The 72,089-nt window shown below is 35.7% G+C and overlaps 2 protein-coding genes and 1 long non-coding RNA gene across 21 annotated transcripts; all 3 read right to left on the bottom strand.

Annotated features, from left to right (window-relative positions):
• Nucleotides 1–33,579: 33,579 nt before the first annotated feature.
• Nucleotides 33,580–39,919, bottom strand: LOC122046372. Its single transcript, XR_006130264.1, has 4 exons — nucleotides 39,742–39,919; nucleotides 37,745–37,862; nucleotides 35,818–35,918; nucleotides 33,580–33,709 (listed from the first exon to the last, which is right to left on the bottom strand). It is a non-coding gene; the product is annotated as an uncharacterized LOC122046372 (long non-coding RNA).
• Nucleotides 39,920–40,253: 334 nt separating this feature from the next.
• On the bottom strand, nucleotides 40,254–61,737 carry LOC122046370 (probable 3-deoxy-D-manno-octulosonic acid transferase, mitochondrial). Of its 19 annotated transcripts, none has more exons than XM_042607038.1 (18): nucleotides 61,256–61,737; nucleotides 61,081–61,174; nucleotides 60,771–60,813; nucleotides 59,583–59,705; nucleotides 58,626–58,745; nucleotides 58,480–58,558; nucleotides 58,201–58,317; nucleotides 56,707–56,804; nucleotides 51,864–51,954; nucleotides 51,037–51,156; nucleotides 50,481–50,551; nucleotides 43,349–43,543; nucleotides 43,223–43,251; nucleotides 42,376–42,461; nucleotides 42,157–42,220; nucleotides 41,751–42,080; nucleotides 40,790–40,863; nucleotides 40,254–40,705 (listed from the first exon to the last, which is right to left on the bottom strand). In XM_042607038.1, exons 1-12 carry the CDS (start codon nucleotides 61,449–61,451, stop codon nucleotides 43,355–43,357), a joined length of 1,341 nt encoding a protein of 446 aa, XP_042462972.1. In that variant the 5' UTR covers nucleotides 61,452–61,737; the 3' UTR covers nucleotides 40,254–40,705; nucleotides 40,790–40,863; nucleotides 41,751–42,080; nucleotides 42,157–42,220; nucleotides 42,376–42,461; nucleotides 43,223–43,251; nucleotides 43,349–43,354. The 19 variants fall into 19 exon arrangements, with proteins under 19 accessions (XP_042462972.1, XP_042462973.1, XP_042462975.1 ...); XM_042607039.1 differs by having other exon boundaries at nucleotides 42,157–42,212; XM_042607041.1 differs by having other exon boundaries at nucleotides 42,381–42,461.
• Nucleotides 61,738–63,434: 1,697 nt separating this feature from the next.
• Nucleotides 63,435–70,955, bottom strand: LOC122046369 (protein MAEA homolog). The gene is made up of 7 exons (XM_042607025.1): nucleotides 70,415–70,955; nucleotides 70,137–70,334; nucleotides 66,167–66,289; nucleotides 65,182–65,367; nucleotides 64,339–64,472; nucleotides 63,989–64,175; nucleotides 63,435–63,886 (listed from the first exon to the last, which is right to left on the bottom strand). Exons 1-7 carry the CDS (start codon nucleotides 70,739–70,741, stop codon nucleotides 63,785–63,787), a joined length of 1,257 nt encoding a protein of 418 aa, XP_042462959.1. The 5' UTR covers nucleotides 70,742–70,955; the 3' UTR covers nucleotides 63,435–63,784.
• Nucleotides 70,956–72,089: the final 1,134 nt, after the last annotated feature.

The following is a 72,089-nucleotide window of genomic DNA, read 5'->3' as shown; positions in this document are numbered from 1 at the left end:
TTCGCCCCGAACACACAACTTAATTTTATCAATGATAATTCATTTCACTAGAGAACTATCATTGAACTACCGCACCAATCCCAAATTATATTTTTGGGCTCCTTCTTATTATGAGTGTGTTAGTCTCCCTGTGTTTAAGATATCGAATGTCCACTAATTAAGTGAGTTATTGACAACTCATTTAATTAATGTCTAAGTCCAAGAATAGTACCACTCAACCTTATCGTCATGTCGGACTAAGTCCACCTGCAGGGTTTAACATGACAATCCTTATGAGCTCCTCTTGAGGACATTATCAACCTAGTATCTCTAGGACACAGTTTCCTTCTATAATCAACAACACACACTATAAGTGATATCATTTCCCAATTTATCGGACTTATTGATTCATCGAACTAAATCTCACCCATTGATAAATTAAAGAAATAAATATCAAATATATGTGCTTGTTATTATATTAGGATTAAGAGCACACACTTCCATAATAACCGAGGTCTTTGTTCCTTTATAAAGTCAGTATAAAGAAACGACCTCAAATGGTCCTACTCAATACACTCTGAGTGTACTAGTGTAATTATATAGTCAAGATAAACTAATACCTAATTACACTACGACCTTCTAATGGTTTGTTCCTTTCCATTCTGGTCGTGAGCTACTGTTTATAATTTATAAGGTATTGATAACATCATCTTCTGTATGTGACACCACATACTATGTTATCTACAATATAAATTAAATGAACAACTACAAACAAATGTAGATAATTAGACCAAATGTGATTCTTTATTCATAATGAATGTTTACAAAGCTTAGGCTTTCAGTATACACTCCAACAATCTCCCACTTATACTAATGACTAAGCTGCCATATCTTCTACCATACATCTGATTCCCATTCCCTCCACATGCCGATCGAAAGCTTTCGCCGGAAGGGCCTTAGTGAAAGGATCTGCCAGGTTATCCATTGATGCAATCTTGGCGATGACAACTTCTCCTCGCTTCACGATATCTCGTATCAGGTGGTACTTGCGCTCTATATGTTTACTTGCCTTATGAGCTCGTGGTTCCTTCGAGTTTGCAACTGCACCGCTATTATCACAATAAATTGTGATGATTTTGGGCAAACCAGGAATCACATCTAAGTCCATTAGAAAGTTCCCGAGCCATACTGCTTCTTTAGTCGCCTCGGAGGCTACCACATACTCAGCTTCCATGGTTGAGTCCGAAACGCATTTCTGCTTAACACTCCTCCATGAAATGGCTCCACCTCCTAAAGTAAACACATAGCCCGATGTAGACTTACTGTTATCCCTATCTGATTGGAAATCTGAATCCGTGTAACCCACAGGGAGCAGATCGTCTGCTTGGTAAACTAGCATATAATCTCTAGTCCTTCTCAGGTACTTTAATATATGCTTTACCGTAGTCCAATGTCCTTGTCCAGGGTTACTCTGATATCTACTGACCATGCCCACGGTAAAACAGATATCAGGTCTCGTACATAGCATTGCATACATTAGGCTTCCTACAGCCGAAGCATAAGGAACTGCTTTCATGTCCTCTATCTCTTTCGATGTCTTTGGAGACATCTCTTTAGATAGAGCTACTCCATGTCTAAAAGGTAAGAAACCTTTCTTGGAATCCTGCATGCTAAAACGAGCAAGGATTGTATCTATATATGAAGCTTGGGATAGACACAACATTCTTTTCTTACGATCCCTTATAACTTTGATCCCAAGAATGTGTGCACAATCTCCTAAGTCCTTCATATCAAATTGTTTGGACAACCATACCCTTACGTCTGATAATACCTTGACATTGTTGCCAATTAACAAAATATCATCTACGTATAGTACAAGACATACCACCACGTTTCCGTTACACTTCTTGTATACACAAGATTCATCCGGACTTTGAATAAATCCATATCACTGGATTACTTCATTAAACCGGATGTTCCAAGATCTTGAAGCTTGCTTTAGTCCATAAATGGACCGATTGAGCTTGCACACTAGATGCTCTTTGCCTTTTCAATGAACCCTTCGTTGCTTCATATGGATGCTCTCTTCAAGACTTCCATTAAGGAAAGCATCTTGACATCCATTTGCCAAATCTCATAATCCATATGAGCAAAAAATGGATAAGAGTATCCGGATAGACTTAAGCATGGCTACCGGTGAAAAGGTTTCCTCATAATCGATTCCCTCTTTCGAGTGTACCCTTTCGCAACAAGCCTAGATTTGAAGGTTTCTACCTTCCATCATCCCTCTTTTCCTTTTGTAGATCCACTTGCATCCAACGGCTTTTATACCATCAGTGGTTCTACAAGCTCCCAGACCTTATTAGAGTACATAGACTCTATTTCAATTCATTGCCTTTGCCAAGATCTGCATCTATATCTTGGAGTGCTTCTCATATGTTCGATCAGGTTCATGTTTACCGGATCAAGTCCGAAGATTCTCCCAAAAACATGAATCTATCAGGTTGCCTTACAACCCTCCCACTACGACGAGGCATAGTCTGTGGTTGTGTATCATGTGTGACACGTGTTGCAGTCTCTTGTGGTACTTCATCTTGTACTGTTGGTACTGAAGTAGACATGTCCTCTCTAAGTTCTTCTAAAACAACTTTACTACTGGGCTTGTGATCCATTATATAGTCTTCTTCTAAAAACTGGCATTGGTGCTAACAATGACCTTCTGGTCTTTAGGACTATAAAATAAACCACCTTTCGTTCCTTTGGGATATCCTACAAACACGCGAACTTCTGTACGAGATTCTAACTTATCAGCATCTGGTTTCAGCACATGTGCTGGACTACCCCAAATCCGAATATGTCTTAGACTGGGTTTTCGCCCATTCCACAATTCTATGGGAGTAGAAGAAACTGATTTAGAAGGTACTAAGTTCAGAACGTATACTGTTTCCATCCCCAAAATGAATTTGGTAATTCTGAATAACTCATCATCGATCTAACCATCTCCATAAGAGTCCTATTCCTTCGTTCTGCTACACCATTCTGTTGGGGTGTTCCAGGTGCAGACAATTGGGATTGAATCCCAGCCTCTGATAAGTAATTCCTAAACTCTCCTAAGAGGTATTCGCCACCACGATCAGATCGTAGTGTCTTGATACTTTTACCTAATCGTTTCTCCACATCAGCCTTGTATTCTTTGAACTTATCAAAGCACTTGGACTTGCGGCGCATTAGGTAAATGTATCCGTATCTTGAATAATCGTCTATGAAAGAGACAAAATATTCAAAACCTCCTCTTGCCTGGACAGACATAGGACCACACAAATCAGAGTGAACCAATTCTAACACTTCTTTGGCTCTATACCCCTTGGCCTTAAAAGGCCTCTTGGTCATTTTACCTTCCAAGCAAGATTCACAAGTTGGAAAATTTTCCAACTCTAATGAACCCAAAAGTCCATCGGCTATAAGCCTCTAAATCCTACTTAAGTTAATATGACCAAGCCTTAGATGCCAAAGATATGCTTGGTTCATTTCTGAAGGTTCGTTTCTCTTATTTGAGTTAGAAGATGAATTATAAATTTCCATGTTTTGCTTTGTGGAAGAAATTGGATTTAAAGTATACAAATTGCCAACTAATGCACCGAGATAATCACTTTATTTCTTTTAATAACTACATCGTTCTTGAAAAGAATATCCATCTAAAAATAGTTTAGAAATTGAAATTAAATTCTTTCTAAAACTGGGTACATAAAGACAATTTCTTAAAACCAAATTTTATTTCTACTAAAAGATAAGTAAACATCTCCCATTGCCACCTTAGTAGCATTGCCCATGTAGACGGTAATCTCCCTTGAGATAGTCGTCGGGTTTCTGGAACCCCTGCAAAATTGTAGACATGATCGGTGGCTTCGTATCTACACACAGGTCTTGGTAGATAACACCGCTAAACATGTTTCAACAACTAGAGCATGAGATATACCTTTGTTTTGGTTCTTACGAGGACAGTCTGCCACTGCTCGCAGATGAAGCACTTGCCCTTCTTCTTCACTCCAGCTTTAAATCATACTGAGATTTATTCACTTTCTTTCCTGAACCATTGTTTCTTCTTCTTCTTTCCTCTCGGTTTAGAAGTAGAACCATTTTCATAGTGAATTTGAGAATTGTGACGAAATAATCCTTCTGGTTCTGTCAGTAGTTCCCCTAATGAATAAATCCTCTTATTCATATTATAGTTCAGGCGAACTGCTCAAAACTTCTAGGTAGCGTTTGGAGGATCATATCGATCTGGGTTTCCCCATCAATTTCTCCTCCAAGGATCATTTCGATCGGATAAGCCATCATGTTTAGGATATGATCCTTACGGAGTACCCTCTTGCATGGTGGTCATTATCTTTCTCATAGCTTCTTGTCTAGAAGCCCTATCCCGATGACGAAGAGTTCCTTGAGATTGTTCATAATATCATAAGCTATTGGTAAATCTTTATCGGATGTTGCAATACATTTGACATTGAAGCCAAAATGTAACACCGCCATCTCATCCGCCTTTACCCATCTCTTATGATATTCAATCTCCTCTTGGGTAGATTCACCAGTGGGTGCATCAGGACAAGGTTCAGTCAGACAAATTTATAGCTTTCAGCAGTCAGAACAATATCCAGGTTTCTTTTCTAATCTATGTAATTTGGTCCAGAAGTCTATTTTGTTGAAGTATGATGGACAGTGGGTAGTCATCCTAAGAATCACAAATAACTTTTGGTCGAACTCTAAATTTAGAATAATATTGATTCCTCAAACAATACTATTTTAAATTAACCAACACCTCATAACACCGTGAATTTTGTATGCCACGTTAGTGTGGACGTATACAATTTCAACATTTGTAAAAGGAGGGTTTTAACCCATTAATTTTATTATCTTGTCAACCTAACTTTTTGACAAATAAAATTAATAGTTGGTATTATTTGGTCACACAAATGATAACAGTGACTCCGTTGGGGAGGATACTATTAGATGTGTCTAAGTGTACACCATTACTTGACACTAAGTCCATTAATAAGATTATGCCCCTTCCGTTGGGGAAGATCACACGCTCTTGATTAACTTCCTATAGTCATCCAAAAATGGAAGTCTGTTCTAGTGATCCGCAAACAAGCTCATCCGTTATGGAGGAAGGCACTCAGAGCCAACGCGCAAGCTTGTTTGCATCACTTACAAACCAGTAATGGAGACCATGGGATTTACTTAAAAATCCCTCTCCCACTTAGTTATTTATAAATGAGGAATTTTAACTATGCTAGCCTACTAAACTTGTAAACTAACATTCACACACAGCACAATATAAAAGCAATAAATAGAAAATCTATTTTCAACTAATATGGCTTTTATCTTTAATTGTCTTCCGTGTGTTGTCATCCGAAGCTGCTGCCATATTTGGCCACCGCCACCGGGTCTAACTGTCGCATCCATCTTGCTCCTAGTTCCGCTGCGCCTCTGGTCCTTAGAAGGTTCCACGCTTTGCAAGATTCGATCCGCGACATAAATAGAATTTTACATTTTTGATCCTATATTCCATAAAAGGAATGTACATGTATCTAGATCAAAAATAAAATCCTAATAAAACTAAATACAGCTCCTAATACAATCATGCACACACATATAAATGCCCTTGACATGTCCAAGGGTCCAATCACACATAATAACTAAAAGCCATAATAGTTGGATCCTCATCTATAGAGTTAGCACATCCTACTATTAACCCGCCTAAATTATGTATGACATGTGCATAATTAACCTAATACAAAATACACAGAGGCAAAACCCTAGCTCTGATACCAATTGTTGGTTGCTACTCGGAAAACCTATAGGTTCCATGCAAAAATTTTGTACAAAGGTCGAACCTTTCCTAGCTACCATGTGTTCTTTTAAATTAAATTTTGGATCGCTCATGAACTTAACACGTTTGATCCAAAACTTAATCTATTTGTTCTTTTAGGTTTTGACTTGGATCTCCTGCGGAACTTAACACATTCGACCCAAGTCTCCTTAAGTTATTAATTCCATTAAATATTAATTTCCATAAAAGGTTCCCAGTACTGACGTGGCGAGGCACATGGCCTTCTTGGATATGGGAGCAACCACCACCGACTAGACAAAACCTTTAATAGAAAGCTAATATTTAATTTCCTAAAATAACTTTAGGTTAACCAAAGAGAACAATCAAATCACAAGGAAAAGAAAGAAACAAAAGAACACAACATCGAAAAACATATTCGAAATTCTAGAACGTAAGCCTCTTGTATTTGGTATTATTTCCATAAATAACTAGCATGATGCGGAAAAGGAAAAACTACTAGTTATACCTTCTAGAAAGACCTCTTGATCTTCTACCGTATTCCTCTTCTAACCTCGGACGTTGTGTGGGCAACGATCTTCCGAGACGAGAAACCACCAATCACCTTCTTCTCCTCCTAGCTAGGTTCGGCCAACAAAGAGGAAGCTTCACCAAGGAAGAAAATCAAAACACTAACCAAGCTCCAAGAGATGCTAGCTTTTTCTCCTTCTTCTTCTTCTTCTCCGAGTAGTATCCGCCACCACAAGAGCTCCAAGGGGAGAGGTTCGGCCACCACAAGAAGAAGAGAGGAAGAGGTGGCCGACCACACCAAAGAATAAGAGAGGAAGAGAAATAATAAGGTTCTTCTCATGAAGGCACCCTCACCCCTTCTTTTATATTCCTTGGCCTAGGCAAATTAGGAAATTCAATTACAATAAAATTACCTCAATGTCTTTAACATGATTGAATTTCGTAGAACAAAACAAATTGTCCAAATCAAACTTCAATGGCCGGCCACATCATTGGAGAACAAATTGGACAAGTTTTAATCAACAATTAAAACTTCCTAATTTGTTTCCGGGAATTTTTAAAAAATAAAATTTCTCTTTAAAATCTCTTCATGGTTGATAAAAGGAAATTTCTATAATTTTAATTTTATCAACATGTGAATAATTTTTAAAGAGAAAATAAAACATCTCTCCAATCTACAAATAAGGAAAGAGATCTAATCTCTTTCTTTAATCTTTGTAGATCTTTTACAAGAGAGATATTTTATTTTAATTCTCTTTAAATTATATCTTCCACATAATAATAAAATTAAAATTAAATTTCTTTTAATTTAATTTGCCGCCCTACTAGCTTGGGTTAGGGCCGGCCACCCAATTATACCTAGGCCGGCCTAGCTTGTTCCCAAGCTAGCTTGGCCCCTATGGGTGGGTATAGAAGGTGGGTATAGGTGGGTATAGAATTCTATAAATAAGAGGCTACGATAGGGACCGAGAGGAGGAATTGGTTTTGGTCTCCGATAAAATTAAGCATCCCGGTTCGAACACACAACTTAATTTTATCAATGATAATTCATTCCACTAGAGAACTATCATTGAACTACCGCACCAATCCCAAATTACATTTTGGGCTCCTTCTTATTATGAGTGTGTTAGTCTCCCTGTGTTTAAGATATCGAATGTCCACTAATTAAGTGAGTTACTGACAACTCATTTAATTAATGTCTAAGTCCAAGAATAGTACCACTCAACCTTATCGTCATGTCGGACTAAGTCCACCTGCAGGGTTTAACATGACAATCCTTATGAGCTCCTCTTGGGGACATTATCAACCTAGTATCTCTAGGACACAGTTTCCTTCTATAATCAACAACACACACTATAAGTGATATCATTTCCCAATTTATCGGACTTATTGATTCATCGAACTAAATCTCACCCATTGATAAATTAAAGAAATAAATATCAAATATATGTGCTTGTTATTATATTAGGATTAAGAGCACACACTTCCATAATAACCAAGGTCTTTGTTCATTTATAAAGTCAGTATAAAAGAAACGACATCAAATGGTCCTACTCAATACACTCTGAGTGTACTAGTGTAATTATATAGTCAAGATAAACTAATACCTAATTACACTACGACCTTCTAATGGTTTGTTCCTTTCCATTCTGGTCGTGAGCTACTGTTTATAATTTATAAGGTACTGATAACATCATCTTCTGTATGTGACACCACATACTATGTTATCTATAATATAAATTAAATGAACAACTACAAACAAATGTAGATAATTAGACCAAATGTGATTCTTTATTCATAATGAATGTTTACAAAGCTTAGGCTTTCAGTATACACTCCAACAAAGTAAGATCGTCACGTGTCAGCAGGATACGGGTTACATTTAATGAGTGCCCCTTACCGCACGCAGCGCACATGGTGGGCAGTAGAGAAGAGGATTCGGCATGGATTCCAAGGGAATACAAGGCACGGGCAAGATACCGCCGAACGGATGAGCATCCCTAAGCCTGGCCGAGCGGACTAATGTTACGGCCGTTACTCAGTCAGATCGGCAGTCCAGTCAGTCGGACTTCGCCTCCTTCGACTAGACTTAAGGGGGAGGCAAGTGATCCGGCGGTTAGAATAGGGGACCCCCATTCTGAGGGGTCAACGCCACGTGGAAGTCAAAGGGTCAGGTGGCCGACCGGAGAAGGGCGGGCCGGTCGGCCGACCGGAGAAGGATGGGCCGACCTCCCGGCCGGCCGACCGGTGAATAACCGATGGCAAAAGGCGCCCCGACAGAAGTCGGGGTTCCGGCGCTCGATTGAACAGTAGCGAAGGGCCGAGCGGAAGGCCGAAGACAAGGTGACATACTGCTAGCAGTCCCCACAGCACCTTACCGAGGATCTCCCCAGCATACCAAGGCATACGAAGAGCCGGACGGGATGTGAGTGTCGTCCGGCCGGGTGTAAGATGAGTGTCGGCCGGACGCCCCGTCTAGCCGGCCGGACGCCCCGTCCAGCCGGCCGGACGGACACCTCGTCATGGGGTAGGGAAAGAAGGACAATTTATATCTTATGATAGCTGTCAAGTCTTATGACTAGGTCATACTCCTAATCTGGCGACGAGGTGTTCTGCTGTCCCATCGAGAGCGTGCTTGGACTGTAGCAGTATGGTGTCAGGTAAGCTCTCTGACAAACACATACCGAGGTATGGGCTAAGAACACGTGTTTACCTCGGTATGTGTGCGTGAGTTCTTTCACCGCTCTATATAAGGAGCCCTATACTTCGCCGGAGGTACGCGTTCTACAACTTTGGGAGCCACTTCTTCACTGTTCGCTTGCCTGACTTGAGCGTCGGAGGGTTGCCGCCGGGAACCCCTTCCCGGCCCGACTTCTGCGCAAGTTCGCCGGAGCTTCGTACGACCAATCGGAGATCTACGCCAGCGACTTGGAGAGCACCACGTGCCCAGCGTCCGTTGATTCAGCTTTCGGACAGGATTAACTATATATTTAGTACATTAAAATTTTTAAATTTTAAAAAAATTGAGATGCATACGGAGTGTGCAACGTGTGTGTGTGTGTATATATATATATATATATATTAAGTTGCCAACCTTACCCTGTGGACGCCGTGTGCGACCAATGTTTTTTCTTTTTTTTTTGGTTTATTTGTTAAACTCCCAGTTATATCAATAAGATTTTATCTTAGGATTTAAGGGTTGAATTATAGTATTAAGCTCAAAAAAAGTTTCAAACAAAATTTTTTTTTCAGGTGTGCTCGAGGTGTGTGACATAAAGTCCTTAGTAGGGCTATAAATGAGTCAAGTCGAGCTCGAGCCTAGGTTGGCTGCTCGAGCTTGGCTTGATTTGAGCTCGGCTCAACTCAAACTCGGCTCAACTCGAGCTCGTCTTGATTTGATTTATACAAGTTCAACTTGAGCTTGAGCTCGCTCGAGCTTATAGGGTTGAGCTCAAGCTTAAATTTTTTTATTTTTTTAATAAATAAATTAATATTATATATATATATATATATAGGTGTTGGTTGCTACTCGGAAAGCCTAGAGGTTCCATTGTACAAAAATTTTGTACAATGGTCTGAACCTTTTCCTAGCTACCATGTGTTCTTTTAAATTAAATTTTGGATCGCCTGCGGAACTTAACACGTTTGATCCAAAACTTAATTTATTTGTTCTTTTAGGTTTTGACTTGGATCTCCTGCGGAACTTAACACGTTCGACCCAAATCACCTTAAGTTATTAATTCCATTAAATATTAATTTCCATAATCGGTTCCCAGTATTGACGTGGCGAGGCACATGGCCTTCTTGGATATGGGAGCAACCACCACCGACTAGACAAAACCTTTTATAGAAAGCTAATATTTAATTTCCTAAAATAACTTTAGGTTAACCGAAAAGAACAATCAAATCACAAGGAAAAGAAAAAAACAAAAGAACACAACATCGAAAAACATATTCGAAATTCTAGAATCGTAAGCCTCTTGTATTTGGTATTATTTCCAAAAATAACTAGTATGATGCGGAAAGAAAAATTACTAGTTATACCTTTTAGAAAGACCTCTTGATCTTCTACCGTATTCCTCTTCTAACCTCGGACGTTGTGTGGGCAACGATCTTCCGAGATGAGAAACCACCAACCACCTTCTTCTCCTCCTAGCTAGGTTTGGCCACAAAAAGCTTAACCAAGGATGAAGAACAAAACACCAACCAAGCTCCAAGAGATGCTAGCTTTCTCTCCTTCTTCTTCTTCTTCTTCTCCAAGTAGTATCCGGCCGCCACAAGAGCTCCAAGAGGGAAGAGGAAGAGAGGGAGAGGAAGAGGATGGCCGGCCACTCCAAGGAATAAAAGAGGGAGAGAAATAATAGAGGTTGTCTCTCATGAAGGCACCCTCACCCCTTCTTTTATATTCCTTGGCCTAGGCAAATTAGGAAATTTAATTACAATAAAATTTCCTTAATTCCCTTGACATGATTTAATTGAGAAAAATAAAATAAAATTTTCCCAATTAATCTCTAATGGCCGGCCACATCAAAAGAGATAAATTAGACAAGTTTTAATCAACAATTAAAACTTCCTAATTTGTTTCCGGAAATTTTAAAATTAAAATTTCTCTTTAAAAATCTCTTCATGGTTGATAAAAAAAAATTTCCATAATTTTAATTTTACAACATGTGAATAATTTTTAAAGAGAAAATAAAATATCTCACCAATTTACAAATAAGGAAAGAGATCTAATCTCTTTCTTTAATCTTTTGTAGATCTTTTACAAGAGAGATATTTTAATTTTAATTCTCTTTAATAAATTATTTCTTCCACATAATAAAAATTAAAATTAAAATTCCTTTTTAATTTAATTTGGCCGGCCCCCACTAGCTTGGGTTCAAGCTAGGGCCGGCCACCCCAATTTATACCTAGGTCGGCCCCTTATTGGTGGGTATAGAAGGTGGGTATAGTACTCTATAAATAAGAGGCTACGATAGGGACTGAGAGGAGGAATTGGTTTTGGTCTCCCGATAAAATTAAGCATCTCGTGTTCGCCCCGAACACACAACTTAATTTTATCAATAATAATTCATTCCACTAGAGAACTATTATTGAACTACCGCACCAATCCCAAATTACATTTTTTGGGCTCCTTCTTATTATGAGTGTGTTAGTTTCCCTGTGTTTAAGATATCGAATGTCCACTAATTAAGTGAGTTACTGACAACTCATTTAATTAATATCTTAGTCCAAGAGTAGTACCACTCAACCTTATCATCATGTCGGACTAAGTCCACCTGCAGGGTTTAACATGACAATCCTTATGAGCTCCTCTTGAGGACATTATCAACCTAGTATCTCTAGGACACAGTTTCCTTCTATAATCAACAACACACACTATAAGTGATACCATTTCCCAACTTATCGGGTTTATTGATTCATCGAACTAAATCTCACCCATTGATAAATTAAAGAAATAAATATCAAATATATGTGCTTATTATTATATTAGGATTAAGAGCACACACTTCCATAATAACTGAGGTCTTTGTTCCTTTATAAAGTCACTATAAAAGAAACGACCTCAAATGATTCTACTCAATACACTCTGAGTGTACTAGTGTAATTATATAGTCAAGATAAACTAATACCTAATTACACTACGACCTTCTAATGGTTTGTTCCTTTCCATTCTGGTCGTGAGCTACTGTTTATAATTTATAAGGTACTGATAACATCATCTTCTGTATGTGACACCACATACTATGCTATCTACAATATAAATTAAATGAACAACTACAAACAAATGTAGATAATTAGACCAAATGTGATTCTTTATTCATAATGAATGTTTACAAAGCTTAGGCTTTCAGTATACACTCCAACAATAGGTTCGACGAGCCACCAAGCTAATAATAATTAGGCTCAAACTCGACTCAATTTCTAATCAAGTCAGCTCAAGCTCAGCTCAAACTAGGTCAACTTCGAGCTCGAGTTAAGTTTTGACCGACTCATTCGCGAGCGGCTCACAACTTGGCTCATTTGCACCCTAGATATATATATGCACACACAAAGTGTGAAACATTCATATAGGGTATCAAATCCGATATATGGAATTGATACCTTGCACTAGGGGCAAATGAGCCGAGCCAAGCTCAAACTTGTGTCGGCTCGAGCTCAAGAAAATTAAAGAGGCTCGGCTCGAGCTGGAACTCGAGCGAGTTTCTGAATTTGAGCTCGAGCTCGGCTCAGCCATTTAATCATGAACTCGAGCTCGACTCCAAAATAATGAATTTAAATGTAAAAACAAGTGTGCACAAGTTAGGATTCAAACACTCAACCTTTAACAACCTTATGAAATACTCTAGTGACAAACATCTCCTCAACTTATTACTTAACTTTAAAGTAGTAATTATTTTAAATATTAAAATATTAAATTAGCTGAGCTCGAACAAGCTCAACGAGCCTTCGAGCCAGTATTAAATGGGCTCGAGATCGGCTCGAATATTAAACGAGTCGGCTTGAGCTCGGTCAACTCTGAGATCGAGTCAAACTTTGACTGAGCCGCTCGCGAGCGGCTTGACTCATTTACACCCCTACCTTGCACACCCAAAGTGCGTGACACACATGGGTGATTGAGTGCAAATCCGGATGCTTGGATTACTTTCGCACTTCTCGAGCACTCAGTCGCCCATAGATGTCGCGCATCATGGGTGTATAGAGTATCAATCCCATATGTGTAAATGTAGAGAGGGGATGTTATGTCGCACCTCTATTCGTGATCATCCTGTGAGCACCAAGTTTAATTTTTTTTTTCACTTCCTTCAAGCTAAAATTATACTCTAATCCCTAAACCCTAAGCTCTAGAAAAATTACACTTGGTGCTCATGAATGTTTCGCCCCGTTCACTTAGTTTTGACCAAGTCGTTCGCGAACGGCTCACGTAGGGCTTGACTCATTTGCACCCTAGATATATATATATATATATATACACACACACACACAATGCGAAACATTCATAGGCGACAAAGTATATATTCAAGCGTCTGGATCACTTTTGGGTGCCCTGTGCACTCAGTAGCCCATATGTATTAGGGATGGCTACGAGGCGAGTTTGGGCCAAGTTTGGCCAATCCCAGAACTCGTCCCGCTAGAAAAAAATGAACTCAAACCCGCCCCGCCTATTTTTTCAACCCGCCCCGCCCCGACCTTGCTCAAAACTCGACAGGTTCGGGGCGGGTTGAACCCGCCAACCCGCTAAGGTTTATATATATATTCGGGGCAGGTTCATTGAAACCCATAACCCTCCCCGAACCCTCTTCTAAACCCGTTGACCGGGTTTAAACCTGTCCCATAACCCGTTTGACCGGGTTTAAACCCGCCCCATAACCCGTTTGACCGGGTTTGAACCCGCCCCGAACGGAGCGGGTTTAATACGAGAACGAGTTTAAACCCCAACCCATTGTCATCCCTAATAGGTATCATGCACCGTGGGTGTATAGGGTATCAAATCCGATATATGGAATTGATACCCTGCACACCCAAAGTGCGTGACACACATGGGTGATTGAGTGCATATCCGGGTGCCTAGATTACTTTCGAACTTCTCGAGCACTCAGTTGCCCACAGACGTCGCGCATCATGGGTGTATAGAGTATCAAACCCATATGTGTAAATGTAGAGAGGGGATGGTATGTCGCACCTCTATTCGTGATCATCTTATGAGCACCAAGTTTAATTTTTTTTTTCACTTCCTCCAACCTAAAATTATACTCTAATCCCTAAACCCTAAGCTCTAAAAAAAAATTACACTTGGTGCTCATGGGATGCTCACGAATAGGGGTGAGGCATAACATCAAAAATATTATGTTGCACACCTAACCCGTGAATATATAATGTTAATTTTTTTAGGGTTTAGGATTTAGTATATAATATTTAGATTAATGGAATATATATATATATGGTTATCTATTTACCTATTCATCCTCCTCTTATTATTATTATTATTATTATTATTATTATTATTATTATTATTATTATTATTATTATTATTATTATTATTATTATTATGTCATCAGTAAAAAAGGACTATAGCGATCACTCCACATGTCAGATGTTAAAGGAATGTCAATCATAATAGCAACTGTCCCTATATGTTAAAGGAATGTCAATCATAATAGCAATTATTGTTGAAACCCCAATGTTGTTTTGATGTGATCAACAAGTTAAGTTAGGTCATGTGATGTTTTAACCTTGTTTCTAAGTGTGCAGGAGCTTAGGAGCACAAGGAGTCGAGCTAAAGACGCAGCTAGAGAGAAGGACGACACGGGAAAAAGTCTACGGGCTCTGTGCGTCTGAGGGACGAGGTGCTGCGAAAGAGTACGCGGACGAACAAGAAGGAGGCGCGCGACGTTTCCGAGGGACGAGAAGCCGGAACGGAAGGTTGCTCGAGAAGGTCGAAATTGGGTTCGGGTGAACCTTATTTCGGTTGGCTGAAATCACCCAAACGAGCAGAGCCGAAGCGAAAGACCCGGACCAAGGAGAGCAGCACCGGAGCAGAGGGCCCGGACCCAAAGTCAACAATGTTGACTTTAGAGGTCCGAGCGCCCGGAATCAAGTTTTGACCGAATTGCGGTCAAACGCGATCCGTTACGAAGGGGATAAAATTTAATCCCCTCCTAGGTGCCTGGACCCCTTCCAGGCGCCCCGACCAAGACTATAAATACAACCTTGGTCCAGAAGCTTTTCATCAACTCAAGTAATTAGCATTTCCAACACTTGTACGCTTTCTTTAGAGTTTAGCTTCTATTTTTCTATGCGTCATTGCTGTAAGAGGCTTCTCCGCCTGAAGGAGAATTTAGTGGGACACATTCCTTGGATTAACAACCTCCCCAGTTGTAACCAAGTCAAATCTGGTGCCTCTTCTGTTTGTTATTTTCTGTTTATTTATTTTATGCAAGTGTTATATTAAAAGGGCGTGAAGAATAGTTTGTTTTTACTTTTGCAGGGCTATTCAACCCCCCTTCTAACCGGCCAATGCGATCCAACAAGTGGTGTAAGAGCAAGGACACTTCAGGAGGACTAACCGTCGAACGAAGCACCGAATCAATGGTCGGACCAAGCATCTACCCGCCAAAATTCGAAGGGGAATTCGCTAGATGGGAAAAGCGAATGCAGGTATTTTTTAAAATCGATTTCGATTTATTATTAATAATAGAGTTCAGTTTTACAACACTAGAAGGTAAAGAAAAGTACCAATGGACGAAAAAAGAGCAAGTCGACTACGTGGCAAACGGTAAGACGGAATTTCATTTGCTGAGCGTTCTTCCGCCACAAGAAGTCGACCGGATCGGCAACTATGACTCAGCAAAGGAACTGTGGGAAAAGTTCCTTGAGCGGCACGAAGGAACGTCTGAAGCCAAGCTCGCAAGACGGGATTTACTTCGCAACCAGCTCACCAACCTGTGACTTGAAGAAAACGAAACAGCCGCACATCTACCCTCGAAGATTAAGGAAATCATCACCAAACTTTCGAATCTCGGAGAAAAGGTAAGTAACCGAGATTCGCTAAGGTACGCACTCAATTCATTTCCTAGAAATTCAAAATGGGCATCACTAGTAGATGTCTTTTATATTTCGAAAGACTTAGAAAAAATTATATTAGAAGAATTATTTTCCACATTTGAAGTGCATGAATCAAGATGTGCAGGTACGAAGGAGCTCAAGCAAAACATCACCCTCAAAGTATCGAGAGATGAACCTGAGTCAGAGTCTTCCCTCGATGACGAGGAAACGGTTATGATAGTAAGGCACTTTAAGAAGTTATGTAATTATAGAAAAACTAACAATCCGCAAGGTAGAAAGAAAAGGACGATCCGCTGCTACAACTGCAACGAAGAAGGGCACGTCAAGGACAACTATCCCAAGCTAAAGAACAAGGACAAAGATAAAGGCAAGAAGTCTGTCCAAACAAACAAGCGCAAGGTCTTAAAGGTGACATGGGACGATACGTCGTCCGAATCGGAAGTCGAGGCCTTCTCCAGACTTGCATTAATGGCAAGTCATCAAGACAAGGACTACGATTCAAGCTCGCCCGAAATGAGCATCGAGAGCATCGATGAAGGGGGAGTTACTTCAAAAGAAAATAACACTTCAGGGGGAGACACGGATAACGAGATCGACAAGGTAAGTCAGGTACGATCTCTTCCTCCCGATAAACTCTTTAAGTTTGTTAAATTGTTAACTAAAAACTGCTACAAGTTAGAAAAGGAAATTAAAATTTTAAAAGTAATTCTAGCTAAGTCTTGCCCATTAGAAGAGTTAAACAAATTAAAGTTAGAAAATGAAAATTTGAAAAGATAAATAAATTCTTTAAAAAATCATGCATGTTCCCATAATACAAATTTTAGAAAATACAACAATTTAAATTGGTATTTTAGATATCATCAGGGACAAATTAGAAATATTTCAAAAAGGTATATCCCTAAGAAATTTTTAGTTAATCTAGTAAGTTGGGACCTATATTGGGTTCCAAAGTCTTGTTTAACTTGAACTATTAATTAGATTTAACGCTTTCAGAGAGAAAATTAAATAGTTAATTTCTTTATGAGGCTTTGTCTAAGAAAGTGGTTGTTGCTTCAATAACCAAGAAGGTCTAGTGTCTCGCCACTGCTTGGAAGTCAAAATATTGAAATGAAATTTTAATTAACTTCTGATAAAGCATTAAAGTTAAAATTAAATAATGCTTTAGAAAATCTTTCAAATATTTTTTTTGGAAATTAAAAAAAAATACTTAGAAAAATTTTCTTGCTTAAGTTTTCTACTTAAAAAAATCTCAAAAATATTTTTTCTTGTAAAAACTTAGAAATTTTTTAAAATATTTTTTTCATGCAAAATTGTCTAGCTTAGATTTTTTTTTTTTTAACTTAGAAATTTTCTTTGAGATTTTCTTTCACTTAGAAATGCTTTCTAAAAATCATTGAAATAATTTTCAAAATTTTCTAAGTTTTAACCCTTAGATTTTTTCTTGAAACCCCATTTTTAATGTGATCAAAGGGGGAGATAGAAAAAGTATAAGTCTAGGGGAAGGTAGACCAATTTTTTCTATAATTTTTTTTTTTATCTTTTTGTACTTTATTGAAATATTAGTTATTTTATTTTTATGTCTATTTACCCTAGCTTAACTTGGGTTGCTCACATCAAAAAAGGGGAGATTGTTGGAACCCCAAGGTTGTTTTGATGTGATCAACAAGTTAAGTTAGGTTCTGTGGTGTTTTAACCTTGTGTCTAAGTGTGCAGGAGCTTAGGAGAGTGTGCAGGAGCTTAGGAGCACAGGGAGTCGAGCTAAAAACGCAGCTAGCGAGAAGAACGACATGGGAAAGAGTCGATGACTTGGTGCGTCCGAAGGACGAGGTGCTGCGGAAAAGTACGCGGACGGACGAGAAGGAGGCACGCGACATTTCCGAGGGACGAGAACCCGGAGTGGATGGTTGCTCGAGAAGGTCGAAATTGGGTTCGGGTGAGCCTTATTTTGGTTGACTGAAATCACCCAAGCGAGCGGAACCGGAGCGGAAGACCCGGACCAAGGTGAGCAACACTGGAGCAAAGGGCCTGTACCAAAAGCCAACAATGTTGACTTTAGTGGTCCAGGCGTCGGGCGCCCGAAATCAAGTTTTGACCGGATCGTGGTCAAACGTGATCCGTTGCGAAGGGGATTAAATTTTATCCCCTCCCAGGTGCCTGGACCACTTCCAGACGCCCCGACCAAGGCTATTAATACAGCCTTGGTCCAGAAGCTTTTCATCAACTCAAGCAATTAGCATTTCCAACACTTGTACGCTTTCTTTAGAGTTTAGCTTCTATTTTTCTGTGCGTCATTGCTGTAGGAGGCTTCTCCGCCTGAAGAGAATTTAGTGTGACACATTCCTTGGATTAACAACCTCCCCGGTTGTAACCAAGTCAAATCTGGTGCCTCTTCTGTTTATTATTTTCTGTTTATTTATTTTATGCAAGTGTTATATTAAAAGGACGTGAAGGGTAGTTTGTTTTTACTTTTGCAGGGATATTCAACCCCCCTTCTAGCCGGCTAATGCGATCCAACAATTATCCCTAGTCATTTGACAGTCTATTATAAACTTACCCATAATTTATCTTTCTTTGTATAATTCCCTAAATTTTGATAAGTATTTGAGGTGAGTATAATCATCTTTACCATAATAATAGATAAAATTATAATTGATTTGATATAATGATAAAAAATAGAGAGCATTCTTAAATAATCATGGATTAACTTTTATAAAAAATATATTTATGATGATTGAACTATTGATGATTCTGAATCATCACACAGAGAACTATCACACCTTTTGAATTTATTTGATGAACAAAATATGAAATCGAAATGTCCATATGCCGCATATGAGAGTTGCCCATCTCGGAGTTAGTTAATTCATAAGAACTGAGTACCGAATTTTAAAAAGGACTACAATGATCACTCCATATTTATCTCCCCCTCCTCCTCCTCCTCCTCCTCCTCCTCCTCCTTATTATTATTATTATTATTATTATTATTATTATTATGTCATCAGTAAAAAAGGACTATAAAGATGATTCCACTTATCAGATGTTAAAGAAATGTCAATCATAATAGTAATCATCCTTAGTCATTTGATAGTCGATTATAAACTTACCTTTAATTTACCTTTCTTCGTATAATTATGGAGATAAATTTTAAGAAGTATTTGAGACGAGCATAATTATCTTTACCATAATAATAGATAAAATTACAGTTGATTTGATGTAATGATGTAATGGTAAAAAATAGAGAGCATTCTTAAATATTCATAGATTAATTTTTATAAAAAATATATTTATGATGATTGAAGTATTGATAATCCTGATGTTGGAATGTATACAAAAAGAGATGTATTTATCCAAAGAGATGTCTCCGAAGACCATCAAAAGAGATAGAAGAAATAAAGGCAGTTCCTTATGTTCAGTTGTAGAAAGTCTAATGTATGATATGTTATGCACGAGACCGGATATCTGTTTTGTTGTGAGCATGGTTAGCAGATATCAAAGTAATCCAGGACAGGGGCATTGGATTGTCGTAAAGCATATATTAAAGTACTTGAGAAGAACTATAGATTATATGTCGGTTTACCAAGTAGATGATTTGCCCCCTGTGGGTTACACGGATTCTGACTTCCAATCAGATAGGGACAAAAGTAAATCAACATCAGGGTTTTGTGTTTATTTTAGGAAGTGGAGCCATAACTATGGAGGAGTGTTAAGCATAGATGCTTTTTCAGACTCCACCATGGAAGAAAAGTACGTGGCAGCCTCAGAGGCAGCCATAGAAGCAGAATGACTCAATAACTTCATGATGGACTTAGATGTGATTCCTGGTTTGCCCAAAATTATTTGGTGCAGTAGCAAACTCGAAGGAACCATGAGCCCATAAGGCAAGTAAACACATAGAGCGCAAGTACCACCAAATATAAAACATCGTATAAACGAGGACAAGTTGTTGTCACATAGATTGCATCAGATGATAACCTGGAAGATCCTTTTACTAAGGGTCGTAAGGCAAGAGCTTTTGATGGGCATATTAAGGGGGTTGGGAATAAGATGTATGGCAGGCCATAAGGCAGCATAATCTTTTAGTATAAGTGGGAGATTGTTGGAATGTATACTAAAAGTCTATCTTTTTGTATAAATATTTATCTAGAAATAAAAATCACATTGGTCAAATGTCTACATTTATGCTAAGTGTAGTTGTCCATTTAATTTATATTGTAGATAACATGGTGTGAGGAGACACATAGAAGATTATGTTATCAGATCCTTATAAATTATAAATAATAGCTCACAACCAAGATGGAATGGACAAACCATTGGAGTGGTTGTAGTGTAATTTGGTATTAGTTTATCTAGACTATAAAATTACACTAGTACACTATGAGTGTATTGAGCAGGATCATCTGAGGTAATTTCTTTTTTATACTGACTATATAAGAGAACAAAACATTTGTTATTATGGATGTGCATGCTCTTAATCATGATATAATAACAAGCACGTATATTTAATATTTATTTCTTTGATTTATCAAAGGGTGCGATTTAGCTTGTTAAATCAATGAGCCCGATAAGTTGGGAAATGATATTATTTATATGGTGTGTTGTTGATTATAAAATGAAACTGTGTCCTAGTAATCTAGGTTGATGATGCCCCCTTGAGGAACTCATAAGGATTGTCGTGTAAACCCTGTAGGTGGACCTAGTCCGGCATGACAATGAAGTTGAGTAGTACTACTCTTGGAGCTAGATATTAATTAAGTGAGTTGTCAGTAACTCATTTAATTAGTGGACATTCTATATCTTAAACACAGGGAGATTAATGGACTCATAATAAGAACGAGCTCATAATGTAATTTGGGATTGATGCGGTAGTTCAATAATAACTCTTTAGTGGTATGAGTTATTATTGATGAACTTGAGTTGGGTGTTCGCGGCGAACACAGGAAGCTCAAGCTCATAGAGAGACCAAAACCAATTTCTCCTCTCGGTCTCTGTTGTAGCCTCTATAAACCTTGTATCCACTAAGTCCACTTCTTATCCAAGTAATGAGCCGGACACAACCTTGCTTGGAGCAAGGGGGCCGACCAAGCAATGGATTAGAGCTCAAATAGTGGTCGGTCAAGACATGCTTCGTGACCAAGCATGGGGCCGGCCATAGGAATAGGATTAAAGGAGATTTTAATTTTTGTTAAAATCTTTCCTTTTGGAGAAATTCATGAAGGGATTTAAAAGAGAAATTTTAATTTTAAAAATTTCCTTTTATAGTCATCCTCATGGTTTTAAAAAGAGAGTTTTAGATTTTAAAATCTTTTCTTTTATAGCTATCTACAAAAGATTAAAGAGAGATTTTAATAATCTTTCCTTATTTGTAGTTGTATATAATGCTTAAAAGAAATATTTTAATTTTTGATAAAACTTTCCTTTTATGTAACCATGATTTAAAAGGAGAAGTGTTAATTAATATTTCATTTTTTGTAGTTGTCTATATGTTTTAAAGAGAGAGATTAATTTTAAAACTTTCTTTATTGTCATGTACAATAGGAAATTTAAAAAGAGAGATTTTAATTGTTATTAAAATTTTCTCTTTTAAAGGGAGGCCACAAATAAGGAAGTTTTAATTATGTTTAAAACTTTCCTCTTTGTAAACATCATGGTTTAAAAGGAAGCTTTAATTTTTGTTGTAATTTTTTTTCCTTTTTAGCATACCATAATGTGGTCGGACATAAGACGATTAAAAGGAAGTTTTAATTAAACTTTCCTTTTTTTTGCCATGACCAAGGATTATAAAAAAGAGGTATAGGGTGCCTCGTGAGATTAATCTCTAATCAATTGATCTCTCTAAGTTCCCTCTCATTTAATCTTTTGGTGGTCGACCATCCCTCTATAGTTTCTCCTTGCTTGTTCTCCTTAGGGCCGGTTCCTATCTCTAGCTTGTTTTCTTCATCTTGCTTGGTGGCCGAAACCTAGCTTGGAGGGGAAGACCTATAAGGGTTGGCGACACACTTGGAGAAGAAGGAGAAGAGAAGGAAGTTTCCTATTTTGGCATCCCTTAATGGCTCAAGAGTCTTGGAGAAGAAGAAGTGGTCCTGGTGGAATTTATCTTGGTAGATCATCGCCCATACGACGTCCAAGAGAAGAAGAGGAATATAATAGAAGATCAAGAGGTTTTTGTTTATAAAGAAATGTATAACTAGTTGTCTTATTCCACATCATGCTAGTTTTTCTTTGTATGAATTTTGAATTACCAAACACAAGAGACTAACGATTCTAGGCAATCGAATTTATATTTCGATTTTGTGTTTCTTTTGTTTTTCGATCTTGTGATTCGATTGTTATTTGTGGTTAAACCTAGGGTTACTGTAAGGAGATTAAATATTGAATTTCGTTGAAAGGCTTTGTCTAGGAAGTGGTGGATCATCCCATACCCAAGAAGGTCTAGTGCCTCGCCATGTTTAACCTGGAAGCCGATCTTCGAAATAAATATTTAATCAACTTTGTGACATGGGTGGATTTGGATTAATAATGTTAAGCATCATTTGCGATCCAAGTCTAAACCTCTAAGAACAGATAAGTTGAATTTGGAATCAATAATGTTAAGTTCTGTTTGCGATTCCAAATTTAATTTCTAAAGAACACAATAAGTTGTTAGGAAAGGTTCAGGACTTGTACAAAATTTTTGTACAGGGGAACCAGTACGATATTCCGAGTAGCAACCAACAATTGGTATCAGAGCTAGGATATTGCCTTTGTGTGTTTGGTTTTTTAGTTTAATTATGCACATGTCATACATATTTTAGGCAGGATAATAGTAGGATATGCAAATAGATTAACTTTGTGGTTGCAGGCATCCTAGATCCAACTATTATGGCCCTAATGTGATTGTGTGTGATTGGACCCTCGGACATGTCGAGGGCATTTTATGTGTGTGCATGATTGTATGTATTACATACAGCAGGAGCTGTATTAGTTTTAAGATTTTATATTTTTGTTTCGATCTAGATTACATGTACATTCCCTCGTGGAATATAGAATTGATAAATGTAAAATTCTATTTTTTTCGCGGATCGTATTCTTGCGAGGCGTGATACTATTTGAGGACCAGAGGCGCAGCGGAATAAGAAGCAAGATAGATGCGACGACTAGACCCGATTGCCATGGCTAAAGATGACAGCAGCTAGGGTCGGTAGCACACGGAGGGCAGTGATGGAAGAGGCCATAATAATTGGAAAATTATTTTTCCATATTTATTGCTTTTATTTGATGTGATGTGTGTGTGTGCATGTTAAAATCCTCATCTTAAATAACTAAGTAAGAGAGGGATTTATAAATAAATTCCACGGTCTCCATTACTAGTTTGAAAGTGATGCAAACAAACTTGCGTGTTGGCTCTGAGTGCCTTCCTTCACAACGGATGAGTTTATTTGCGGGTCACTAGATCAAACTTCCTTTTATGGATGATTATAGGAAATTATTTAGGAGTGTGTGATCTTCTCCAACTGAAGGGGCACAATCCGATTTAATGGACTAAGTATCATGTAATGGTATACACTTAGATGCATTTAATAGTATCCTCCCCAACGGAGTTACTGCTATTTTTGCGTGACCAAAGGAAAACCAACTATTAATTTGTCATAAAGTTAGGTAAAACCCCCTTTTCAAATCTTTGAATTTGTAGACGTCCACACTAACGTGGCATACGAAATTCATGGTGTTTGAGATAATTTTATTTGTCATAAAGTTAGGTTGACAAAATAAAATTAATGGGTAAAACTTCCTCTTACAAATAATTGAATTTGTATACGTCCACACTAACATGACATACAAAATTCATGGTGTTTGAGGTAATTTAAGGTTGACAAGATAATTAATGGGTAAGGCCCTCCTCTTACAAATGTTTGAATTTGTATACGTCCACACTAACGTGGCATACAAAATTCACGGTGTTTGAGGTGTTGGTGAATTTAAATGATATTGTTTTGAGAAATGAATATTATTTTAAATTCTAAAGTTTTGACCAAATATTTAATCGAAGATATACCAACTATTAATTTTATTTGTCATAAAGACAGGTTGACAAGATAATAAAATTAATGGATAAAATCTCCTCTTACAAATATTTGAATTTGTATACGTCCACATTAATGTGGCATACAAAATTCACGAGGATTTTGAGGTGTCGGTCTTGACCAAGTATTTTTGTGATTCTTAGGATTTCAGATATTTTTCAATTCCCTAGCTGTTATACTATATAATAGACTTAGTAGTCCCAATTATAATGATTGAAAACAAAACTTGAACACTAAGGTGGACTGCCCTCTCAGAACTGAGAACAATAAAAGTATATTTTATTCATTAGTTGTTGAAACATATTTAGTGGTGTTATCTACCGGTACTTGGTGTGTAGATACGGGAGCCACTGATCATGTCTACAATTCATTACAGGGGTTCCAGGAAACCCGATAACTATATGAAAGGGAAATCACCATCTACATGGGCACTGCTGCAAAAGTAGCAGTTGTTGCAGTGGGAGATGTTTATCCTATGATAGGAATAAAACATGAATTTTGAGAAATTATCTTTACGTACCAAGTTTTAGAAAGAACTTGATTTCAGTTTCTAAACTATTCAAAGAACTTAATATTCTGTCTCATTTGATAACAAAGTTGTTATCAAGAAAAATAGGGAAGTTATCTGTTCTGGTACGTTGGTTGACAATTTATATATTCTAAATCCAATAACTCTCACGATGCAACAAATGAAAATTAATAACACATCTTCTAACTCTAATAAGAGAAAGCAACCTTCGGAAATGAACCAATCATATCTTTGGCATCTAAGGCTAGGTCATATTAACTTGAGTAGGATTCAAAGTCAATGAACTTTTGGGTTCATTGGTGGTGGAAAACTTTTCAACCTGCGAGTCTTACTTGGAAGGAAAAATGACCAAGAGCCCTTTTAAGACTAAGGGGTATAGAGTCAAAGATGTGTTGAAATTATTCTGATTTGTGTGGACCTATGACAATCCAAACAAGAGGTAGTTTCGAATATTTTGTCTCTTTTATGGACGACTATTCGAGATACAGGTACATTTACTTGATGCACCGTAAGTCTGAGTGCTTTAATAAGTTCAAAGAGTACAAGGCTGATGTGGAGAAACGTCATGGTAAAAGTATCAAGACACTACGGTCTGATCGTAGTGGCGAGTACCTCTTAGGAGAGTTTAGGAGTTACTTATCAGAGGTTGGGATTCAATCCCAATTGTCTGCACCTGGTACACCCCAACAGAATGGTGTGGTAGAACGAAGGAATATGACTCTTATGAAAATGGTTAAATCGATAATGAGTTATTCAGAATTATCAAATTCATTTTGGGATATACTTTGGAAACGACTATGAACATAGTACCTTCAAAGTCAGAACCCTCTACTCCCATAGAATTGTAGAATGAGCGTAAGCCTAGTCTAAAGCATATTCAGATTTGGGGTAGTCCAGCACATGTGTTGAAAGGAGACACTGATAAGTTGGAACAGGAGTTCATTTGTTTGTGGGTTATCCTAGAGAAACGAAAGGAGGTTTATAGTCCTAAAAATCAAAAGGTCATTGTTAGCACCAATGCCCAATTTTTAGAAGATGACTATGTTATGAACCAAAAGTTCATAAGTAAAATTGTTCTTAAGGAAATAATAAAGGACACGTTTAATCTAATACCAACTGTACAAGATGAGATATCACAAGAAACTGTAACACGTGTCACAAATGATGCACAATTATAGACAGTACCTCGTCGTAGTGGGAGGGTTGTTAGGCAAACTGAAAGATTCATGTTTTGGGAGAGTCTTTGGACTTGATTCCTGGTGAACATGAAACTGATCCCCGGACATATGACGAAGCTCTCCAAGATAAAGATGCAACACCTTGGCAAAGAACAATGAATTCAGAAATAGAATCTATGTCTGGGAGCTAGTAGAACCGTCAAATAATGTAAAAGCTATTGGATGTAAATGGATCTACAAAAGGAAAAGAGGGATAGACGGGAAGGTGGAAACCTTCAAAGCAAAGCTTATTGCGAAGGGGTATACTCAGAAAGAAGGAATCGATTATGAGGAAACCTTTTCGTCAGTAGCTATGCTTAAATCTATCCGGATACTCTTATCTATTGCTACTCATATGGATTATGAGGTTTGGCAAATGAATGTCAAGACAACTTTCATTAACAGAAGTCTTGAAGAAAATATCCATATGAAGCAACCAGAGGCTTTCATTGAAAAAGGCAAAGAGCATCTAGTGTGCAAGCTAAATCGATCTACTTATGGATTGAAGCAAGCTTCAAGGTCTTGAAACATCCAATTGTAATCCAGTCTTATGAATTTATTCAGTGTCCGGATGAGTCTTGTGTATACAACAAGTGTGATGAAAACGTGGTGGTACTTCTTATACTATACGTAGATGACATTTTTGATAGTTGGAAACAATATCAAAGTGTTGTTAGAAGTAAGGGTATGGTTGTCCAAGCAATTCGATATGAAGGACTTGAGAGAATGCGTACATATTCTCAGGATCAAAGTAATAAGGGATAGCAAGAAAAGAATATTGTGCTTATCCTAAGTTTTATATATCGATACGATCCTAGCTCGTTTTAGCATGCAACACTCCAAGAAAGGTTTTCTACCTTTTAGGCATGGAGTATCTTTATTTAAAGAGATGTCTTCGAAGACATCAAAAGAGATAGAAGAAATGAAGGTAGTTCCTTATGCTTCAGCTGTAGAAAGTCTAATGTATGCTATGTTATACACGAGACCGGATATCTGTTTTACCGTGGACATGGTTAGCAGATATCAACGTAATCCAGGATAGGGACATTGGATTGCTGTAAAACATATATTAAAGTATTTAAGAAGGACTAGAGATTATATGTCGGTTTACTAAGTAGATGATTTGCTCCCTGTGGGTTACACGGATTCTTACTTCCAATCAGATAGGGGCAATAGTAAGTCAACCTCAGGGTTTTGTGTTTACTTCAGGAAGTGGAGCCATAACTATGGGGGAGTGTTAAGCATAGATGTTTTTTCAGACTCCACCATGGAAGAAAAGTAGGTGGCAGCCTCAGAGGCAGCCATAGAAGCGAAATCACTCAGTAACTTCATGATGGACTTAGATGTGATTTCTGGTTTAAACAAAATTATTTGGTGCAGTAGTAAACTCGAAGGAACCATGAGCCCATAAGGTAAGTAAACACATAGAGTGCAAGTACCACCTAATATGAAACATTGTATAAACAAGGAGAAGTTGTTGTTGTTAGAGTATATACTAAAAGCCTAGCTTTTGGTATAAACATTAATCTAGAAATAAGAATCGCATTGGTCAAATGTCTACATTTATGATAAATGTAGTTGCTCAATTAATTTATATTGTAGATAACATGGTGTGTGGTGTCACATACAGAAGATCATGTTATCGGTTCCTTATAAATTATAAACAGTAGCTCACGACCAAGATGGAAAGGAACAAACCATTGGAAGGTCGTAGTGTAATTAGGTATTAGTTTATCTTAACTATATGATTACACTAGTACACTTAGAGTGTATTGAGTAGGACCATTTGAGGTCGTTCCTTTTATACTGACTTTATAAAAGAATAAAGACCTCAGTTATTATGGAAGTGTGTGCTCTTAATCCTAATATAATAACAAGCATATATATTTGATATTTATTTCTTTAATTTATCAATGGGTGAGATTTAGTTCGATAAATCAATAAACCCGATAAGTTGAGAAATGGTATCACTTATAGTGTGTGTTGTTGATTATAGAAGGAAACTGTGTCCTAGAGATACTAGGTTGATAATGTCCTCAAGAGAAGCTCATAAGGATTGTCATGTTAAACCCTGCAGGTGGACTTAGTCCGACATGATAATAAGGTTGAGTGGTACTACACTTGGACTTAGATATTAATTAAATGAGTTGTCAGTAACTCACTTAATTAGTGGACATTCGATATCTTAAACACAGGGAGACTAACACGCTCATAATAAGAAGGAGCCCAAAATGTAATTTGGGATTGGTGCGGTAGTTCAATAATAGTTCTTTAGTGGAATGAATTATTATTGATGAAATTAAGTTGTGTGTTCGGGGCGAACACGGGATGCTTAATTTCATCGGGAGACCAAAACCAATTCCTCCTCTCGGTCCCTATCGTAGCCTCTAGTATATAGAGATTTATACCCACCGCATACCCACCTTCTTACCCATCCAATGGGGCCGACCAAGCTAGCTTGGAACCCAAGCTAGGGCCGGCCAAGATCAAGTGGATGAGTCATAGTTGGTGCCAAAGCTTGGGTCCTAAGCTTAGGTGGCCGGCCACTAGAATATTAAAAAGGATTTTTATTAAAATTATTTCTTATGTGGATATCATGATTTTAAAGAGAGTTTAAAAAATTCCTTTTATAACTTTCTACAAAAGATTAAGAGAAGAGATTAATCTCTTTCCTTATTTGTAGTTTAAAAGGATGGTTTTAATTTTTGGTAAAAACTTTCCTTATTTGTAAATCATCTACATGTTTAAAAGAGAGTTTAAAATTTGAAATCTTTCCTTATTTGTTGATTAAAGGAGGATTTTAAATTTTAAGAAAACTTTCCTTTTTAACCATGTTCATGATTTAAAAGAAAGTTTAAAAATTAATAATTCTCTTTTATTAGTTTCTACAAAAGATTGAGAAAAGATTTGATATCTTTCCTTATTTGTAGATTAAAAGAGATTTTAATTTTAGAGATAACTTTCTTTTATCCACATGTTTAAAAGAAAGATTTTAATTTATTAAATTTCCTTTTTATAAACCAATCATGAAGGGATTAAATTATTGGAGAAATTTTATAAATTTCTGGAGACAAATTAGGAAGTTTTAATTAATTAAAACTCTCCTTGTTTGTAGCTTTGGTGTGGCCGGCCATGTAAATTGAGAAAAGGAAAATTGTTTTAATTAAATAAATTTTTCCTTTTCATGGCAAAAGAATTAAGGAAGTTTTTAATTAAATTTCCTTATTTGCCAAGACCAAGGATTATAAAAGAGGGGGTAGAGAAGGCTTCATGGTGAACAACCTCTATTATTTCTCTCCCTCTTTTCCTTGGTGTTGTGGCCGGCCAACCTCTCTTCCTCTCTTCCTCTCTTCCTCTTGGTGGTGGCCGAACCTTCTCTATTTGCTTGGAGCTCTTGTGGTGGCCAGATACTACTTGGAGAAGAAGAAGAAGAAGGAGAGAAAGCTTGTATCCCTTGGAGCTTCATCTGGTGAAGCTTCCTTGTTGTGGCCGAAACTGAAAGAAGGAGAAGAAGGTGCTTTGGTGGATTCTCATCTCGGAAGATCGTTGCCCACACAACGTCCGAGGTTAGAAGAGGAATACGGTAGAAGATCAAGAGGTCTTTCTAAAAGGTATAACTAGTATTTTTTCTTTCCGCATCATACTAGTTATTTTTGGAAATAATATCAAATACAAGAGGCTTACGATTCTAGTATTTCGAATATGTTTTTCGAAGTTGTGTTCTTTTGTTTTATTTTTCCTTGTGATTTGATTGTTCTTTTCGGTTAACCTAAAGTTATTTTAGGAAATTAAATATTAGATTTCTATAAAAGGTTTTGTCTAGTCGGTGGTGGTTGCTCCCATATCTAAGAAGGTCATGTGCCTCGCCACGTCAGTACTGGGAACCAATTATGGAAATTAATATTTAATGGAATTAATAACTTAAGGTGATTTGGGTCGAACGTGTTAAGTTCCGCAGGAGATCCAAGTCAAAACCTAAAAGAACAAATAGATTAAGTTTTGGATCAAACGTGTTAAGTTCCGCAGGCGATCCAAAATTTAATTTAAAAGAACACATGGTAGCTAGGAAAAGGTTCAGACCTTTGTACAAAATTTTTGTACAGTGGAACCTCTAGGCTTTCCGAGTAGCAACCAACAGTTGTCACATAGATTGCATCAGATGATAACCTGAAAGATCCTTTCACTAAGGGATGTAAGGCAAGAGCTTTTGATGGGCATGTTGAGAGGTTGGGAATAAGATGTATGGCAGGCCATAAGGCAGCATAGTCTTTTAATATAAGTGGGAGATTGTTGGAATGTATACTAAAAGCCTAACTTTTTGTATAAATATTTATCTAGAAATAAAAATCACATTGGTCAAATGTTTACATTTATGCTAAGTGTAGTTGTCCATTTAATTTATATTGTAGATAACATTGTGTGAGGGGACACATAGAAGATCATGTTATCAGATCCTTATAAATTATAAATAGTAGCTCACAACCAAGATGGAATGGACAACCCATTAGAGTGATTGTAGTGTAATTTAATATTAGTTTATCTAGACTATAAAATTACACTAGTACACTATGAGTGTATTGAGCAAGATCATCTGAGGTAATTTCTTTTTTATACTGACTATATAAGAGAACAAAACCTCTGTTATTATGGACGTGCATGCTCTTAATCATGATATAATAACAAGCACATATATTTAATATTTATTTCTTTAATTTATCAAAGGATGTGATTTAGCTTGTTAAATCAATAGGCCCGATAAGTTAGAAAATGATATTATTTATATGGTGTGTTGTTGATTATAAAATGAAACTGTGTCCTAGTAATCTAGGTTGATGATGCCCCCTTGAGGAGCTCATAAGGATTGTCATGTAAACCCTACAGGTGGACCTAGTCCGACATGATAATGAAGTTGAGTAGTACTACTCTTGGAGCTAGATATTAATTAAGTGAATTGTCAGTAACTCATTTAATTATTGAGCATTCTATATCTTAAACACAGAGAGATTAATGCACTCATAATAAGAAGAAGCCCATAATGTAATTTGGGATTGGTGCGGTAGTTCAATAATAACTCTTTAGTGGTATGAGTTATTATTGATGAACTTGAGTTGGGTGTTCGGGGCGAACACAGGAAGCTCAAGCTCATCGGGAGACCAAAATCAATTTCTCCTATCGGTCCCTGTTGTAGCCTCTATAAACCTTGTATCCACTAAGTCCACTTCTTATCCAAGTAATGGGTCGGACACAACCTTACTTGGAGCAAGGGGGTCGACCATGATGGATCGAAAAGAATTTAGATATCTCCACAATGGTATGATACTGTCCACTTTGGGTCTAAACCCTCATGGTTTTGCTCTTGGGCTCTACCCAAAAGGCCTCATTACAATGGAGATATCTTTCTCTTATAAACCCATGATCTTTTCCATGTGTTTTCAATGTGGGACTATGTTTGCAACCTTACAACCCCAACAATCCCCCCTCAAACAAAGGACCACAGGCTTCCCACGTCCGATCCTCGACCCACCAGGACTTCCTGCCCCTCGGTCCACCCGACCTACTAGGACTTTCTTACCTAGCTGCAACTAGGACTTCCTGCCTGGTGTCTGGTCCTCTTGATCTGAACATAGGAGCCCCTACTTTCTTTGTTCGAGGTTAATATTGTATCCAAATGGCTCAATCAGACCATAGCTCTTGTGCACAGTCGGTGGTTAAACCTTCTGGCAGTCCGGGCTCTGATACCAATTGATGGATCGAAAAGAATTTAGATATCTCCACAATGGTATGATATTGTCCACTTTGGGCCTAAACCCTCATGGTTTTGCTCTTGGGCTCTACCCAAAAGGCCTCATGCCAATGGAGATATCTTTCTCTTATAAACCCATGATCTTTTCCATGTGTTTTCAATGTGGGACTATGTTTGCAACCTTGCAACCCCAACAGACCAAGCAATGGCTTAGAGCTCAAATAGTGGCCGGCCAAGCCATGCTTGGTGACCAAGCATGGGGCCGACCATAGGAATAGGATTAAAGGAGATTTTAATTTTTGTTAAAATCTTTCCTTTTGGAGCAATTCATGAAGGGATTTAAAAGAGAAATTTTAATTTTAAAAATTTCCTTTTATAGTCATCCTTATGGTTTTAAAAAGAAAGTTTTATATTTTAAAATCTTTCCTTTTATAGCTATCTACAAAAGATTAAAGAGAAATTTTAATAATCTTTCCTTATTTGTAGTTGTCTATAATGTTTAAAAGAAATATTTTAATTTTTGATAAAACTTTCCTTTTATGTAACCATGATTTAAAAGGAGAAGTGTTAATTAATATTTCCTTTTTTTTAGTTGTCTATATGTTTTAAAAGAGAGAGATTAATTTTAAATCTTTCCTTTATTACCATGCACAATAGGAAATTTAAAAAGAGATATTTTAATTGTTATTAAAATTTTCTCTTTTAAATGGAGGTCACAAATAAGGAAGTTTTAATTATGTTTAAAACTTTCCTTTTTGTAAACATCATGGTTTAAAAGGAAGCTTTAATTTTTGTTGTAAAATTTTTTCCTTTTTAGCATACCATATTGTGGCCGGCCATAAGACGATTTAAAGGAAGTTTTAATTAAACTTTTCTTTTTTTGTCATGACCAAGGATTATAAAAGAGAGGTATAGGGTGCCTCGTGAGATTAATCTCTAATGAATTGATCTCTCTAAGTTCCCTCTCTTTTAATCTTTTGGTGGTCGGCCATCCCTCTATAGTTTCTCCTTGCTTGTTCTCCTTAGGGTCGGTTCCTATCTCTAGCTTGTTTTCTTCATCTTGCTTGGTGGCTGAAACCTAGCTTGGAGGGGAAGACCTATAAGGGTCGGCGACACACTTGGAGAAGAAGGAGAAGAGAAGGAAGTTTCCTATTTTGGCATCGCTTAATGGCTCAAGAGTCTTGGAGAAGAAGAAGTGGTCCCAATGGAATTTATCTTGGTAGATCGTCGCCCACACGACGTCCAAGAGAATGAGAGAAATACAATAGAAGATCAAGAGATTTTTGTTTACAAAGAAAGGCATAACTAGTTGTCTTATTCCACATCATGTTAGTTTTTCTTTGTATGGATTTTGAATTACCAAACACAAGAGGCTAACGATTCTAGGCAATCGAATTTATATTTCGATTTTATGTTTCTTTTGTTTTTCGATCTTGTGATTCGATTGTTATTTGTGGTTAAACCTAGGGTTACTGTAAGGAGATTAAATATTGAATTTCGTTGAAAGGCTTTATCTAGGAAGTGGTGGATGATCCCATACCGAAGAAGGCCTAGTGTCTCGTCATGTTTAACCTGGAAACCGATCTTCGAAATAAATATTTAATCAACTTTGTGACATGGGTGGATTTGGATTAATAATGTTAAACATCGTTTGCGATCTAAGTCTAAACATCTAAGAACAGATAAGTTAAATTTGGAATCAATAATGTTAAGTTCGGTTTACGATTCCAAATTTAATTTCTAAATAACACAATAGGTTGTTAGCAAAAATTTTGGACTTGTACAAAATTTTTATACAGAGAAATCAGTACGATATTTCGAGTAACAATCAACACTTAAATCATTGTGCCAAGAACTATCCCACTTTTTAAATTTATTTGATAAATAAAATATGAAATTGAGATGTCCATCTGTTCTAAATGAGAGTTGTCCATCTCGGAGTTAGTTAATTCATAAGAATTGAATATCGGCTGGCCAGATTCTGGAAAAAGGAAAAATTACTGTTTTAAAAAAATGATACAGTGCTAACTGGTCAAACATGAGATGGTGAGTACGAGACGATATCATGTGAGCTTTGTGCGAGAAAATGGATCGCACGCTATTATTCGGCTAGTCGAATAAAAATACCTACTCCAATTAAATACGTGTACAGCGACAAATGATTGGATTCAATATACAGATATCAATGCGACGATAGCGACAACGACGGTGACAGCCACGACGCCGACGATCTCGTTATATTTAATTTAGGAAGAGCTGCAGTTAAAATCAAATCAAATCAATCCAATCAAATTATTGAAATCCTAGTAATTATATTTTTTTTTAAACAATTGAACTGATAGAATATTACCATCAGAATTAAATAAATTAAACTTACACAAAATTAAAAAAATATGAATCAAATAATGCTGAATTTAAGATGATTGATTACTTATGGTGAATGATTTAGTCTCATTTTAAAAAAAAATCTTATAAATACATTATAATAGGAGATAATACTGATCAAACAATAATATTAAATGGTTAGAATCTAATTCTAATATACTTTATAAATCATTATTAAAAATATTTTAATAATATCATCTCTATATATTAATTACATATATATTACAATTACTAATTATAAGATCATATAGTAATATTAATTTTAAGATTTAAAAATCAACGTTTTTATTAATATTTAAAATGCAATATCATAATAATTGTGTCCTTTAAAATTCAACATTAAATGATGCTGTTCTTTACTAGGATACCTGAAAGAAGTAAAATTTTAAACTAAATATCCTTTAGAAAATCTAAAATTAAACACCTTTTAAAAATTCTAAAATCATAAATGCGCTCTTTTAACCTTTTGGTCGATTGCTATTTTTTATTCAATTTCTATTTGTAAACTGTTTACATTTTTGGTTGCATGAGGAGAAGTTGTGAATGGGTCAGCTCGGGAGAAGTCGTGAAGAAGAGACGGGCGAAGTGAGAAATTGAAAAATGAAAGTAAACGAGACGAGTGACTCAATAACTCGACTCTCGAGAAGAAGATTGGACGGAGGAAGATCGGACACGTGAAGCGGGAGCAGAGTACTAATAACTACAGCATTTGGGAGAAGCAGATGAAGCGGTCCTGTTTCTTTTTCTTTTCTTTTGATGCCTTGACTCCAATCTTTAATTGCTAGGGTTGGGAGGTGGAGCTGATGGTGGTCCATCATACTATTTCACGGACTCCAAAATGTATGTTCCTCTGTCAAATATTGCTTTATCTTAACTTCTAGGGATGCGACTTCCGTGATAATAAGTAAATAAAATTTATTTATAAATTAATTGAGTCAAATTAAAGGTCAATTATCTTAAAATTTTCATACAGAGGTTCTATTTTTACTGTCAGTGAGAGAATATTTATTTCAACTCTTTAATCTATATCAATTCATTTTAATTACTACTTGTGCACATATTTTAAATGACTCTTATAAAATATAGATATAAAAAGTTTAAAATGATGTATTATTCGTCCAAAATAAAATATAATTCCTCTTAAATTTAGTACCATTTAAACTCAAATTTAGTACACTACCTATCACACAATTTTTAGGTACATGGTAAAATATAGGTACAAGAAGTCCATAATGAGGTATAACTCCTAAATTCAACATCATTTATGTGCACATATGTTTTAGGTACACGACAAAATATAGGTATAAAAAGTTCATAATAAAGTATAATTCCTCTTAAATTTAGTATCATTTAAACTAAAATCTAATATATTTTCTATCAAATTGAACATTATCTATAATAAATCGATTAACATCATCTATATGTATAAATATATGGGCATTGCTAAATGGCCAATTTGGCCAGCCAAAATATATACATGCATGCATATACATGGGCATTTTAGTAATATCATATGTATATATTAATTACATGCATGTATTATAATTGGGAAGATAGAGATTTCTAGCATGGTCAGATTCTGGCCAATAAGATTTACTATATATATATATATATAGGCACATAATCAATTTTATTATGTACAAAATATTTAAAATTAAGTATATATGCAGTTTTATTAGGTACTATATTGATGAGAGTTTTATTGTTGAACATGGTTTACGAACTTTATTTATGAATATTGTTTGTGAATAATTTACAATCCTTGTTCATGAATATTAACGAGCTGAACACATATATATTTAAACTTGTTCATTTAGTTTATCAAAATATTAAGCTTGTTTATTTAATTGACTTTGTGTATTCAATGAATGTAAATTAGTTCTTATCAAGTCGCATATCAAACTTGTTTATGAACGTTTGATTCAGTTCTAATGACAACGTATGAAGAAGAAAGGAGGATATAAGAAGAGGGAGCTTACCTTTTATTACTTCTTCTTTTCATTGTATTCCACCAAGTAGCACCTTGGAATTTTCTTCTTCCTTAGTTTGGCATGCCTCCGTCTTTCCAAGTAAACATAACCTAAGTGTTAGAGAAGATTAAGAATTTGTTCACTTGAAAAGGAAAGGGAGATGGATGAAAAGTGAAAAAAATGCATATATGAATAAAAGAAAGATCAAGGTTACTAAGAGCAAATAATAGAAAAAAAACCATAGACATTCATTAAAATTGGAATGAGTTAAAAAAAAAGTGGACCCTATCTAGTTCAATGTCAAATTTATTATACTTGATGAAGCAGTCGACTAAATCTTATCACATTTGAACAATGTATTTATCTAACTTGATCTTGATCGTCAAATACATCGTAGATCTAGACCGCATATTTGTCTGAGGCCTATAAATAGCCTCGATATGAAAACTTTCAAACTTACGAATACGATAATAAGCTTTAGATTCTTTCCCATGCGTGTTTCGAATGACTACTAGTCGTCAGGACATGAGGCTTTCGAGATGCAAGACCATCAATAAAGTTTGCGAGCTTAAATTCGTCTGTGTCTTCGTCTTCTTGGTGCTTCACTGAGGTAAGCCTTTGTTAACATTGAAAGAGGTTTTTTTTTATGGAAATGAATGTTAAGCAAGAACATAAGTGTGATGCTTTTTAAGCAGACAATAATGTTAAGCAGTCAAAGTGACAACTTCATCAATGCAAGAATCTCTATTCCATTTTTCCTGCTTTACCTTAGAAGAAGATAAAGGGTGATGAAAAAATTAAGCTAATATAAGACTAATCTCTCTCAATTCAAAGAATGAAAAGTCCACGGTGTGATATAGTGATAAAATACTCAGAAGAGCAATAAAAAGATCACAGTTCAAATATTCAAGAGGTTGAGTTTTGAGTGTACATAAATTCTACTTTAGATTTAGTCAGTAGTTGAATAATTGAACGAAGCCTAGATTTATGGATTGTAAAATCAATATACATAATAGAGTATTTGAAGGGAACAAGAGAGGACCTTTTCCACTTTACCGTACAAAAGTAAATTAATCTCTTGCTACTCATGAAATGGGTTCATAACTCGGTAAAATTAATTAGAAAGTTTGGTTAAATGATATAATGGTAGTAACATATGGTTACGTTCACTCCGACTCTTTTACAATTCGTCCCCAAATTATATAAAGAAAGATAAATCATAAAATCAACTTATGATAGATCATCAAATTGAATAAATTAGAAGGTTATAACAAGAATTCTAATGTGTCTCCAAGGATTCAAAGGTTCTTCACTAGTAGGACCATAATATTATTTTTTTTATTATTAATTTAGTTATTCAAATTAATTAATTTTAAAAGTGAATAATCTGACTCTATAAAAAAAATTTATTAACTATTGAAATAAATACAGCAATTTCCAGTTCAGCTATCAACATTCCAAATTTATTATTTCACTGAAAAAAAATCTATATAATTATACAGTAAATTTTATTGATCAAAATATGACCAACTAAAAATCTCTATCTTCCAATTATAATACATGCATGTAATTAATATATAAATATGATATTATTAAAATATTCTTATACATACATATATGTATTCTAGTTGATCAAATTTTAATCATTTAGTATTATCCTAAATTATAATAAATTATAATAAGAAGTTAAACCATGAATATTTGAGTATTTGAAAACTATTGAAGACTTTTAGCCCTGAGCATTTCTAAACCTAATTGTGAATGATGAAGAGTAGTGTCTAGCAAACCAAGGACTCTTTTGTAATAAGTATTCTGTGGATAAGGTGGCACGCATGCATGCATTTATTCATGACTGTGACTAATTAATGCTCATCCATCCGAGAGAGAAGAAGACAGTAAATAAATAATTGAGGAGACAGGAGGGAGCAGGACGGACCCACTTGGTGTCTGTTTGATAATAGTGCCATTGGTAGCCACGCCATGCAGGCCGGTCTTCCCATCACAGTCCTTGATTGTGGTCCTCCTCCCAACAGCAGCATCAAAATAGACAGAATCTAGGTGATAAAAAGACAAAATGGCTTCAAATCTCAAAAAAGTTACAGCGTTTCTTTGTTCAATAAGGCCTTCAATCACTTGTCATTTTCAACCCACAGTGAAGCTTATCGCATAGGGGAAAAATATTTCAATTCAGTGTAGTAGTTGTAGCGAGAACTTTGATGGAGTCAAAAAAAAAAAAAAAGCGGCACGCATGACACATGAGTAGAATTATTAAAGAGAAAAAGGTAGACAAGTTAGTCATGCAGCTAAATGTTTAATCAGAGTTAATCCAACCCTTAGATCAGAGTAATATTATAAAGAAACAGATTATTTCTACTTGGGAATGGAGAACACCAACATTCATCCTGACAACCTTCTTGTCAATGTAAAACAGGTCATTAGAGAAGTATAAACTAGCTGCATTGACGACCATCAAAGATAAGTTGATAGTTAAAAGTTCTTCATATGCCAAATAATGGAGATACTCATCCATAGTATAAAGGAATTTTTCATAAACTAACGGCATTGGCAATCATCAAAGATAAGTTTTTCATCCATAGAAGTGTCTAAGCCAAAGAACCGGTGACTGGACGATGCTACCAAGTACAAGAACATTATTTGTTGGATCTATAGCCATCGTTTGTTGGCTATTTACGGCTGCAAATGATTAGGAGTCGATTTCCTGCAGTGATTTAACTTTATTAATCTTGTATTTTCTGAGTTTTTTATTCCAATATGTTAGTGCCCCATGAATCGCATGCAACAGAATTTTCATCCAAAAAAAAAATAGAAAAAAAAGCTATTGTCAAGTTCGTGCTCTTGGCAACAACCAACATCTAGTTTGGTTGCAAATAGCTGATTACATGTTTAAGAGCAATCAGAAAATGCAGTAGATATTGAAACATATGCCGTTTCAAATTGTGAAATAAGGTTCTATTCTACTCGGCATCAATCAAAATCATGACAATCAAAGTAACTGAAAATGTAATGATGGGCCTCCACCAAGTTCTAAGGAAGAGATAAACTTAGTTTTCATGAAGCTATTTTCAGCAATCTCAATACCAATTGAAACTTCTAATATTTACAAGTCAAATTAATATTGATTGAAAATTTACTAATATAATATTAATACTTTACCAATTAAAAATTTTGTAATATTGATTAGTAATTTTAACATTGACTAAAATTATCTGTATAAATATCAATAATTTTAAAATATCAAATACCTAAGACATCTATATGTTCTTCATGAATACAAGATTTTACATTATAATTGTTTGCAGGTATATCGTATCCAATCAAAGTTAATAACTAACTAGTTCATGTTAATTAAACTAATGCATTTGCAAATATTGTATGTGCGCGCATGTAAAGATACAAATATAAAATCAAACATTTGGTAAGTTGTACATCCCTCTATACCGTGCCGATGATTCTGGACTGATTTCAAGACCCCCTTGTACATGCCTAGTCCACAAAGAATAATGAGCAGACATATATTTTACTTATTTAATGCCTAGTCAACTTAATTTTGTTTAATTAGTTTTGATTCCCACGGCGGGGATGCAATTTTAACTCCAGTTTGGCAATTTTGTTTCTAGCCGATATTAGATCCTCAAACGTTTCTAGTGCCAACTTAGATAAAATTGTTATCAAAATAACTCAATTGTTATTAAAAGATGCAACTTGAACCTATAGACACTACAAAGTAGAGTTTTCCAGAAAATCACATGAATACTAACAAACATGATTAGAGGTTCTATTTTATTTACTGGCATAAGGAACAGCAGAAAGCAAAGGTTGATACCGGCCTGTAGATTTATAGCTCTGTAAAATTAAATGAAGTTCCTTGGCAAGTGCAATAATTAAGAGGTTCTAGTAGGAATGGAAGTGCACCTGGACATTCTAAAATCATTATTGAACCTGGTTCTTGAGCTCCCTAGAAGGCATCTGGCTGCTTGTTTGACGGTGATGTTGTATAGGTGCTCACTATCAGAGATACTTTGCCTTTGTACTTGTGATGAGATCGAGGCTTGAGCATCTTAGCCTGGACCCAAATGAAAACATTGGCAAACGAACTAAATATCAGAAAAGAAAAGGTTTTCGTATCTAAAGTGGGACCAATTAACAGCAAATAATAATAATAATAATAAATAGTATCTGAGCAACAATCAAGTTTCCATTACTGCTGGTTCCACAATTTTCTTTTAACACTCATGTTACCGAGGGAAATGTTCTGCTTAGCCATAAAAATAGATGCAATGTTGACCAAGGAAAACATAACAAGGAAAGAAATATAAGGAATGCTTTACCTATTGGTCTCAATATAAAGGCAGAAAGAACAAGATGAAAAAATACATTCAGCAAAACCATCATAGAATAGTTAAACAATAGAACAAATCCAGAAATGAACTAAGCTACCCTGTATTTTGAGTGGCAATCATATCTTACTACAAAACCCCCAGATCAAGTTGTAGTAATCAAAATGTCATCAGTGATTTCTGTTACAAGACAGCCCACTGGACTAACTGATGCATGACCATAACAACGGTCCATAAGAAAAATATTCATAACATGAAGATTCTGTCCCATTTGCATACAATTTGCTAACATTAATCCAATTTGGCACCAAACACTTAAGAATTTGACGTCCACTCCAAATTTAGCACTTGAGCCATGGCAAGCTGGCATATGTATCACCTCTACTAGCTCACTATTTCTTAGCATCCCTGATACACATACGGGGGAGTATTTTCCCTAGATCACCTTATACTTTTGTAAACACCTTGCTTCATCTTGTCTCTTCCTCCAAATAAGTAGAATAAGGAGGAATGTAGGATAGAAGTAGGGCATAGCAGAACTGCAAACAAAGCAATAAGTTAAGCATTGGTACCTACATCTAGTAACTGATAATTTCCAGAGTATTATGGTGAACAGGTATCACCTTACACCACATGGCAAGTTGAATGAAAGTGCAAGCACTAGATCACCAAAATAATTGCAGTTTCTTGCTATACCCTGAAAAGGAGACGATTAAGTGTTAGTATTTAGGGTGCAACCGCTGAAACTAGTGATCTATAGAATTAAGTATTAGGATTTAGGATTCAGTGGGAAAGCAAACTCATTTTTAGAAAGGAAAAAAAACACAACTGAAACGTGAGATGTAAGATCCAGCAAAACTAGTGTTCAATAGAATTAAATGGGCATCAAAAAGGATAAATTATTCAAAATATCATGTCCAAATCTAATTTCACATCTAGTCATATATTAGAGGCTTGACAAAAGCAAACCCAACTCGAGTCTGGATGCAGTACAATACTTTGGATTAAGAAGCCTCTAATTCCTCAGCAATGTTAGAAAAGGGACAAGTCACTTGTGAGTTGTGATAATAACATTTCAGGTTGAGGTAAAAAAAATATTCAGGTAGCCTGAGACATCTGGATACTTGTAACAAGGAAATTTTTATTGGTCAGAATGCAATAGAACTGCACTTAAGTTAGTATAGTCATGCCTTCAAAATCTCCTGGATCTCCAGTAAAAGGCCTAGCAAATAAAAAGTAAACGAGTGAACATTTAGATACATTACCATTTGAATAAAAATTAATAATAAACCCAATAACAAATGCATATGCTATCATTCCAATTGGTTTTCTTAGAATAAATAAATTTAAAAAGAAAAAGAAAATAAAATTCAAGTGATCAGGGTTTTTTTTTTTTTTGAGTGAATAGTAATTAGCATTCAATTAATCTTATCATCAAGTTCAAGTTTTTCATTTTAAATAATTCTAATTAATCAATTAAGGCATTCAGACCGGGGGACTTGACAAACCATTCTCTTATTCGAATTTGGAAAGTCAACTTTCCTGCAAAAGTAAACATAGCAAGAGGATGGCTGGAATCTTGACCTACAGACAAGTAATCGCCATGCCATTGAAGTGTTAGTGCACTCCAAATGTACAATAAGACACTTCAATCTGAAGATTGATATTTGATACTTTCACCCTTTAGTATTGCAAGTTGATATGTTCTGGTGCATCCATTGATCATTGATTCAGCACCATCTTGGAGGACAGAACAAGGAATTTTTAGCTCACTTATTAGCCTTCCAGAAAAAACTTCTGAGTCTTCTCAAACTAGCTTCTTGTTTCATAATAAACTCATCTGATCGAAGCAACCTTGATTGTCTCCACAGAATTCAGGCATATCGACCTGATCACTTTAGTTCATTGCTTGCTCTACAGCACACTAAACAATTAATGACAGACTAAACTACTTAGCTGGACATTAAATTAGATATGAATTAGAGGATACCATGGATCATTGATAGGACATTCATGCTGGTGAGCAACAGCAAGACTGATTCCTCTCTGTGATACTGAAGACCATTATTTGTTACATTTTATGTCATTGCTAGCAACTACCTACGGCTATGAAATCATTTAGAAGATACAAGTCTCTCATTCCTTTTAAACTGCATACTGGTGAATCAGATGTTATTTTTCAATTCATATGTTATTGTCATTGAAGTACCTCACCAAGAAACAACTGCTCCTTTCATAAGGAAGATGTTCAAGGACCTTTTTCACTACAGTTTCGTTCTGAAAGATTACTTCATCCTGGTTCCAAAGTAATTACAAATAAGGAACAATGTAGTCCACCAACTAGCTATAATAGTAAGGGAAGGCAGGTTAGTTCGCTTTGATCAAATTAGACAGAGAAAGAATATAGAAATAGAAAATTTAAAAGGGAAGCTAAAGAAAGAAAAAAAAGCTTAGAAGGACTGCTAAGAATGTCCCAAACATGGATTTCTATCTCAAATCAGAAACACAGTACATGTAAAGCATCCAAACTGAATAAGGTTGACATGATTCATGCAGACATAATTGCAGTCAACAAATGAGGCAACCGTGGGTCGTTTTCATACCCAAAAAAGTTGACACGCTGCTCAGATTTCCTGCCAAAGCTACTCTCTAATTCAGTATCTATCATAATAGCGATTCCTTTTTCTCCCACGTACCCTTTCTACAGTAACTTATTGCAGTTATAGTGCTCCTGGGTTCTCTCTTGATTTTCAGTTTGATACTTCCTTCAGTCCGTTACCAGTTGAACAAGCTGGCAGATAAACCAAACTTCTTAAAATGCAAGTGAATTAGCAAACTTGTATTTCACATGAAGTATGGGATTCTACACAACTGATTTAACAACCTAAAGGTGTGATTCAAGCTAAAGTAAATAACAGATCTTGCACTAACACATAAACAAAGAGAATTGTGAAATAAACCATAAATATGACAAAATCATCCATTTTATAGGGCATATAACAAAATTATGAAAAGAATAGCATGATACACGTAAGCACTATTGAATTAACTCATACCCATGGGTTCGACATCTTTGACCCTGTCCCTGCAAAAAATAAAACCAGAGACTTCTTAAAAGGCATTAATAGTCAGCTCAGCATACCAGCAAAAAAAAAAATAAGACTGTTTTATGTTGAGTTCACCAATGATCAGTGTTCTTCTAGTCTTCCTTTGGCCTTCTCTAGCACAATTGTATCTACTAACTCCCAAACACGTTCCACAACTCCATTTGAGACAATTGAAAATGCATGTTTTGAAGCCATGCAGCATGCATCCAAGAAATTGGCATCACTAAGCAGCTTTTTCAGTGCTTCTAGTAGTTCAAATTTATTTCCAACCTGGAAAAAATATGGAGCTGAAGTGTATGATGGATAATATCATGATGACAACAATTATCCACATCATAACATATCATGATGACCCAGGGGCTGGATCAGTTGGTAAGTTGGTGGTATGTTTGCAGCATGGAGCGACGGTTCGAGTGTCGCCGGTTGCAATGTGAGATAATATCCCCGTCTACTGGCTTAAAGCCTCGAACAACCATCAACTTGCCAACCCAGCATTCACCCTGATTTACCTTCCTCCTACAATACCATGGGGCAGGCGTAGGGGGCCGCTGGGCGGCGGAACCCGCCTTTTTGCAGCAAGGACACAATTAAAAAAAAAACACTAGGAACTGCACCAAGGTCAATACTGTCAAAGATGCTAGGCATGACAGTTGGGTTGACTTATACCTTCTGTTTTATCTCTTATGTTTACAAAATTCACAGTATCTATGTTGTCAATTATAGGTAACAAATAGCTTAAATGTTTACAAAACTATATATGCTTACCATCAATTCAACATTAGTAGATGAAAATTACAAGATTGAATCTAGGATTCAACTGAATAAAAATAAAATTATTATCTAAAATTTTACAATATTAAAAATATTTCTTTGTATATTTTCTGATGAATATTCAAATGTTGCAAGTTACTATAGACAATAGGAAACTAGGAAGGTTATCAAAGTAAAAAAACATATATATCAAATTATAGCGACATTTTACCTATTTCAGTTCTATATCAAGCTAGATCTAAAACATTGATAGAATGAAAGAAGACAACAAATCCCACTAAGTTATGAAATATTATATCATTCACGTCACTTTATGACTAAGAAAGTACGAGGCAAGAAGAAAGCATGTTAGGGCATCTCCAACGGCAACTTTTTACAAGCTTCTTATTTTCTCTCTGTTAATGTGGCAATGAAAAAATTAGGAGCTGGTCTCAAAAAATCAAACCCAGCTTCTTAATCTCTTTCTTCCTTTTTTGGTAGGGGCCACAAAAAAACTTCCCTTACCATAAAACCGTTGGAGATGCCCTTAGTCCGCACAAGTTGAAACCTACTAAATGGATGTTATCCCTCCATTGAAGTTTGTTGATAAAATGACTCATAATTAACAATTGAGTTAGTGGATTGATGAGGTAGCAATGAGTGGTAGTAGTGGTTAAAAGAAAAAGTCTATAGTCAATGTATTTACATTTGTGGAGTTAGTGGGGCAGAATAGTTGAGTTAGTGGGGTGAATTGTGGAGTTAGTGGGTTGTCATTTGGGGTGTAAACGAACTGAATTAAGTCGAATATGCAGAAAAAATCTAAGGCTCGAATTCAGCTCGAAATAGCCATATTCGAGTTCGAGCTCGATTTGAAGCTCGAAAAATTCAAAACTTTTGGTTCGAGTTTGGTTCGAATTAGGGCTCGGGTTCGAGTTCAGCTTGAAAGATTCGAATTAGGGCTCGGGTTCGAGTTCAGCTTGAAAGTTCGGCTCGAATTCGTTAAATTCAAATACGAATCAAATATTTTTCGAGCCGGCTCGAAAAGCTCAAGAGCCAGCTCGATTCGTTTATATCCCTAGTTGTCATGAGTTATGTAAGTAGCTCATAAATAGACTACGTGTTCTATGATTTAAGTGTAGTGAAAAAATTATTTTGTTCCACTTGTCCATCTTGTCCTCTTTTCCTCCTCCCATTTTTGCCTAAGAGTGTCGGGTTTACGTGTCCTAGTTTGCTTGCAATGGCAATCAACGAAGTTTCTCAACCCCTCATCCCCAATTTCAAAGGAGAGTGCTATGAATTTTGGAGCATCAAAATGAAGACTCTATTTAGATCTCAAGATCATTGGGATTTAGTAGAGAAAGGCTTCAACAACGAGGATGCCGATGAATGTCAATTGAAGGAGAACAGAAAGAAAGATTCTAAGCATTGTCCATTCTTCAACAAATTTTCTCAAGAATTACAATTGCCTCATTTTTCAAAGAAGCATGGGAAATATTGCAGAAAGAATTTCAAGGCTCCTCCAGAGTGATAGCAGTGAAACTCCAGACTCTCAGAAGTAAATTTGAGGCCTTGCTTATGAAGGGTAATGAAACTTTATAAGACTTTTTATCTAGAGTAATTTCGATTATCAGTCAAATGAGATCTTATGGAGAAAAGATCACTATGCAATTATTGTTTCAAAAGTTTTGTGAAGTTTGACTCCTAAATATGACTACATAATCACTGCGATCGAGGAGGCAAAAGATCTTTCAATTTTATCTTTTGATGAACTAATGAGTTCTTTGCAAGCTCATGAGGCAAGGCGAAATAGATCCGCTGAGAAGAATGAAGAAAAGACATTTCAAGTTTCTCAAGTGAAGGGGGAGATAGAAAAAAAAAAAAAAAAAGACTTCGCAAGCAGAGATCGTGGAAGAGGAGGTTGTCGTGGTAGAGGATGTGGCAGAAGAAGAAATCATTTTAATGGACAAGAGATGCAATTCAACGGGATCAAAAATGGAATAAAAGTTCCATTCAGTGTTATGGTTGCAAAAGATTTGGGCATATAAGGCAAATTATAGAAATAGCTAACAAGCAAATTATGTGAAAGAAGAAAACGAGGAAAGTAAGTTATTTATGGTTCATTCTCATTCTAATGAAGTTTAAAACGATATTTGATTTTTGGATTGTGGATGTTCAAATCACATGATTGGCAATAAGTCATTATTTAAAGAGCTTGATGAATCACACAAGATGCTAGTAAGACTTGGAGAGAATAAGCAGATGCAAGTGGAAGGTAAAGGCACAATTGCCGTGGAGACTAGCGATGATAAAGTAAAATTGCTTTACAATGTCTATTTTGTTCCTAGTTTGGCACATAGTTTGTTAAGTGTTGGGCAATTGATAATGGATGGCTATGCTATTGTATTTGATAACAGAGCTTATATTATTTTTGACAAAGATTCTGCCCGTCTATTGTTAGCATGCAAATGACATAAAATTATATGTTTCCACTGAAGATCTCTAATGTGGGAAGCCAAGCTTTTATTGCTAGCAAAGATAATGAATCCAAGATGTGACACTTAAGATATGGGCATCTCAACATCAGAGGCATGCAGCTTTTAAATCAGAAAGGTATAGTTTTTGCATTACCTCAAATTAGTTCTCTTAGTTTATGTGAAGAATGTATTTATGGAAAACAAATAAGGAAATCTTTTCCAAGTGGACAATCATGGAGAGTTTCAGAATGCCTTGAGCTAATTCACGCTGATTTATGTAGTCCTATGAGAACTACATCGTTTGGTGGGAGTAAATATTTTTTAATGTTTCGAATGAGTTGGATATATTTTCTAACAGATAAGTCAAAAACTTTTGAAAATTTGAGAAAATTCAAGGCGCTTGTGGAAAATCAAAAGGGTAACTTAATAAAGACTCTTCGTACAGATCGAGAAGATGAGTTCTTATCTAAAGAATTTAGTAAATTTTGTGAAGAGCATGGTATTCACAGGGAGTTAACGCCTTTTACACCGGAGCAAAATGGTGTCGCCGAACGAAACAATCGAACCATTGTAGAAATGGCTAGAAGTTTGTTGAATATCAAAGGACTTCCAAATCTTTTCGGGGCTGAAGTGGCCACATCAGTTTACTTGCTGAATATTTCTCCAACAAGGGTTGTTTTGAATCAAACACCATATGAAGCATGGCGAGGTAGAAAACCATCGGTGAATCACTTAAGAATTTTTGGTTGTATTGCATATGCTTTAATTAACTCTCAATTTCGTCATAAACTTGAGAAGAAATCTGAAAAATGCATATTTGTTGGATATTGCAATCAATCAAAAGCATATCGGTTATATAATCCTCTTACTGGCAAATTAATTATAAAGAAAGATGTAGATTTTGATGAAAATTCAAGGTGGAATTGGAATACACAAGGTGAAGAGACTCAAGTTCACATCCCAATGGAGAATCGAATTCCAACAACAGAAGGTGTTGAATCATCTTCTTTAGGATCACCAGCTTCCTCACTATCAAATTCAAGAAGTAGCAGCTCATCTTCCTTACAAAAATCTTCTGAAGAAGCACCTCCAGCAAAGGTTAGATCGTTGAGAGAAATCTGAGTCAAGTCAATTTGCTCTTTTTGTTACAGATCCTACAACCTTTGAAGAAGCAGTAACAAAAGAGGAATGGAGGAATGCAATGAAAGAAGAGTTAATTGCAATCCATAAAAATGAAACGTGGGAGATGGTGGATCTACCTAAAGGCAATAACGTGATTGGTCTCAAGTGGATGTTTAAAACAAAATATCATGTCAATGGTTCCATTCAGAAACACAAGGCTCGGCTTGTTGCAAAAGGGTATTCACAACAACAAGGTATTGATTTCGAAGAAACTTTTTCTCCGGTTGCTAGATTTAGAACTGTGAGAATTATTCCAGCAATAGCTGTACAATTGCATTGGTCTATTTATCAATTTGATATTAAATCTGCATTTCTGAATGGCGATCTGCAAGAAGAAGCTTATGTCAATCAACCAGAAGGTTTTATAATTGAAGACAAAGAGACGAAGGTGTACAAATTGAGAAAGGCACTTTATGGGTCAAAACAAACTCCACGGACATGGTACAGCAAGATTGATGGTTATTTTTGACAACATGGTTTCACAAGAAGTGGAAATGAAACCACTCTTTATGTGAAGAAACAAGGTAGAGATGATTATATTATTGTGTGCTTTTATATCGATGATATAATTTATATGAGTTCTTCTGATTATCTATTGGCCGATTTTAAATCTAATATGATAAAGAGATAAGATGTCAGATATGGGAATATTGCATTATTTTCTTAGTCTTGAAGTGAAGCAAGGAGTTGATGGGATTTTTATCTCACAACGAAAATTTACGACAAAAGAGAAAATGTTCAACTTATTCAATTGCAACTACTACACCCATGAATATAAATGAGAAATTGCAACTGGAAGATGGTTCAAAAAAAGCTAATGCAAAAAATTTCAGAAGCCTAGCTGGAGGTTTAATTTATTTAACTCATACTAGACCAGATATTGCTTTTTCTATTGGTGTAATTTCCAAGTTTATGCAAAATCCTACAAAACATCATCTTGGAGCAACTAAAAGGATTTTACGTTACATCGTTGGAACTGTGGATTATGGAATTTATTATACTAAAGTTTCAAAATTTAATTTTTGCGGGTTCACTGATAGTGACGGGGCAAGTTCAGTGGATGATCGAAAGAGCACCTCAGCTATTTTTTTAATATTGGATTAAGAGCAATTTCATGGAGTTCAAAGAAGCAAGCTACTACAGCCTTATCGTCTGCAGAAGCAGAATATATAGCAGCAACTTCAGGAGCATGTCAAGCAATTGGGTTAGAAGATTACTTGCAGATCTTCACCAACAACAAAAAGATGCAACTACTATTTTTTGTGATAACAAGGCGATAATTGCAATGACAAAAAATCCGGTTTTCCATGCGAGGACTAAGCATATTGATATTTGTTTACACTTAATTCGAGACTTAGTTGCAAATAATGAAATTATGTTGGAGCACTGCAGCACACATGAACAAGTGGCAGATATCTTGACGAACTCACTTCCAAGAGACAAGTTTATTTATTTTAGATCATGTCTTGGTGTCGTAATTTTGAATCAAGAGGGAGTGTTGATAAAATGACTCAAAATTAACAATTGAGTTAGTGGATTGATGAGGTGGCAATGAGTGGTAGTAGTGGTTAAAGGAAAAAGTCTATAGTCAAAGTATTTATATTTGTGGAGTTAGTGGGGTAAAATAGTTGAGTTAGTGGGGTGAATTGTGGAGTTAGTGAATTGTCATGAGTTATGTAAGTAGTTTATAAATAGGCTACGTGTTTTATGATTTAAGTGTAGTGAAAAAAATTATTTTGTTCGACTTGTCCATCTTGTCCTCTTTTCCTCCTCCCATTTTTGTCTAACAAAGTTTATCCAAGAGTAGATTGCTACTAACATTCAGATCTCTTAAACATTTTTAATGCCTTAACTTAGAGTTCGCTTTTTTTATCTTTCTTTACCCCTTTCACCTTTGAGTCTACTCAATTCAACTAATCTAACCATAGAATTTATTAAGTTGCCTATCTCAATTTTCAAACATATTGTAACACAAATTTGCAAGGGCACTGTGATATAGGCTCTCTCTAGTGTCTCCTCAAATAGAGAATATTCCTAACTTTTATTTTTTATAACTACTTTAATATTATTCGGCAGGATTTTAACAAGAAGCGATTGGCAGGGAATGGGGATCTAGAATCCAATTGGATTACATTCTTTTGCTCAAAGATTTCCTATAAGTTAATTGTTGGTTGCTTTCAGCTCATTTCTAACCACTTTGCATGGATTTCTCCCAGAATCATGGATCTATATGCCTTTCTGGCAAATCATAATTGGGTTCTCTATCAGGCAAATGACTTCTCACTTACTGCCTCAGTTGAAGCAAGTACCTGATTATCCTAAAGCAGAATGCTAGTCCAAAGGAAATCGAGGCACACATGACTCCTCCCTGCTTTTGATGCAAAGGTGAGCACATGGGTGCCTCTTACTTACAGCAGGAAAAGTCCAGCATTTCGTATTTGAATTGCAATACAGAAAAACAGTGTTCAAAGTGGGTAAACTAGATATGGAAGTTAGGCAAATTTAATTAGTAAATTACAGCATGGTCAGGGCATGAAGATGTTTTAGTCCGACAATTTTGCTCTTTTAGTTAAATTCATATTAGAGGGCATATATTATCTTTATATTCAAACCCAATATTACTCAATTAAATAGTCCAATATTTATTCCGATTGTGACTTAGCTAATATCCTATTTCACCATGTAAGAACATGATATAATAAGCAGCATTTAAGATTTATTATTATTGAATCAAATAAAAAATGTTTAGAGATTATCATAATACAAGAGCAGAGAGATGAAGAAACAAGAAACCCTCAAACCTGCAGAACTGATGAACTAGCTGCTAGTGACATTTTAGCCAACATGTGGGAGAAATGTCCAACATGAGGACCTGTAAGTTGTCAAATATTAAGGTATCACCCCCTTTTTAGAACAGTTCTGTAATTAAAGTTCAAATAGAAGCAACAATTATTCAGTTCAAAGCAGAATACTGAATCAATTTAATCTGAAATTTTCAGTTCAATTCAGTTGAGTTTTTCAAATTAAATTTCAATGTTTAAAATGGCTTGTATAAGTCGTACACAGATGACAACCAAACCAAAACAAAATTTTGTTATCATTAAATAATTCAAGAGATAATATTAATTTTCATGTTTTTTTTCCATGATACAATATATTTGATGATTAAAATTAGAGACTTATTTTCGTTCAAACCAAACCAAACTGAGATACTTCAACTTGTTTTGATTCAACATTGGCAAAACTTTGATTTGGTTCCCAGAAGATCTAGTAAAAGAATTTCAGCTAATTTGTCTGGACTCAATTTCAATGGATAAGTTACCCCTATAGTGCATCTAAAAAATAGCATATATTTACCTGTTAAAACTGCACAACCAGCTGCAGCAGCCTCAGACACATTGTGACCAGCTAAGCCAGGCAAAAAGGAACCTCCAATCACAGCAATCTTAGTAAATCTATACAGTGTTCTGAGTTCACCTGTATAATTAAAGATCAACATCCTCCTTTGCTAAAACAACAACAAAGGATAGCAAGCCACAAACATAAAAAGGAACCAGTGAAGAAGCAAACTGTTGGGCTCAAACATAAACAAGATAATTTTTATCTAAACTGAAGGGGAGTCTTAGCACAACCGTAAAGTTACCACTATATGACCTTATGGTCACGAGTTCAAGTCACAGAACAACCTCTACAAGGTAAGACTGCAAACAACAGGCTCGATGTACCGGGATCCCTTATTGGCGGGAGGTTTATACATCAAGCTGCTCTTTTACGTGTAGATGCCAAATTCAAGTTATACAATCATTTCTATGTGAGGTTACGTCTTTTGACTCAATTTTCTGACATCTAAAACACGACACTTGCCCCTTGGCCATATATGTCCTGTTGCTTGTCATCTGTCTCTTCAAAATTGTACTAGAATACTCAACCTTAATTGGATTTATGTACTTAACCAATATGAAAACAGTAATTACTAGTTCAGAAACAAGAACATTGTACTCTTCAAAACTCCATCTGAGACACTGAAGATGCCTGTAGAAAACCCTGAACACCACATGGTAGTTAATGCAAAAGCATTCCTATTTTGATACTAAATAGTGCAGACTGCCTAGAATTATAGACACCACAAGAAAATTAACCCCAGGATTAAGCCAAATAAATATAGAATGATATAAGATACCAACCCAAAGTGTCAACCACATATACACTAGTGCTAGAAGAAATTTTATCTCTTCTAGACCTCAACGAAACATTCAGTCCCTGTTTATTCAATGCCTGGAAAAACAATGAAAATGAGTAAACATACTGCCTAAACCTTCAGAGTGTTTGCATGCATGGTAGTAATACAAGTTACAAAGCAAAAAAAAACAGTATATGTTAAGAAGAAAAAAAATCTGTAAATAAACATATAAAAAAGAATAAAATTGCAATTTGTAAACATGTAAATCATATTCAATCCTAAATGTAGCAAGCTTAGGATGAGGGATTTATCAATGAGATTTTCTCAACCAATTATTTTTTTTATCTTCACGGTATCATAAAACAAGATCCAAGCTCACCTATATAAACACAAAAGTCATAGTTCTCCCAAAATGTACAAAAGAACAATAATGCATACTGTTAATGTCCTAACTATTTTGTTCAACTACTTGGGTCCTTTCTATAACTCTGCCCATGACGAACCAGTCATGGCCAGTCCCAGACCCGGATAAAGAAGGAGGATTGTATTAGGTTGCCTGCTAGCTAAAATTATGGCAAATATTCAATGAATAGATCCATTAAAGTGTTAATGCTAGGTTGTTCTCCGGAAGAAACACGTTGCAGAGTCCAACTGCAACGTCTCGACAAGGACCGCTACATTTCCAAAACTCAAGGATAGTGTTAAATATGCAAGAGTGCGCGTTGTCAAGTCTGACTGTAACGTATCGACAAGAACCGCTACATCTCCACGATAACTTGGGTGCAGTGTTAAATAGGCAAGAGTTCTCATACTATAGGTTGGATAAGAACAAATATGATAGGAAAACTAATAATTTAATATTTGGAACATGGAACATACCCTCACTAGTAAATCAATGGAGGTAATAAATACGATGATTGAGAGAAGAATTAATATTTTATGTGTAGAAGAGATAAAATGGGTAGGCTAGAATGCAAAACTGATAAAGAACTCGGGTTTTAAGTTATGGAACATAGGAAAGAGTCAAGCGAGAAATAGAGTGGGTATTATTGTAGATAGTTCGTTAAAGGATGAAGTTGTAGAAGTAATTAGAAAAAGGGATACAATTATAGTCCTTAAGAAAATAGTAGCGAAAGAAACTATGAACATATTTAGCTTATATGCACCGCAGGTAGGATTAGATGAAGCTACCAAATTAAGGTTTTGGAGCGACTTAAATGAAATATTATAAAACATTCCGCCAAATAAAATGATTTTAATAGGAAGTGATATAAATGGACATGTGGACTAAAAAATGAGGAATATGAGAGGGTACATAGGGGTTATAGGTTTGGAACGAGAAATGAGGAAGGGAAAACTATATTAGATTTTGCGATAGTATATGACCTTATATTAGCTAATATGTTTTTTAAGAAAAGAGAAGAACACTTAGTCACGTTCAAAAGTGGGAATAATAAATCGCAAATTAATTTTCTTATGGTTAAGAAAAAAGATAGAAAGATTTGTAAAGATCGCAAGGTCATCCCTGGAGAAAGCTTAACTACCCAACATAGATTAGTAGAGTTAGATATACGCCTCAAACACAGTATCAATAGAACTCCTAAAATTATGTGGTGAAAGTTAAAGGATGGAAAGCAAAATATATTTAAGGAGAAGATAGGAGTACAAGCATTAGAATATACGGTGATTCTATACGACATGGGATAAGATGATATCAAAGTTGAAAATAGTAGCTAAGAGTGTACTCGGTAAGTCAAAGGACATGCACCATAAGAAAGGAATTTTAGTGGTGGAATGAGAAAGTACAAGAAAGGTGAAGAAGAAACGAATAGCTTATAAGGAATTATATATTTACAAGGATGAGAAAAACTTAACAAATTATACAATAGCCAAGAAAGAATATGAAAAGTAGTTAATAAAGTAAAAAATGAAACTTTTGAACGATTATATCAAAAATTGGATAAAAAAGGGAAAAGAGACATTTATAGAATAACTAAAGTGAGAGAAACAAAGACAAGAGATTTTATCCAAATAAAATATATTAAAAATTAATGTAATTGGGTATTAGTAAATGATGGAGAAATAAAAGAGCGGTGAAAGAAGTATTTTCATTAACTTTTTAACGAAGGTTTAATTGACCAACTTAACTTAGATAATTTATCTAGGTCAAATGAGTATAGAAATTTAAATTTTTAGCGTAGAATTCAAATTTTAGAAGTAAAACAAACTTTAAATGGGATACACAATGGAAAAGTCGTTGGACCAGATGATATTCCGATAGAGGTATGAAAGTGCCTAGAGAAACAAGGTATTGAATGACTTACAAAATTATTTAACATAATATTGAAAACGAAAAAAATATTTGATCAATGGAGGATAAATAATCTAGTTCCCTTATATAAGAACAAGGGAGACATACAAAATTATGCAAACTATAGGGTATTAAACTAATTAGTCATACCATGAATATTTGAAAAAAATAATAAAAAATTAAGGAGACAAGGTGACCAAAAATCAATTTGGGTTCATGCATGGAAAATCGACAATAGAAGCTATACATCTTCTTAAACAATTAATTAAAAAATATCAGGGGTAAAAACAAACTCTACACAGGATATTCATTGACTTAGAAAAAGTTTATGATAGAGTCTAAAAAAATTATATAAAGAATTCTAGAAAAGAGAGGTGTTAATGTAATATATATTGAACTAATTAAGGATATGTACGAGGATATAACGACCAGAGTAAAGGCTTCAAACAGAGTAACTGAAACATTTCCAATAACGATAAAATTACATCAAGAATCAGCTCTAAGTCCCTATCTTTTTATACTAATTATGGATGAACTCACTACACATATTCAAGACACAATACCGTGATGCATGTTATTTGCAGATGATATTGTTTTGATCGATGAAACACATGAAAGAGTAAATGCTAAATAGAATCTTGGCGGGAACACAAAAAGGGAAAAATTTTAGGCTTAGTAGAATAAAGACAAAATATATGGAATTTAAGTTTAGCAATATTAGACATAATGAGACAATTGTTAAGATAGGAGATGACGAGTTGCCCGGAACCGAGAATTTTAGATATTTAGGATCATTTTTACAAAATGATAGAGGAATTGAGAGAGATGTCTTACATAAAACACAAGCAGAATGATTGCAATGGAGGAGAGCGTCGAGTGTTTTATGTGACCGTAAAATACCTCTAAAATTTAAAGGAAAATTCTACAAAGCCGCAGTTAAACCTGCTATGTTATATGGAGTTGAATATTGGGTTATGACTCGAGCATGAACAAAAGATGAAAGTTGCAGAGATGAGTATATTAAAGTGAATGTGTGGACATATGAATGGACAAAATAAGAAATGAGAGTATTAGAGAGAAAGTATATCAAACGAGGAAGTGCAAAAACTTCAAGAGACACGTTTAAGATGGTACGGGCATGTACTTAAACAACCAATAAATGCTCCAGTTAGGCAATGTGAAATTATGACAAACATGTATATCAAACAAGGAAGAGCAAAAAAGACTTGGTTAGTAAAAATAAAATAAAATAAAATAAAATAAAATTTATTTAAGTATAGATAATGATATAGTTAGAAATAGAGTTCAATGGCATAAAAGGATCCAGATAGTCAACCCCACCTAGTGGGATAAGGCTTGGTTGTTGTTGCACTTGGATCCTTTCTATCAATGAGTGAGGGTGTTATGATAGAATTCAAATCACTTGCATAATTAGTAACAAGCATTTCTTAAATCCCTCCCTTTCCTCGTATTATTAATTAATGCACCTAGCCAATTTAACTGCAACATGATGAATCTCCTTCAATATGCCAAAAGCTATATCTGAACAAAATCTCATATGTCTCTTAAACTTTGGCATATTCAGAGAAAAGCTAGTAGAAGACCTTCAAGACCCCACCCTACCAGCCAAATGGTGGCTTAGAAAGATCAACAACTTATACCTTAAGTCACGATACAGCAAGTCATGCTAGTCCCAACTATTTGGAATAGGCTATACAAATCTTATACTTGCATTGAATTCTATGCAAAAACTCAATTAAGATATGCTAATTGAAATTAGACAACTTCTATGTTGATTGTCAAGGACTAACAAAAACATTTACGTGGGTTAGGTACCACAATTGGTGGTTTAATGCCTTTAGTCATAATAGCTACACAAAATTATGTGCATATTTTTCACAATGTTTCAGAAGGTTAGACAAGGAATATAGATCAGTAAATCTGAAGATCTTTCACCCCATGCCTTCAACTACCTCACCAAGTTTGAAATGTATAGCAAGGAAATTGACATCTACTAGCATAATGAAGAACAAATTCTTAATCAAGGGATGTACAGACCATCCATACAATTAACATACTTTGGGGGTCTAGAAATGCAAGTTTAAATGTGCAAATAGAAGTATAGCAGAGGCCCTTGCAGCCAAACAAACAAAAAAGTTTAGCAATAAACATTCTGCAGCATTTTTGAGAAATGTTGCAGGATTCTATCAAATACTGTCAACTATCACTCTGTTGAAAAATCTTTGGTAAGACAATCTGGTACAACCATCAGGGAGTTGCTCCTACAGTACTCCAGCTATAGGTTAGAGCCTAGAGATTCTAGAAGTGGCTCTAAATCAGTAATTAAAGCATCCAACAAACTAAGAGGTGTCTCTTTACAAATAGAACAATTCTGGTAAATCAAGTCCGGTGTAAATATGATATTTGAAGATAACCAAGTTCATCATACCTGTTTTCTAGTTCAGACTTGAAGTCAAAACTGTAATATATAAATAATCCACCAATAAAGTATTAGAGATAAAGTATGAATGCATACCAGTGCAAGTCGTTGTCCATGTTGTGGATGCCTTGTTACCAGAATCATTACCAGATCAGGATAACTCATAATTAGTTCTTTGTGTACCCAGAGCATGACTGTAATTTAAGAAGCAATTGCATCAGTGAAAAGGAACATAAATTAGAAATGTTGTCCTTGTAACAACCACCCAAAATACAAAATCTGCATGCTCAAAAGAAACATACTCATTGTAGCAAGAACACACAATAGGGAGGTCGCAATTGTATTTCATATCTCATTGTAGCAGTGACTAGGAAGAAATGTTCCCTAATCTATGGGATATGAAATACATCAATGACCTTCCTATTTTGGGTTCTTGCTACAGTGAGTACGTTCCTTATGAGCTTGATCTTTGAGGTGAGATAGAGGATGGCAAAGCAGGATTACCAGAAGAGTTAAAAACAGTTGGAAGTATACTAAAGCATGACACGGGTGAAGTGTAGGATTTCAAACCCAAGTGGATTTTGTTTTTTAAGAACTAGCGAAGCTTCCCCAAGACATGTCATCTCATCTCCATTTGATCTCTACCTTAGAGACATACATAATATTCATGTCAAGGATTATTGAATTTCTGATAGGCCTCATTGTTCTGCTTTTCCAATGGATAGAGAAACCTTCTTAACATTTCCTAGCTTGTTGATTTGTTATTTCAAACTGCCTTTTAGTCGGCATAAGGCTGAGAATTAGGACAGAAACCATTATCATAGCAAATCAAATGGCTAGAGTGACCTCGATATCTCTAGCCCAATCTGTTTAGCAATCTTGTTTAGGGCTTTAAGGGGTGTTTGCAAGGCTGAGAATTAGGAAGTGGCAAACACCTTTATTCCTCTACATTACTTAGGTGGTGGCTGCACCTTAACTTGACCTCGTGTAGGTGGAAACTTGCCGAAGGGAAGGAGTGTTTAATCATAATGATCAGCGACAAATAGGACATAAATGGACCTAGACATTAAATAAGCCCTCCATGTCAAAGAAAAAGGTCCTTATGTTTCCATATATTATGAGGTCAAGCATGACCAAATAGGGATATGTGATAAGCAAAGTGCCTTTTTTCAAATGAAAGTACTTTGTAGAAAATGGAGCTGTCCATATTCATCAGTCAATTAATGATGAATTTCTAGAGAAAACATTATGTACAATATTGATATACTATTTGCATCCAGTAAAATAAAAAATATGAATTAAATATGTAGAAATCTTGATTATATGAAGCAATGTAATCTGGATGCTATGAGTACCAAAAGAATATGAAGTAGAGTGAATGAGTATGAATAACGCACATTTTAATTGTGTATGGGATATCCAACAGAACACAATATTTATCTTCCTACCAAAATGTTTATTTATATTCATGCTCAGGGTTGGCCCAACTAACATAGGAGCACAAAGACAATTAGAAATGCTAAACAATAGCATATGATGAGTAATAACCAATAAATGTCAAGGAAGTACAAGAAGGTTCAAAATACCAACCTTTTTCTTCACCCTCATGTATAGATGCTGCTATCCAAACAGGTCTATTGGTTAGCTGTAGCTGGAGATCATTTATTTTCATAGCATCTTTCCCAAGGACATTGAAATCGCCTACAGCTAGATTTAATGAACTTATATGTCAAATTTTGACATATTAGCAAAAAAAAAAAGTAGTGATCTAGAAAGAATTACTAAGCTATTCACATTGGTAGAGAACAATATTATAATTGATGAAGAACAAACCAATGTAAGATTGATTTAATAGATTTGAAAGTATACCATATTTTAAATCACCAGCAAAATGAATGACATTTGGTGATGCATTTAGTAACTGAAACCGAACAGCTTGAAGAGTGCTCTGAAATAATTACAGTAAAAAATGTAAAAGCAAACAGATTATAATGTCAGAAAAGAAAATCCCGTACCAAAGGAACCACCAATGATATCTTTGACAGCATCAAGGAGATTAAAGGCAGTGCGAATAATCTCGACCAACGCTTAAAAGACTTGCATGACATCCTAGCATTTAAAATTGTCACTGGAATCTAGGAAAAATTATAATCATTTAAAGCATGCACATATTAAGTTATCACAGAAATTAGCATGGCATCATACTATAAAAGAACTAAATAAAAAATTCAGAACATGTCTAACAATAGAAAGGAGGCAAAAGATAATCAATTAAAATAATATTAGCATATAGAAGCATGAGGATGCACAATCACAAATACGCACAAGAAAAACTCATAAATAATAGGCATTGGTTTCTAACAAGGACAACCAAGTATAATACTCTACAAGAACATAAAATGTAAACCTTGTCAAGAGGCCTACAAAGTCACTAATGCACATTGGATATTAGCCACTCAGTAATCATGTCATTTGTCTCTCAATTCCCTCATGGGAGCAAAACTTGTTTCCTTCATCTTTCCATTTCTTATGAACTTATAATTTATGCAGTACAACAACAGAATCTGAAAACATGAAGAAAAGCATTATCTTAAAAAGTGACTGCCAGGAAGTTTCACTAAGGGGCCACTTCGCTTAGCAGTTGAGTGGTTCCCTGCTTAGCCAGTCTTTTTAAAAAGTGGCCCAGGAGGTTCCGAGGAAAAAAGTGCTTTTAAAAGGCCAACTTTTGTTATGATTTTTATTTTCTTAGTTGCAATGTAAAATATGAAATATCTGGTTGTTATATATTTAGTACTTATTTGTTAATTATAACATTGATTAATGATTAAGACTTGATTGGTCAAGCATACAATTATTATATTATATATAAATATTCCTTATTCTTATTTTAATTACCACCTAGACACTAGGTAGTGGGACAACTGCCTACCACCCTTTAATACATTGAAGAAAAATTCCTGAAGATTACTCACCCCTTCATTTGCAGCAGATATAACAAGGTTGGGCCAGAGTTCACTTTCCATCAGAAAGACAGCAATTGGTTTCCAGTATCCCAGAATCTTATCCACTATTGTAGGAGAATCAAGAGGAGAAAGCTGAAAAAAAAAAAATCATTGTCATTATTGCATGAAAAATGCATGCCAAAAAGAAAGAAAGCCCATTTTTGAATCGTAAAATCTTATGGAATTATAATTCTTACTCTTAATATTGCATGAAATTTGAGCATTTGGAAAATAAAATAAATGGGTATCAAAATTCGTTATGAAAGAATATAGAAAATATAAACAAGATAAAATTTTATTTAGTCTAATTGTGTTAAATTCTTGAGAACTCATGAAACTATTGAGACAACTAATTTAGTCTCGCATGAAGAATTGTAACTTTGTGTGCTAATGAAAAGGTTCATAGGCTTACAATTAGATGAGTGAGTGTGAACTATTATTAGCTTAGATAAAAGCATTTTTACTCAGTGGCTGGGTCTAAATAATTAATGGGTTTCTAATTGAATCAAATTATGGCACTTGGTATTATAGTTGGGGATGCCATCAAGTATCCGAGAATCGGGTAATTGCAGGTACCCAACCATTTAAGTCAGGTTTGGATACCGAAGTGTGCTTAATAACCGAGTTCTTCTTGGAATACCATCTTATTTAAAATAACAAAATATGTGGACCTCATATTTCACTTGAATCATTTATTAACCAGGTTTGAGTAGCAGTTAGTCGATCGAGTTTGGATCATTCACAAAAATGCATGTGCACATTTTTTTGCTTCAATAAGTGAATTACCACTGTTTTGAGCTTAAGCATTTTGGATTAGTGCATGGCCAATGACCCTAACAAATTAATTTGGTAATTTCCCTTTTCATTTGAGTGGGTTGTAACAGCTACAGTTCTCTGCAATATAATATCAACCATATCTCCTTTCTAGGGTTTGAAACAAGAGAAATTAAAGTCCTACTTAACAAAAAATATTCAATTCTTATGGATAGATTTTTAATATGAAATTTGAATTCTTTCTTAATGGGTATTGGTCCAAACAGGACAGGCTAACAAACTGCACTCAACAAATAAAGGAAGAAAGGACAATCATGGACGAGTAAAATGTTTCAAACCCTTAAAAGACTCAATGTGAAAGAACAGACTGACCAATTAGCATACCTGATAAATGACACCATCTGGAAGCTGATCCTTAATAACTTCACTGCAATAACCACAGACAAAGTCGTAATGGAGTGCAAAATGACACTAACAAGTAATAAGCATTCTACAACAGATGCATAAGACATCCAAAAAACGTAAGGAACTATAGTAAAATAAAATAAAAACAAGCCCAAGGCTAAGAAACCCAAAGTTTGTAAACGCATAACAGGTGTATCAAGCTGAGGCCTAAAAATACTCCACCATCATCGCTGGTGAAAATGAAATGATTTCCAGGCAACGAAAAATAAAAAAAGATGGTAGTATATACAATGCTGAGATAGTGGTGGTCGTCATCAAGACATGGAAATCGGGATGCTGACGAACGCAGTGCTTGATCACAGGGATAGCCATCAATCCCTCGCCTGAAAGGAATCAAAACGATTAGGGTACGATCATAGAAAGACAGTCGAAGCCTTGCAGGAACGGAGATAGAGAGCTTCTACCTAAAGAGACAGCGTGAAACCATAGGAGGGGACCGGGAGGCCGAGGCGAGGAAGGGTGGCCGAAGCGCTCGGGCCAACGGGAAGGGTGCTCCAGGCCGCGCAGCCTCCTCCATTGGACGAGCGCGTACATAAGCGGCGATGCCATTCGGGTCGCCGCTCTGTAGAGTCCGTACACCAGTTTGCCTCGGGCCTCCATCTGCCTCGTAGGGTGAACCTAACAGGAGCCGCCCCCACTCAAAGCGACAGCCGTGAATAATTTATCTTCGAGTATTCTCCGCGATTTGTCTGCGCCGAATTCAAGGAGCCGACGGTCGTCCTCTCCCTGGCCTGGCCTCCTTGGCTGCTTGCTTTCTTCTCACCAAACGCCACGCACTGATGGGCGAGGGAGGAGCGAGAGGGGATCAACCGGTCACCGGAAGGGGAAGCCGAGCGAGGCGGTGGGCATCATATGTTCTTATGTTTTGGGTTCCACTTTTCCTTTTCCCGTCGAAGAATAGTTTCATTTTTGCGCCTAAAAAATAATCTAATTTTATAAAATATCTTGAATTTTTTTTTTGAAAAGAATGGAAAAAAAAAGTAACATGTTCAAAGTATAATTTCGGATGTAAGTATATACTAATTTAAGAATATTGCTAATAATATTAGTCCACGAGATTGACAAATATATAATTTTTTTTTATTTTCAAAGTTTGAACCTGCACTGAATACAGAAGATTTCATTAAATATTCAACGATTGATGATTAAAATTATGAAATTCAAAAAAAGCACACTTAACTTTCAAATTTATTGGGACGCATTTATTTACCATTTTATCTGTCCCCATCACGTGTTATTTTGGATGTAAATAAATACTATCCCTCGGGTATGAATGTATGATATCATGATGTCGCGATAGGTTCGTTTAGATGTTATCAAGCTCTCAACTCAAGCTTGTTTGATTATTTGAAACTTTTAATTGTTTGATTGGTTATTAAGATTGATAATTTAAAATTATTTATTTATTTTATTTTATTTTATTATTTATTTAGGATATTGAAAAGAGTTTTATTAATAAATATGGTTCGTGAACATTGTTCACGAACGTGTGCTTTCCGATTTATCCTGGTGGTCAATAGAAAATTTTCATAGGATCAAACCAGTCATCTTCCGATAATAATCAATGAAGTTAATTAGGATTATTATTTTTTTTGGATGTAACTATATACTAATTTAAAATAATATTAATAATATTAGTCCCAGATTAACTAAAAAAAACTGTTATTTTTATTTTCATAGTTTGAACATACTTTAAATGAAAAAAAATCATTGAATATTCAGCCAAGGCGCACTTAAAATAGTGAAATTTGTCAAAAAGTGAAATTCGTAAAAAACCGCATCTAACATTTAAATTTTTCAGATAACGCATTTACTTCCTATTTTATGTCTCTCGTCAATAAACATAGTGTGAAAGAATAATATTATTATGATGTTAAATTTTAAAGAACAACATTACTATATTATATTTTAAAAATTAATATCACTTTATACTACATAAACACTAAAATTAACACTACTATGATGTTGCATTTAATAAATAATATTAGTGTGATATTACATTTATGATACCATATTTTAAATATCAACACCACTTTAATACTATATAAATCTTAAAATCAATACCATATAAGTGTTGATATTATTATTAATATATAATCTTTCAAATTAATAATTATAATATTATATATATATATATACTTTAATACTATATAAATCTTAAAATCAATACCATATAAGTGTTGATATTTGTTTCAATCACTGTTTTAATAATGAGTAGTTATCTATGATTTAATCATTTTATGTTAGTCTTAAAAAAGATTGGTAGAGGCATTGAGAACGGACACAGACATCTCTTGCCAACTTGAATGCAACAACAATGATTAACGAAGAAATAAAATAAAAAATAAATACGTCAAATGAAAATTTTAAAAGTTAAATACACCTTTTAAAATTTCCTAACTTTAAATGCGCCTTCGACGGTGACAGAGCCAGCCCCCGGTTAACATCTACCTTCTGATCAGACTTAATATTTATATTTTCCATCTACCTCCCCTCTCCCACGTACGTTCTTCCCCCCAACATCACCGGCCCCGCAGGATAAAGTAAATATTATAGTAGTTAACAAGCGGCTCCGCCTTGCCCTTTCGTCAATTGCAGTTGAATATTATAGTTTCTTAGTTATTACATATACTAGGCATTTTACATGTTGAATCATAAAATCACCTTCCACGACATTTTCATCATCGATGGCTTTGATGGCGTGTCGTTGGAAACACAAACTGGCAAAGCCGGACTGGACCTAGAGAACGATATGCATATAAAAGTAAGTATTACATGTTATGTGGGTACGTGAAATCACAGTTTTCCTGAAACCTAGTCTGAAACTGAGTTGCCAGTTCGCCATCACAATCAAACCAGCTTTAGATTATTCTTGCAAGAGGGCAACATAACCGGCACAATTTGCTCCAGTTGGGAGGTAAAGCTCCGTAAATTCATGAAATGAAGGCCTTCACAAGTTCGGTGAAGTTGCAAACCTCGCCGGTCCTCGGACAGGTGATTCTGCCGTCATTTTGTCTGGACATTTCTTCAAGAGCCTTCGCCATGATGAAGTGGACATAACATAAGATTAGCTTAGCGTATTATTAACTTCTGGTTTGAAGGCTCAGGTGATCAAGGTTGGTCAGAGATAGCCATACCTTAGTACTGTACACATGGCCATTTGGTAAAACAAGTGGTGGATTCTCATGGTCCATCGGCTTCTTGGAAATGTAGCAAACTAACTTAGAGTGGTGCAGTTTCGAGAATGGTAACGGTTCAGCCAATTTGCGGAAGCCTTCTTGGGATAATGGATCTTCTTTGCTGCAAGCCTCCTTGTAACAAAGTCTTAGTAAGGTCAAGAGAGAAACCAAGACTCCATAAGATATAAACAGCAAGGAATAAAAACAATAGTTGATAAAAGCCATCTCAAAAGATGATGGACATGCAAACAAGAGATTGACTGCGTTTTAAAGGTTTTTGAATTCATCATCTAATAAACCAAGGATACGGAGTCTTGAGGGCCGTCAAGCCAGCTTGGAGATAGATATTCAGTAGAGGTTCATTAGTCATGCCAAATAATCTACAGAATTCCTGCTTGAACTGCTCCACCAGATAGTCCCATTGTGTGGGCTCAAATAAGACCTAGAAAATTAAGAATATAAAAGCAAATAAAGGATAAGTGGGAAATTAATCAAATTGTAAAATGTAATGCGGTATTAGAGCAAAATTTCCTCTTCACGACTTGTGTGATCATAGAAGCCATAATATAGCCATCAATTCCCAACAGTAACTATCTAGATCTGACCACTGGTTTCTACTTTGAACGCTACTGTCTCCTAACAGGAATTCAACAAAATCAACTTCAATACCAGATGCTGTAACTAAAGAACCGTGACATCAACTTTATAACTAGATCTTGAAACTAAAGAACTTCAAAATGTGGTGATATACACCTTCAAGTTCTATAAAGCAAGTAACTGTTATATCGAGCTATGAGTCTACACTTTCCTGGATAGAGTATGGATCAAACCCCAAGAAGCTCTTGCGGAAAGAAGAAAAGAAAAATCTTGAGCAAGAACTCAATATTGATCTTTCATGAATAAAGCAATGGATTGAGAATTTTGAATAAAGTTATTATTTATTAGAGCAAAACGTGATGATAAGATGAACTCCATGAGAAAAAATAGTCTTCCATAGGAAAAAGAAAAGGAAATAGACTAACTCGAACAAACTGAGGGAGACATACTTCTGCAAAATAAACAACCATTAGCAAAATGAAAGAATCATAAGCTAAGGTTTTACCTTTATCTAAAGAATGGTCTTTATGAGGACTAGAGAACTTTTGGCATACCTTATAAATTGAACATTCAGTATTGTGCCTAAAAGCCAATGTTGTCACAACACGCTGCATTTCCTTCATATTAGTAGCTGCCCAGGGTGCAAGATACCTTCGGGCATAGAAAATAGCTTTCATATGCTCATTAGCCCGCACTAGTTCTATAAACTCCTGAAGCCTCAGTTGAAACTCAAGCTTACTCTGCAATTTAGATTGACAAGAGATAAATGGTTTAAAAAAATTCACATTATCATTTATCCATAAATAATATTCTGCATAGATAAATCCAAACCCAACAGATTCTCATCTACTTAAAGGAAATCAAACTTGCTTTGTCATAAGCATATAGTAAAATAAAGCAACTTAAGGTCTAAAGGAAAGCATGATATCTTCACTGGATTCACCATGTTTATTCTATATTTGGATAAAACATCAAATTATTTAATTAGATAAACAATAAAACACTATACAAGACCAGAAATGTCAGATGATAAACAGCATGTTTCCTTTTCTTTTCAGATCAATCAATTTCTCATTAGGTGATGCAGAAAAGGATATATTTGAACAAACATAAAGCCAGCAAGTATAGGTATACCAGCCTAATGACACAATTTAGTTGGTGACAGTTCTGACAAACTTTTAAGAGCATTATGAAGATTCAACTAGATCCTCTGAAGAATTTCTTCTTATCACAACATGAAATTATAGATGTATTTCGATCATATTGAAGGCAATGCTCAGAAGAGTCATACTTCATTCGTGTCAAGAAAACAAAGCATATGATAAAATCTAAATCTCACCCCTAAAAGAGCAACACAATTTTGTTAAGTTCTAAAATTGTATTGAAAAGGTGTTACAAATATATCTTCTTACAAAAAGATAAATAAAATTACTGATACAAGTAGGGTTGTGCAATTGCCTGAGACAATTTAAAATAGTCAGAAATCAACTGGGGAAAATTAAGAATAAATCTTTCAGTTTATTGCATAAAAAAAAATACCTTTGACTTCTTCAACCTGGGTTTGTTCTCTGCACACCATACTAAAGCAGGAGCCAGGTCCTTGTTCCGGAGAGATTCAATAACTCTCTTTGCCTCGAAAAAGACATCAATATCAGCAAGTTCCTATCACAAGCAGCTTATTGGATCAGCCAGGACAAAGATGAAGCATTTTTTCAAATGGGTGCCATGACTAAATTAAACAGCAATTGAACAAAATTTCCTATGGAAGTCTAATATCGGCTTGATGGCAATCTTTGTCAACTACATGAATTATGGAAAGTGCGAGGCCATATCATGTAAAAAAGCTCAAGGACATCCAAGTAAATAAGTGCCATATTTGTTCTTGCCAGTCTCTAGAAAGTAGAAACTAAATCTTCAGTGATTTTAATTTCCTTATACCTTGCTGTCAGGTTATATGTCCAAAATTAAGGACAAAAATTTGAATGATATACAATGATAATCTCAATCATCAACGTAGTTACAAATGTTTATATAGTTGGGCACCTTCAACAGTATTTACTATCAATACCTCATGGTGTGAATCAAAGGAATTCTTCTCTATGTTAACACAAAGGGAAATCCCTTGCTCGAGGTTCCCTGTGATGCAATGTAGTAGTTCTATGAGTGTTTATGTTCTCATACTTAGATGAACCCAAGGACCATGATCCTTTCATATAACTTGCTCAACCAATGACAGACAAAACAAGTTTCAATTGTCATTTCTTCAGACCACATAAACCTACTGCTGACGTTTTAAAGTATTTATTTTGTACACATGAATTTCAACAAACTATGTAAATGTCAGAAATAAAAATAAGAAATAAAACTCATGATCCTAATGGGACTCAAATTGAGTCACATTAAGGTGTATGGATCAAATCACCAATTAAAATCCAAAATTGATATATATTAGCTCCAATCGCATCTGTCTAACCATCCTCAAATTTGATATGATACTCATCTCCAAGCAGAAGGGGAGCCTTAGTGCAACGGTAAAGTTGTTGCTTTGTGACCAAAAGATCACGGGTTCGAATCCTGAAAACAACCTCTTGCAAAAAGCAGGGTAAAGCTGCGTACAATGGGCCCGAGACCCCACATAATGGGAGCTTCGTGCACCGGGCTGCCCCCTTTTTTTTTTTACTCATCTCCAAGCACTGAGCACCAATGCCCACCAATTAGATAAATCAAAGATGCTAAACCAAAGACTGATTATATATTGGGGACAATTTCAATAAAAGCATATAAATAGCTGCCAAATTTTGAGAATTAAATAAAGGACAGTCAGATGCACGAAGCTCCCGCCAATGTGGGTCCCAAGAAGGGTCTATTGTATGCAGTCTTATCCTATTTTGTAAGAGGTTGTTTTCGAACTCAAACATGTGTCCTCTTAGTCACATAGCAGCAACTTTACCATTGCACCAAGGTTCCCCTTCAAATTTTGAGAATTAAATACAACAACAAATTTCAATTGATAAGACAACTTCTACAATCTACCAAGAATGCCACATGGGTTGAGTTAATAAAAGGAGGATCACATGAGAAGGGGAGGACGAAACAGAATGAGAAAACAACAAAAAAGACTAGGCCAACACCTTTACACCATGAGCAACATGGACAGGGTAAATAAAAAAAATCTCCTCTCCCTTCTCTCTCATTTGGCAGGACATTGTTGATGCCATCTTTAGTGGAGAAGCAAGCTGAAGATGCAAGCCAGATAAGCTTCCCCTTACTTTTCCACAAGCCTCAGCTTCTTTGCAGCCCCTTTATATGCCCTCTTTAACGCCAACAATAGGGAAGATGAAGAAGAAAATATGGATAAGGTAATTAAATTAAAATAATATCATCTCCCTTCTCTCTCATTTTGCAGAACACAGCCAAAGAAAAGTGTGACAAAATTATCCACCCATTGCTCTTCGTTGACGCCACCTACAGAGGAGAAGCAAGCCGGAAAAGCTTCCCCCTACTTCTCCACAAGCCTCAGCTTCTTTGCCAGCCCCTTTATATGCCTTCTTAGATGCCAATAATAGAGAAGACGAAAAGGCAATGGGAGAAGGGGTGGTACTTGTCCTATTGTCAAGTTTGCCCATCCGCCACTAAGGCCCTTTGCCTTCCAAAGCCCAGGCAGCTCTCGAGTGTTCCTTGAAACCACCAGGTCTCACCATCAGTGCCCCCCTTGAAGTCAGTCAATCCACATCATTGGTTGACATCACTCATCGCAGTGGAGAGAAGCAAATCAAACAACCCAAACGGGCTATATCATCCACGGAGAAGATAAGAAGACTCTAATTATCAAAGCTTGATCAATCGGCCATCCAAGCTGTCACCATCTTTGGTTGCATGCACAGTTCATGGAGGCATAGGAAGGCATGGTCTTGCCCTACCCTTTTGTTCAGCTAAAATTTAAGAAACAAGGAATTAATGAGGCTCTTTAATTGGCCATCCAAGCCTCTTTGATTGACTCAGCCAAAATCTAATATCGCTCAAGCCACATTTCCCTGTTCTCCATGCGAAGGAAGAAAAAAAAGGGCAAAAGTTGTACAAGACAGAAATTGATATAAACGTGGTCCATACCACATATTAAACCAAAACGAACCTCTCTTTTGAACTGATCAACTCCAAGACCACCTCTACATATGGAGAAATTTACTGAGACCAAAATTGCAAAGGGAGGTGACCTCTAAATACCGGCTCAAGAGCTCTCTTGTCTTGCATCACCAATTAAACGCAATGCAACATTACCCAAGAAGAAGAAAATTATGACACTACCATGCACCCTGGTGTATAAGTTTCTATTTTATGTGCAAACAAAGGTTGATTCAAGTCAGGTTGATTAAAAAGACATGACCGAATTAATCCACATGATGGAAATTACGCATATAACAAATGGTTCAAAATTTCCAACTGATTTTACTCAATGCTTTGGAACCCAAGTAAATAATAAAGCCTCGTCTCATAAGCGTGAATTTGAGGAAGATCGATCACAATATATTTTGAATTTTAAATTCCCCGGTTCCAAGCAAGAAGGATGCATTTTCAATAACACGCCATCTTTTCTAATAGTTTATACACAGAATGTCAAAATCATAATTAACTTGGATTAGTGATGCAATAAGGCAAAGAAGATCAGAGAACAAGTCCAGTTTCATACACTAAAAGGAATTGGAAAGGGTTAAACAGAAAGGAGTTGAAGAATGACAAGCACAATAAAATAAAGATGACAATGGAGAAGACACTTGTGAAGAAATGCAACTGACTATTTCTCAAACTAAGCTCCTTGAGATTGACAGTGCCATTTTATAAATATACCACATGCACACTTTGAACCATGACACTAATTACTTAGCGTCCCTATAAACTAAATCAGAAAAGAGGATGATTGAAGGTAGATCCTTTAATGAAAAGATTAAAATTATGATTTGCTAGTATGTGCTTGTTCTAACCTTGCACATTAATCTTACTGAAAATAGCAGTCTTACTTCAACAGAACCTTCAAAGATACTGAGACCCCAAGAGACATCCTAATTAAAATGATAAATCTAGGATATCTTATTTTACAAATTAGTTATGCCTAGAAATAATTCAATTAGAAGCAGAATACCTAACTACTAAGTTCAGGGCCCATAAATATTCTTCTCCCACCTAGCAAATTTTCTGATAGTGTTCTTCTGAATTTCAACAATCTCTCCCTGATGAGGAAGAACCAAGCCTTGGCCAGCAATGAATATTGCACATATGGTAGGACAGGAAAGCGCTTGATGATGAAAAAAATACAAAGAATAAAACACTGCTGAATTACATTACAATAGTCAGAAACATATGTATTGCAACTATTAGCAGCTTAGAAGCAATAACATATGTGTGCTTCAACTTTTTTATGTTTATCATAGAGATAAAATGATCTAATCATGGAAGCGACCAAATATTTATAAATAACAGTTTTGCTTGAGCTAAATGGGCTAGCGCTTAGTACCTGAATGTCGGCGGTCTCTGCAAGGTTCTTTGCAGAATCATAGTAAGACATCCTTAGCAAATAATCAACTAGTATTCGGTTTAATCTAGCATCCTTCCAATCATCCAATTTATCTGCATCTGCAACCGAACCTAAATGCTCCAACCGAGCACGGCACCTTTGTACCTGCACATTCTCCACCTTGCCCCCCTCTTCCAGCTGCAGTAAATGATAAAAAAAACACATGATCAGTCAAAGATCTCTGAACATCCAACAAAGCTTCTACCAGCAAACGGTACCTTGCGCTTTAGGCCCTGGAGGCGGGTGACGAGGGAGCTGAGGCGGGTAAGGGTTTCGTCCATCGACCTAGAATCCGATGATCCGGATGCCTCAGCAACACTGTTGAGGACGGCAGTGAACTCCCTCTCGGCGAGGCGGTAGTTGCTGCGAATCGTCTTCTTGAGATGCTCCAAGGGAACCCTAACGAGCTGGTGCTCCAATTTGAGGGACTCGGCGATCTGGGCAAGACGGGCAGTGGAGGTATGCGCCGCTGCAACCGCAGGAGCAGCGGCTGAGGCGTCGCCGTTTGGGGCGGCATCGATCGCCATGTCCACTGCCATGTCCATCGCCGGCGACTACAGGAAGGGGGAAACTGATGGGAGTGGAGAGACAACAGAAGGGGAAGAAGCAATGACAGTTTATTGGCGGCGGAGATAGGAATTCGTCATTGCCTTGATGTGAGAATGGCGTCGATCTTTCTCGGTATCATTTTTCTCTTTCTTGGTTTTTTTTTCGGATGATTGTTGGTTCCGAAAAAGCTTGATTGTTGATGTTGTTTGTTTTACTAGCTAGCGATCATAAAGAATGATATTTGAGCAAGTTACCAAGTTTGCGTAAGTTTTTGGGTTAATCTGCAAAACTTTAAATTTTTTTTTATTTCAGATAAAAAAAAAGAAAGGAAAGAAGAAAAGAAAAGAATTCCTAATTAAATTATTAAAACTTTATTTTTTTTGTTTGAGATAAGAAAAGAAAAGTCTCTAAAAGGAATCTAAATTCTCAATTAAATTATTAAAACCACTCCTTCAATTTTAGAATTATTATTGTTTTTTTATTTATTTAAAAAATAAGTCATTTAATTATAATAAATAAAATAATTGAATAATCTTTCATATATATATAATATTAGCCTTTGCATTGTTTTTTTAATGCAATCACATGTTTGCATGTGATTTTGATATATAGACAATATTATTTATGTTATATTAATGTCAAGTAGGCGAGTGAAGTAAATTTGATATAAGAGTATTTATAATGGAAGCTCTTTCAGAACATCCCCTGTGAGTTGGGGTACAGAGCCGCTTCTTCACTTTTTTATTTTTATATATATTTTTTTAATAAAAAAAATAAAAACAAAACAACGGCTAATGTTTTAGCCATTGTATGTCATTGAACAACGACTAATTTTTAGTCGTTGTTCAATCGTCATAATTTAATTTTTAATATATAAAAAAATCTATAAATATGAGATCTATTTCATTCGTTCCATTGCTATCTATGCTCTCAACTCATTTCTTCCTTTCATTCACTATTTGTATTTGAGATGGATGAAAATCTCAATACTTCCTTTACGAATCTTTTAAAATTTTCAAATACGGAAGGAAATACATCTTCTCAAAATACTTGTATTTCTCCAAATATCCAATATCCTCATATTTTTTCTCACACGATATCCTCCAAATTTTTAAAATATTTTATATGTTCCACAATATTCTCCAAATTTCCCAAATTCTCAAAGTTCTCAAAAAATTTTGTAGACGTGGAATCCAAGTAACATCGCCGCAGCTCCATTTGGTATGTATTTATCCCAAGATTGGTCAGCAATGGGTAGTCAACTTGGGATGCCTTATCCTTACGCATTTTCTCCTACTCAATCACCTGTCATACTTTGGAATGAATTAAGAAAGGCAACTATTG

The sequence above is a fragment of the Zingiber officinale genome, chromosome 2B (assembly GCF_018446385.1).
Source record: "Zingiber officinale cultivar Zhangliang chromosome 2B, Zo_v1.1, whole genome shotgun sequence".
Classification (NCBI taxonomy): Eukaryota; Viridiplantae; Streptophyta; class Magnoliopsida; order Zingiberales; family Zingiberaceae; genus Zingiber; species Zingiber officinale.
The sequence above is the reverse complement of the archived record's forward strand: the minus strand, read 5'-3'. Positions and strand labels throughout refer to the sequence as shown.

Excerpts from the sequence above, each read along its gene's own strand:
- LOC122046370 (XM_042607043.1), bottom strand. The coding sequence starts at position 61,451 with ATGGAGGCCCGAGGCAAACTGGTGTACGGACTCTACAGAGCGGCGACC. Across the intron at positions 59,706-60,770 it reads CAGATGGTGTCATTTATCAG|CTTTCTCCTCTTGATTCTCC; the intron begins GTATGCTAATTG and ends TTTTTTTTTCAG. Across the intron at positions 58,559-58,625 it reads TATCATTGGTGGTTCCTTTG|AGCACTCTTCAAGCTGTTCG; the intron begins GTACGGGATTTT and ends TAATTATTTCAG.
- LOC122046369 (XM_042607025.1), bottom strand. The coding sequence starts at position 70,741 with ATGGACATGGCAGTGGACATGGCGATCGATGCCGCCCCAAACGGCGAC. Across the intron at positions 70,335-70,414 it reads TCCAGGGCCTAAAGCGCAAG|CTGGAAGAGGGGGGCAAGGT; the intron begins GTACCGTTTGCT and ends CATTTACTGCAG. Across the intron at positions 63,887-63,988 it reads GCCATGTGTACAGTACTAAG|GCTCTTGAAGAAATGTCCAG; the intron begins GTATGGCTATCT and ends ATCATGGCGAAG.